A 72089-nucleotide genomic window follows, 5' to 3' on the forward strand; every position below is an offset into this window, starting at 1 on the left:
TCTTGGGGAAAAAGGAATTGAATTCTTGTTCTTAGGGGAAGGGAATGGTTTTCTTCAGAGGAAAATTGGAGAAAAGAGGTAAAATTATGCCCTAACTGATGCCCAATTCATGTTATGGACAAAAAGGTTTGAGGGGAGAAAAGACCCAATTTCCCATCAATTATTTAAATAAAAAAATGGATGCAACTACATCACCGCGATGCGGTCTTATCACAGTAGCTTACTGGTTGTGATGAAAATGATCATAACTTTTTGCTCAGGTATCGAATTTAGGAGATATTGGTATCGTTGGAAAGATAATTCAATTATATACAATTTGGTGTGTCTTGAGATGAATAATTCCATATATGTAAACTATTATACATGTTCAAATTTGACCCTTGTAGAATCGAATACCAAAATTTGGCCGAATCAAAGGCTCTTAGCTCAACTTAGTTCTAAGTGATTCCTACGAACATTTTTCACCTCATAAGAACTTTACACATTATTATAAATATCATGACACATGTATTAAATTATAAATAAAAAACTAGACACAACACCTTCACTGTCATGCAATCAGCATATGATCGGGGCTAATGCCACGTCACAGGCCTATTGTGGTGACCCACTAGTTTTGTGACCCAAACATGCCCCAAACCTTGTTCGTAAAATCCAAAAATTCTCTGATACATACTTCTTACATTCCTGAACATGAATTAACTCAAAAACTAATGTCTTAGGGTCGGAAAGACCAAAATAAAAATACTCAAAGTTTAGGGGTCTTGAAAATGGCTAAGTCCCCAACACTTAGTGAATTTCAAGCCTTAAGCCCCTTAAGCATGCAGATAAGAGCTGGACTGAGCTAATATTAGTATAGGGTATTATAGTGTAGATATTTCTTAATGTTAATATTTTGTTTATGGCTACTCAAGTAAGGTTATAGGTGAAGACGGAAGAGGGAGATAAACTTTGTTATGTGAAATAGTTAGGAAGGGGATATATGGTGGAAATCTTTGTGAGAATGACTGAAGTTGCTGGTTTTTAGTGGGAAGATCTATAAAATGGGTGTAGTGGTGTAACGCCTCAGATCTAGTACCCGAAATGCTACATGGTGCTCATGACCCCGAAGGACTACAAGCTAACCCATGACTAATATATGCACCTATACACTACATAATATGACATAATAATGTGGAAACATGCACTGAAAGGCCATAAGGTCCAATTCTAAACATAATCTGAATATTATAACATCTGTGTGGAGTAATAGAATACACAAAAAAAACTAAAAATACTGAAGTCTGAAATATGATAGTCTAGAAAGCCTCTAACTAACTGAAATGTCTGAGTAAGGAGCTGATGGGACATCTCCCCATCTAATTCTAACTAATAAATTAATTAATGAGATAATAGGGAATAACTATGTCCTCAAAAAATAAGGACTTACTTCTAACTCTGACTGTTGAAACTGGAATCTACTGCTGATCTGGAGCTTGTGTCTCTGAACCTATGGTATAAGACACCATAGTGCAAATGCGTCAGTACTTTGAATATAACTGTATGCATGTGAGGTAGGCTAAATGCATGGGGTTCATATGCATGAATAATAATAATAATTGACTAACTACCATAAGCGTGAGAATACACGCATGGGACATAACAACTGACACTAATACTGTGATAACATGATTACTGAATCTGAATATAACTGATAACATGAGTGACTGTAGCTGACAGTCCTAAATCTAATAGAACTATCTGAGTTTCGTATTGTGTCTGATTTGACTGTATCTAACAGTCCTAAATTTTAAAGAACTATTTGAGTTCTTTTACTAAGACTGATACTGAGAGTGTGGAAGATAGTCATCTAACTGACATGCCCCAAATGATGCATTATAGTTAAATTGGGGTCCAATCTATGCCCTGATTGGAAGGGTGTCAATACCACACCACTGGTAAGGACAACATGTGAGTGACCCTAATATAATAGGTAACTCTAATGAGAATGGTGTAAACCCTCATATAGCAGGCTAAGCCACCTCATCTATCCTCATATAGCAGTCTATGATGTCTCAAGCTATGCTAGCTATATAGTTCTGGAATGCAAGGACCGCTTCTAAGAATCACACCCTCATATAACAGGTGGGTTCCTATCCTTGGGTTCACTCGGTTCTAATTTCTACTCCCATCTGAATAGAGACTGAACATAATTTACTGAACTGAACACAGATTGAGTTACTGAATTTTGTTGACAGGTGGAATATTACTGATATCTGACAACTAACTGAGTTTATGAGATCATGGAGATTTCCTGAGTCATAAGACTCTCTGAAGTCTAAGGATTCATAGATTAATTGAGAGTATCGTGGAAACATGATATAACTCTAGGCACAAATCTAACATTTTGGGTACAAGTACCCCCAGGACTCGATAGAAGGAAAATTGATCAAGCATAACTTACTTGAACATATAACTAATATCATAATCCATAATATATTTATAGAAGCATTCCATCAAAACATGTGATAGGCATAACTTGTACATTCATGGGGATTTCATGATATCAAACTAGTTGGGCATTGTTCCTTCATCTAGGCATTTAATCAAACACATAGTAGGCATAGCACATGTAGACAAAATTATACACTAATTAATCATCATGATTCATCTTTAATATCATCATCTAGGGTTTATTTATAGGTTCACATGAATATACATCTATACAAATCAATTCAACATAAAATTGATCACCCAACATGGATTTGAATTCCATTGATCATTCACAACATAAACAAAACAAACCCAACATGAAATTCATAAAGAAATCCATAAACTTAAACTTAGAAAAAAGATTCTTGGGCTTCATGAATGAAAGGAGTCCATGAATGAACACTACGCATACCTTAGTTCATGATTTTGTGAAGATTATCGAAGGAAATTCTTGATTCTGAATATTTTATGAAAAGCCCTAGGTTGTTCTTGAGAGGTTTTTGAGAGAAGAGAGTGAATTTTGGGAGAAAATTGGTTGAATCACGTGTTAAAAGGCTTAAATAGGGGTGGAAAATTGACCTTTTTAACCCTAGACGCGTCTTGTAATTTCAGTAAAAATTTCCTGAATTGAACCCCTGGGACGAAGGGGCGCTATCGCTCCATGTCACTAGAATGTGAAAATTGGGAAACTGAGAGATGGCACGATGTGGATCCATCGCATTGCCCCTTCTTTTGCGACTTAGAACTTTGGCGCGACGCGGAGGAAATCGCCCAAAGACACTGAAAAAGGACAATTTTGAATTTGGACCCTGGCGCGATGCACCATAATTGCGGACCCCTACCGAAATTTTCCAAATGCCATTTTCTCTTGTGGAGCGGCGCGCCACTGACTAATATGGTGTTGTTTTACAATGAGAACTTGAAATAGTCGTAACTTCTGACCCGATTATCGGATTTGGGAGAATCTTATATCAATGGAAAGCTTATTGAATTTCCCATATGACAAAAAGTAGAAATCTTGAAAATACCTCATGAAATAACCATTATCCAATTTAGAAGCTAATACTAGATATTCTTTAGATGAAATTAGCTAGGAAAAGTATGGGGTATTACAACATCTCCTTCTTAAGAATATTCATCCTCGAATAAGACTGACTGAGAGGGAAGAAAAGAGAACTGATGTACATGCTAAACATGAATAACTGGAACATGATCTTATGGCTGACATAACTCACAAGATGAACATATAATACTGAACATGCATATCTAATGTATGTGTAACTGATTCATGAATGCATGACTGAGTGTTCTGAAAAACTAAGTTTCTTACAATGAGAATGCATGTCTAATGCATAATTACATAACTGAACTGATACATGCGTGCCTAACTGAATATGCAATTGTACTTGAGACCAAGTCTCCAATGGGAACATGAGCATAAAGTTACATATCAAGTTTGTGATAAACACTGAACGTGAAATTGAGAAAGCTTAAGGAGAACTATTACCTTGAGCTTGATCTGATTTGGAAAAGAAGAGGTGAGGATACTTAGTACGCATGTCTTCCTCTACTTTCCCAGTAGCTCCCTCGATTGACTAATTTCACCAAATAACCTTAACTAGAGGGACTTCATTGTCATCAATCTACGAGTCTGATAGTCTAAGATTTTGACTAGAATCTCTTCATAAGAGAGTGTTTTGAACATTAATGCTCTGAATAGGGACTACAACTGATGGGTCACCTATGCAGTTCTTGAGCAAAGAGACCTAAAAGATTGAATGAACTGAGGCTGGATCTGAAGGTAATTTAAGCTCATAAGCTACTTTGCAAAATCGACTGAGAATCTTGAAGGGACTGATATATCGAGGTCTGCGTTTCCCTTTCTTGCCGAACCACTTCACTCTCTTCATGGGAGAGATCTTTAGATAGGCATAGTCACCAATCTCGAACTTGAGATCTTTTATATGAACATCTGCATAAGACTTCTATCGGCTCTGAGCAGCCCAGAGTCTTTCTCTAATCAACTGAATTTTTTATAAGGCATCGAATACTAATTCATGCCATATAACTGAGGCCTTACTTACTTTGAACCAACCAATTGGAGATCTAAATCTCTTACCGTAAAGAGCTTCAAATGGAGCCATTTGAATATTGGAATGATAATTGTTATTGTATGCAAACTCAATCAAAGGTAAGTGGTCATCCCAAATTCCCTTGAAATTGATTACACATGCCCTTAGCATATCTTCTAATGTCTGAATGGTCCTTTCTACTTGACCATCTGTTTGAGGATGAAAGGTTGTACTAAGATGAACTTAGGTAGCAAGACCCTTTTATAATGCTTTCCAAAAATGAGAGGTGAACTGGGTACCTCTATCTGAGATAATGGACAATGACATGTAATCTGACCAACTCCTTGATGTAGAGTTTGGCGTAATCCACGACTGAATAAGAGGTATGAACTGGAAGGAAATGAGCTAATTTGTTCATTCTGTCTATAATGACCCAGAATGAATCATGTTGATGATGAGTTTGAGGCATACCCATCACGAAGTCCTTGTTCATAACTTCCCACTTCAAAGTAGGATACTAAACTCCTGCATGGACCCACTAGGCTTCTGATGCTCTATCTTAACCTACTGACATATAGAGCACTTAGCCACAAACTCTACAATGTATCTCTTCATCCCACTCTACCAATAGATTTCTCGCAAGTTGCGGTACATCTTTGTGGCCCCTGAATGAATAGAGTAGCGCGCACCATGCGCTTCTATAAGAATTCACTGCCTTAAGTCATCTACACCTGGAACACAGAGACGACCCTGACAATAAAGAACACTATCTCCCCCTTGGGAGAAAACCTAGAGACGACCCTGGGATCTCTATCTTGCATTTCTTTCACCTCAAAAACTAGAGATGATTCTGAACTACTCTGAATCCATATATCACCCTCATCTATATCGACTAAGCGAATTCCTAATCTGGCAAGATGATGGACTTCCTGAGCTAGCCTCTTCTTACTGTCATCCACATGAGCAACACTACCCATAGACAATCTACTGAGAGCATCGGCCACTACGTTAGCCTTGCTCGGATGATAAAGGACACTTATGTCATAATCTTTTAAGAGCTCTAAATATCTTCTCTGATAAAGATTAAGATCTTTTTGAGAAAAGACATACTAAAGACTTTTATGATCAGTGAACACATCTACATGAACACTGTATAGATAATGCCTCCAAATTTTCAAGGAAAAGACTACGGCTGCTAACTCAAAATCATGAGTAGGATAATTCCTCTGATGGGGCTTAAGCTGTCTGGATACATAGGCTATGACCTTACCATGTTGCATGATGACATAACCCAAACCTACTCTAGATGCATAACAATATAGTGTGAACCCATCTGAACCATCTGGGAGAGCTAAGCCTGGAGCTGAGGTGAGTCGAGTCTTCAACTCCTGAAAATTCTTCTCGCAAGGATCTGACCACTAAAACTTGACTTTCTTCTGAGTCAATCTAGACATAGGGGATGCAATAGAAGAAAATCCCTCAACAAACCATCGGTAATAGCCAGCCAAACTCAAGAAACTCCTGATATCTGATGGAGAGACAGGTCTGATCTAATTTCTTACTACTTCGGTCTATGAAGATCAACTCTAATGCCATCACCGGAAATAATATGACCAAATAATTCTACTGACCTTAGCCAAAGCTCATACTTACTGACTTTGGCGAATACCTAATGATCTCTGAGAGTTTGAAGTACTGTTCTGAGATGGTCTGCATGATCATGCTCACTGCAGGAATAGACCAAAATATCATCTATGAAAACTATGATGAACATATCCAAGTACTGCTTGAACACATGGTTCATCAAGTCCATGAAAGCGGTTGAGGCATTAGTAAGACCAAATGACATGACTAGGAATTCAAAATAACCATACCGGGTATGACAAGCTATTTTCAGAATGTCACATTCTTTGAATCTAAGCTGATAATAGACGTATATGAGGTCTATATTAGAGAAATAACTGGCGCCCTAAAGTTGGTCAAACAAGTCATCAATTCTAGGAAGAGGATACTTGTTCTTGACCGTGACCTTATTGAGTTGATGGTGGTCTTTACATATTCTAAGAGAACTGCCTTTCTTGCGTACGAATAACACTGGAGCGCTCCATGGGGAATGCCAGGACTGATGAATCCCTTATCTAAGAGATCCTTCAATTGCTCTTTCAGTTCTCTGATTTCTGTTGGTACTATTTTGTATGGTGGAATAGATATAGGCTAAGTATCTGGAAGAAGATCAATACTGAAGTCTATTTCCCTTTCAAGAGGAATTCTTGGAAAATCTTGGGGAAAGACATTTGAATATTCACCTACAACTGGAACTGATTCAAGGCTGGGAGTTTTGGAACTAGTGTCCTTAACTCGAACAAGATGATAGACACATCCTTTAGATATCATTTTCCTTACCCAAAGGTAGGAAACAAGCTGACCCTGAAAGCAGATACACTACCCTTTCACTCAAGGACAGGTTTATTTGGGAACTGAAACTGGACTATTCTATTTCTGCAGTCGACTGCGCATAGAAGGAATGAAGCCAATCCATGTTGAGAATGACATCAAAATCAGTCATCTCTAATTTGACTAAGTCTGCTGAAGTGACTTTCTGAAATATCATAATCGGGTAGTTCCTGTATACCCACTGGGCTATGATGATTTTACCTACTGGGGTAGAGACTAAAAAGGGCTCTACTATGATTTTGGGATTGATTCTAAAATCGCCTGCTATATAGGGAGTAACAAAAGACAAAGAAGCTCCTGGATATAGCAATGCATAAACATGCACATGAAAGATCTGTAATGTATCAGTAACTACATCAAGAGAATTTTCCTAATCCTGTCAAGATTGAAGAGCATAGAGATGATTTGGACATTTCCCACTAGTAGCATTAGAGGTGGCACCCTAATGATTTGGGCAACCGTACTGAGCTGAGGAGCGATTCTGTTGACCCTGAGGACCTTCCTGAGGACAGTCTCTGACTCTGTGGCTTGACTTGCCAAATTCAAAACAAATACCACTGTTAGCTCTGTAAATACCCTGATAGTGCTTGCCATAAGTATGGCAAAGAGGATAAGTGTGTGCACTACTAACACTATCCTGGGATTGAGAGCCTGGCACTCTATCTTTGTTACCCTCTCTAAACTTAGGAATTGGAGCACTGGCTGAAGAATGAGCAGGAACTGATGACTTAGGATGAATCTGAGAGTGATTGCCTCCCTCTGACTTAGGCTGACTAAAATTAAAGCTACTTGTCCTAACTGAATCACGTGTTAAAGGGCTTAAATAGGGGTGGGAAATTGACCCTTTTAACCCTAGATGCATTTTGTAATTTCAGTAAAAATTTCCCAAATTAAACCCCTGGCGCGATGCAGCGCTATCGCGTCGTTTCACTAGAATTTGAAAATTGGAAAATTGAGGGATGGAGCGACACGAAGCCATCGCGTTTCTCCTTCTTTTGTGACCTGGAACTTTGGCGCGACGCGGAGGAAATCGCGCTAAGACACTGGAAAAGGACAATTCTAAATTTGGGCACTGGCGATGTACCATAATCGCGGACCCCTACTGAAATATGACAAATGCCATTTCCTCTTGTTGCGCAGCGCGCCACTGACTAATATGGCACTATTTTATCACGCGAACTTAAAATAGTCATAACTTCTCACCCGATTATTGTATTTGGGAGAATCTTATATCGATGGAAAGCTTATTGAATTTCCCACATGACAAAAAGTAAAAATCTTGAAAATTCCTCATTGAATATCCATCATTAAATTTATAATATAATATGAGACATTCTTGAGATGAAATTAGCTAGGAAAAGTATAGAGTATTACAAGTAGAGATAGGCTTGAATATTGTGATTGATTGAATACACAAACCAATGTGCTATGTGGTTAGTACTCCTCATTTTAAGACCTGAAATTTGTTTGATTATAGTGATAAGGTGAAGTAATGTTCTTAAAGAGATGTAGAGTATGGGGTCCTATAGCTTAAGCTAGCACCTTTTTACTTCGGGTTAGGCTTCGGCATGGAAGTACTATGCAGTTAGACTCAAGCTCTTGCAGTTAGGTATTTAGCAGAGGAATTATAATATTGAGATATTGAAATGTGATATTAATAGATGAAAGCATAGTTGAGAAGCATTGAAAAATTTAAAGGCTATTAGACATATCTTTTGAGGTAGAGAATGATTCTATTCTATTCTTATGACCCACGAAAATCTTAGTTCATGTCTTGTACCAATCTTAATCAGGCCTAGGATTCTTACAAAAATTCATGCCTTACAATGTTATGATCATGTTCCATAGAACACATGCCAAGATCATGTCTATGTCAAGTCTCGTTATCTCATGCCTCGTGCTTGCATGATTCACTTGGTTATGTCATGAAGATCTTCTTAAATATATATGTATGTTTTGTTGAGGAAAAATTTCTAATGTGATGTTACATTATTTATTCCATACTTCTATGGCTTCAACAAGTTCCTACCCATCATTCGAGGATGAATGATTTTAAGGGAGAGATAATTTAACACCCCATATTTTTGGGCTAGAATTTGAACCATCGTTCCTATGTGATGAACCCAAACCCAATGATTCTATGTCAATATAAGTGTGATGATCAATTCTATAGTGTGTAAACATCTTTGGAGGTCGAGTAAGATCATAAAAATCTCCTAACTCAAAGATGAGTGGAGGACTTTTCCATCGATAGAGTTTTAGCGGACATCCTTACTTAGGTCAACTTCCAATGACCATTAAGTCTAGAATATAAAGAGTAAGGTGGATTACTATATATCAAATGAAAATTCTTTGAGTCTTCTTACCAACACGTCTGGTTTCACCATAATCTAATATTAGAGTAGAGAGTTATGATCCTTTTTACCTCGAAGTGCCTGTATGGGTGAAGGTAACAACTTAAGTTGATAAGCTATCAACTAAGTGAAGAGATATTAACTTAGTCATTATCCCTAACCATAAAACACCTTAAATGTCTTAAGGAAGGTGATGACTAAGTTGATAAGCCATCAAATAGTTGAAAAGTTATCAACTAAGTCATCAACCTTAACCAGAAAGTGTCCAAGCCCAGCTAGAGGTTAATGACTAAGTTGATAAGACATCAATTAGTTGATAAGATATCAACTAAGTCATCAATTGAAAACTCCTACAATTTTTATTCAGCTTCTTTATGGATATTTTGGTCTTTTTCTCTCCACAAACCAAACCACCACGACTTAAATCACACTTCAAACACCGATTGCCCATTATATGTCAGTTTCTCATTGCTTATTCTCCTCTCCACTCTCAAGAGAGAAAGAAGTTAGGCTTTCTTTCAAAATCCATACTTTCAAGGCTTAGATTTAAGATATCTCGAAGTTTGTTTATCAAAAAAAGATATGTAGGACTATCTTAACTCTCATGGAGTAAGTTTAATGTCTTTAACAAGTTTAAAAAATGTATATGTAATTGGTTTTGATAACCATTTGAAGAGCATGCATCATGAACCCATGTTTGAAGAAATTATGAAATTACTAGGGGATTTTTCCATGAACGTGAGTTATAGTCATGTGTTCATATGTTATGAGTTTCAAAAAGTGATTTAAGATCATGATTTACGAAATCCCCCTAGCATGATGAAATTTATGGTCTTAAAATGTTATGGGTTGTTCGAATGGGTGATTTAAAATCTTGAGTTTAAATGTTTACTATCACATGGATTTTTAAGTGAATTTGAGAGCATGAACTATAAGTCCCCATTTTTCAATCATGAGATTCATTTATGACTAGTGTTGGGGCTATTTTGTGAATGATGATAATTCTTGAGTTTTACATACCTCTTTACTATTATGCATGGTTATTTTACATGTTTGCAAAAGGTGATTATTATTTTAAATGCTCTTATTTCCTAATGAATAATTGCATGTGTTTTATTTAAGAATTGGCCACCACATATTCAACTATTACAAAGACAGTGTTTTCCATGTTTCATATGCTATTTGAAATAAGAACTCTCATGTAATATTTAAATCTTTTGGGTGGTCATTAACACGTTTTTGAATAAAAGGGCTATGAACATGACATGATATGATATTATATGGCTTGCAAGTCCAAGTATGATGATACCTATCACGGAATGCCCATAACATGAAAGAAATGAATGGGCTTAAAGAGAGTTAGATAGTTACCCAAATAAGGCACAAATTCAGATAACTCATAGTCCAAAATCATGTTTTGTCGATACGGATTTTATAATATGTTATTCGATAAGTGGGATAGCATAGTATGTCAGCAAGTTGGACATCTTTTTCATGATACTCCAATCCTTGTGAAAAACTTAGATTGGGTGCTTGTCCAGTGAGTTAATACAGATCCCATATAGCCCGTGGGACAATAGACATGTAGGGTGCACCATCTAGCTCAGAAGTAAAGCAAAGAGTCGAGTCAGTGTTTTACAAGCATAAATTGAAGCTTTTTATGTTTTGCCCATGTTTTTTATATATATTATGATAAATTGATTTCCATAATGTTCTCAATTATGTTACATGAAATACATGTTATTTTTGGATTATTCAACATACCAGTACTTTCTAAGTATTGACCCTTATAATACAAGTTTTGAGACACAATCTTGTAGTCCATTATATCAGCAGAACATTTGGGATAATGACAAGAGTTGGTGAACTATCCATCTTTTAGAGGGAATTTATTCATATGTTGACTTCTTTTAGCTTATGGTCCAGCCAAGGGCCTTGATCAGGCTTAGACAGTTAGTATTCAGTAGAGCTTCATAGACGAGATTTGATTAATGCATTATGATGTGTGAGCAGATGCTAACACATTTGAGGCTTTTAACTAAGAATAATTGCAAAGTCTTAAGCAACTTTTATCGTTTTTGGTTGTTTTATGTTTGATTTTGTAGTAGTAGCTGATATGATTAAGAACCAACAAGAATGGAAGCAAAGAAGTTAAAATCTGAGAAAATTTGAAGAAAAGTATGGCAGACGATATATGTGATAAGTCCTTAGCCTCGTGATAAGCTATCAGCTTTATCATTAGTAGTAGACAGAGAATTAGCCTAAGTTGAAAGCTATCGCTAATGTGTGAGCCCATGCTAACACATTTGAAGCTTTTAACTCTAAATAATTGCAAAGTCTTGAGTAACTTTAGTCGTTTGATTAGTTTATGTTGGTTATGCAGTAAAAGTAGAGAAAAAGGAGAATCACAAATAAAGGAAGAAAAAGGGATGAAATCAGAAGCAAATGAAGAGCTAAGTGTGGTTGACGACATCGATGACACGTCGTCAGCCTGGTGATAGACTGTCCAGGATGCCATCAAACTTAAACAAAAGAGAGGATTTGAAGGAATTTTTATGAAGACCTTCATGAAATGCCGTCAAGATCTTGATAGGCCGTCACTATCGTCATCAACCTTAGGCAGCAAAAGTTGAATTTGCAGAGAAACTGACAACGTCTGTGACAGGCCATCAAAATCATAATAGGCCATCACAACCGCCATCATCTATTATGAAGAGCATCTGAAACTTTAGTTTTATTTCCTTATTTAGGGTTAACTACTTAAATCCTTTTATAGGGCTTTTGTATTATCCATCAATTAATTGAAATATCCTACAACATACGACTTTTTCTTCTCTCTCTCTCTCGAAGACAAATATTTTGGTGGTTTTCCTTCTGATTCAATTGAAAGAACACTTCTAATTTCCTTCATTATTGTAAGTTAATCCTTTTAATTATGAATTCAACTTGTGTTCTTATTTTCTACATCATGAGTAGCTAAACACTCTTAACCTGTGTTATGAAATCTAAGGTTAGGTCACGATAAGGTGTTGATTAATTACTTAAGGTTTAATAGGTGTTAGTATTTCTTGGTAATTCTGATATTCTAACTTATGTCTGTTGGCTGCAAATAATAGGCGTACCTACTTTGGTTTGCTTGAGAAAGAAATCATAGACAGTAGGAAGTGAATTATCGATAGGGACTCGGAAAGGCTTCGTTTAATAATTAGTGTTGTAATAAGGTTGATTAACTTGAGGTAAAATCTAGGCAGTGAGTTGCAATTCCCTAAGTCTAAGAGGATTAGCAAATTAGATGCTTGAATAGGTCCAGAGACATTTGAGCATACTATCGATAAAGATAGCTTGTCATCCTAACTACAGTGAGAACCTTGAGTTACTTGTAGCATCTATCATATACCATAAACCCTAGTGAACATAATCCCCGTTATTTCATAAAATATTGATTACAAACATTAATCTCAAAGTGATTAACAATTGTCTGAGAAATTTAAACCCCCATTTCAGGAAACAGTAAACTACCAGTGAATTATTTCGTAAACAACTTGAGTTCACACCCTATTCCCTGTGGGATTCGACCCCAACCTAGTTGGGTTTTATAATGACAAAGATCACTTACACCCGTTCAAGAGTGTAGTTTGAGTGTTATCAAAAATGGCAGCGTTACCAGAGAATATGGTTGTAAACTAAAAGTTTGTGTACGCTAATTTAATGTTAGTTAAGTTTTCTAGATTTATGTTTATTTGTTATTTTTGTCTATTATAGGTACTGTGTTGTTTATGCCAAAAACAAGAAGTTCCAGAGAACCGCTATTGCCAATCAATCCAGAACCTCAACTGATAGGGAAAATGGCTGAACAACAGGAGGCAGACAGACTAGCCACTTTGGCCAGGGCTCAGGTGAACGTACAGAATTTGAGTCAACAAGCACGTCACCAGAACCCTAATGATAAAGACTTGGGTGATGAGGAATTGCTAAATCCTCAAAACCCAAGGCGAGCTGAGAAACTTACTGCACCTGTGCAGCAAAATATCAATAGAAATCGTCCAATCCGAGGAAGGTATGGCCAACATCCCATTCAATATGAGGCTGATGAAGATGATGAAGGAATGAATGGAGCTGGTGCAATAGGTGATATCATTCCTCCACCATTGGCAACAGGTGTAAAATTCAGTATAACAAGCACCATGATCCAACTCCTGAATCTGAAGGAGGTGTTTGGAGGCTTACCTGGTGATGACCCGAACATGCATTTGGTAAAATTCATCACTATTTACAAAATTTTTTACAATTTGGGAGTGAGCCAGAATGCGATCCGGTTGAGATTTTTCCATAATTCTCTGTCTGGAGAGGCAACAATGTGGTTAAATGAGCTAGAGCCTAATTCTATAACCAACTGAAGACAGTTGATAGGGGTGTTCCTTGAACAATTATTTCCACCAAATATAAGGGTACAGTTGAGGGATGAAATCAGTAACTTCAGACAACTCCCAACTAAAGCATTGCACAAAACTTGGGAGAGATTTAAGAAAAAGCTTACACAATGTCCAAACCACAACATGATGGACTTGCACTTCAAGGAGACTTTGTACAGAGCTTTCAACTCTGTGACAAAGCCAATTGTAGACAACACTGGAGGTGGTTCGTTCATTGATCTCTCTTTCCTTGATGCTTTTGACATGCTGAATAGAATGACCAAGCAGAGTCGGGCTTGGCATACTAGGGATTCTGTAGTGGCTAGCCCGATTGTTGGAGGTGGTGTAACTGCAGAGGTTTTGATTTCCTTGTGATTCAATTGAAAAAACACTTTTGATTTCCTTCGTTATTGTAAGTTCATCCTTTCAATTATGAATTCAACTTGTGTGCTTATTTCCTACATCATGAGTAGCTAAAAACTCTTAACCTGGGTTATAGAATCTAGGGTTAGGTCATGATAAGGTGTTGATTAATTACTCAAGGTTTAATAGGTGTTAGGATTTCTTGGTAATTCTGATATTCTAACTTATGTCTGTTGGTTGCAAATAATAGGTGTACCTACTTTGGTTTGCTTGAGAAAGAAATCATAAACTGTAGGAAGTGAATTATCGACAGGGACTTGGAAAGGCTTCATTTAATAATCAGCGTTGTAACAAGGTTGATTAACCTGAGGTAAAATCTGGGCAGTGAGTTGCAATTCCCTAAGTCTAAGAGGATTAGTAAATTAGATGCTTGAATAGGTCCAGAGACATTTGAGCATACTATCGATAAAGATAGCTTGTCATCCTAACTACAGTGAGAACCTTGAGTTACTTGTAGCATCTATCATATACCATAAACCCTAGTGAACATAATCCCAATTATTTTGTAAAATATTGATTACAAACATTAATCTCAAAGTGACTAACACTTGTCTGAGAAATTTAAACCCCCATTTCAGGAAATAGTAAACTACCAGTGAATTATTTCGTAAATAACTTGAGTTCACACCTTATTCCCTATGGGATTCGACCCCAACCTAGTTGGGTTTTATATTGACAATGGTCGCTTACACCCATTCAAGAGTGTAGTTTGAGCGTTATAAGTCAAGACATTTTGTGATAGGTCATCAAAGGTCTGATAAGCTGTCAAGAATGTTATCAGCCTAAGGTATCATAGGAGAACTAAAGAAGAGCCTTGATGAAATTTTGTGATAGGTCGTCAAGGAGCTGATAAGTCATCAAGATTGTCGCCAGCCTTAAGCAGGAAGAGCCAAAACTAAAAAAAGAGTTGACGATATTTGTGATAAGTCGTCAGCCTCCTGATAGGCTATCACAAATGTTGTCACCTAATCTAAGGAATTTTTGAATTTTTATTATTTTGTTTCCTTATTTAGGGTGAACTATTTAAAACATTTTTTAGGGGTTTTCTTGGGAGGTCCGCACATTGAGTTTTGACAATACTTTTGATATTTTCTCTCTAATTTCATGGCTTGAAAAAGTAAATACTTTGAAGAGATTATTATTATTATTCGGAGATTTTCTGTTGTGATCTAATCTGAGATTCACTAGTTATTATTCATCTTGTGGTAAGTTTATCTTTCAAAGCATGAATTCATCTAGTTGCTTCGATTTTTACATCATGAGTGGCTAAATTCCTATAACTTGAATTATGAGATCTAGGTTTAGGTCTTGATAAGGTGCTGAGTGATTAGGATTTGAAAGGTAGTAGGACTTCTTGATAATTCTGAGGTTTTAATGAATGTTTGTTGGTTGCAAATAATAGATAAAACCTACTTTGATTTTCTTGAGAAAGAAATCAAATACTGTAGGAAGTGACTTGTCAATAGGGACTTGGAAATACTCCATTTAATAATCAGCGCTGTAACAACGTTGGTTAACCTGATATAAAATCTGGGCAGTGAATATAAATTCCCTAAGTCTGAGTGAATTAGGTAATTAAATGCTTAAGTTGGTCCAGAGACATTTAAGAACAACTTCGATAAAGATAACTTGTTGTCCTACCTACCTTGAGAATCCTAAACCACTAGTAGCATCCATCAAGTACCAAAATCCCTAGTGAACATAATTATGGTTTTTCATAAACTCTTGATTACGAACACTGGAACTAACGTAACCAAACATTATTTGTTTGATCATCAAAAACCTCCATTTTTTCTTTTTGTATCATTTATTTGAATTTAACTTGTAGCTATTGTTTCAAATTAGTTTAACCACCACTCACACTGTTCCCTGTGGATTCGACCCCGACTCCAAAAGTTGGGTAAATATATTGACGACGACCGTCTTGCACTAGATTGATGTATGAGTTGAGCTTTATCAAAAATAGTACTGTTGTTGGAAAACAATTTGGCGTATTGAGTTGGTTTGGAATTTTAGCCTACTTGCTTGAATTCAAACTTGTAAATATTTGTTTTTTCTTTTATTTCTTGTGTTAGGTAGATTTTTATTTTAGTTTACTTATTACTATGGCATTGTGGAATGAATATGAGCTTGGTGGTTGGAAATCTTATCTTGATGATCCATGTCCATATTGTGATCGACCTCACTTTTGGCAAGATTATAGATATGCTCCCCGGAGAGAGATGTGTGGACTATCTCCATCCTACTGGGAGTATGATTGTTCTTTATGTGGTGGTCAAGATGGAAATTGGAGTGATTTCCCAAATGCCCTCTCTCCCCATTTTGCTAACCAAAATTCTAGTTCTACTGATGATTTTGATAGGGTTTTTGCTCAAAAAAAAAGGAAGAACGAAGCACTAGAAAGAGTGGCATTGAAGCTATGCTTCAACTAATGTTGGATCATATGGACACAACAAATAATATCATATGTGATATACGTCAAGACAATAGGGAATTTAACAAGAAAAGAGAAAGAATAGGGAAGATGGATATCGAGGTCAATCATCCAAAGCACTCTTCTATATTATGTTTAGATGATATCTTGTATGTGGAATCATTTAGACTAATCAAAGAGTGTGAAGATGAGGAGCAAGAATCCTATAGTGATGTTTAGCAACCCTTGGTGATTTCCAAACCAACCGAACCATTCATGAACGAAGATGCCAAGGATGAGGAAATGGTATGAGAGTCGAAAGAAGAAATCAAGCACAATTCATATGAAGATTCTAGTCCATTTTGGGGTAAATATACTATTATGGATGCTACTCCGAAATTGAGAGTTAGTCCTCATTCGAACCACTTTTCAACATTATGCTTGGTGGATGTGATGAAAGTCAAATCACCCAAGCAAATGATGAATTTTGAAAATAAGGAAGAAAATTCTTACATTTTGGAGTTTATCATTCCAAAATGGTAAACTACAACCCCAATCTTGAAGGCCAAGAATTTTAAAGATCGATGTCCATTTAGTGGCTTTTTAAGATCCTTACTATTGCCCAATGAGCCCACATGAAAGTTCTATACAAAATTAGGCAAGCGGTTTAAGTCTTCGAAGTAGCGTGGTAGAACATTCCTTATCATGCCCTCACATTTTCCCAACGGACCTAAAAGATGTAAAGATTGAAAGATGGGCCGACAATTTAAATCATCAAAGTGGAGGGATAAAGGATGACTAAATGTTGTCATGCTGCGACACTAAATTAGGCGCTTCTTGGAAGGCAACCTAAGGTATTTTGTTGTTTGTATTCGTATATGTGATTGGCATCAGATCTTCGCACCCATGGTGCCACAGGTATGTTTCTAACTCTCTCAATTTTGTTTAACGTATTAGGGACATTGCATGATTTTAAGTTGAGAGTGGAGCTACTTGTGGGTGTTGATGTCCTCTTGGGGTTTTTGTTGCCGTGCCTTTTTTCACTGGAGTCTTGTTCCTAGTAGATCCGACATGTTTAGGCGTATTTTGTTTGTTTTGTGATGTGTTTTGGTTAACTGGTGAAAAATAAGTATCTAGGACAGTTGACATATTTTTGTTGATTTTTCTTGGAATGATAAATACCTCTCAAATTGTCTATCTGGTAACTATGTGATGAGCATCTATATGTGACTATTGTGAATCTTTTTATGGCATTAGTATTAGGGACATGATAATCACTACTAACAATTACATGAACCGAATGGGTAGTATCTTGTGATATACCTTTGTTCCATGTGTGTGTAAGATGCTACCTAGTTCCCGTTGTGTGTTAAATCCAGAACTTGCCCAGTTAATCTTGCCTTATTTGTAGGATAACGGTTAGGAAAGGATCATAGGTCGTCGTTGATATTAGTCTACTTTTATCCTAAATGATCTTCCATGTGTGAATAATATCCCTTGAGCCTGAATGCCTATTCTTTTTATTATACCTATCACTTTCCATTTATATCACAATGAACCTGTCTTGGCCCTGATCCTCCTTGGATATTGTGCACTTTGACTTAGGCAAATAGCCTAAGTTGAAGGTGGCTATCATAGGGTGCGTGATGTAAAGTGAGTATGAAGAATAGTAATAATATATATATATATATGCAAGGCAGGGTGTGGTTGAAAAAAAATGAGGATAGAAAAGTTATCCAAAAGAGAAAAGGATTGATTAAATGACCACACCCAACCTGAATTTTCTTAATCAAGAATGGGAGAAATAAGGTAAAGGTTGATAAGTGAGACCCCCCCAAAAAAATAGTGTAGTGCCAAGGAGGCTTAGTTATTTTAAATAGCCTTACGTACCATACTAGCCCTAAGCCTACATTACAAACTGAAGAAAAGTCCTATAGTGATCCTAACTTAACTGTTTGAAAGGTAATAAAAAAAAGGACAAGCTTATGGTATTTGGCATGCATTGACTGAAACTTCTTACTGAGAGTGAGTGTCTCTTTACCGTCCCTGTATTTACATGCTTGATTCATATATGAGTGAGGAGGGACTTCTTTGTTGTAAGGGCACATCGGTTGCATTGCTAGTTGCCTACTTATTTGGGTAGTGTAATTTGTATATAGGCATGGTTATTGTTGCTAAGTTGATGTCATATCTTGATTCCTTTCTATCACATTGTTGATCTTCATGGATATACACAGATAGGTTTAAAGTGATTGAAAATGGAGAGGGTAATATGTTTTGAACTAAAATTGATGATCAACTGTCATAGGTATCTTATGTGTCTCTTGGTGAAGCATTGTAATGTTTTGTTTTAGTTGCTTGAGGACAAGCAATTGTTTTAAGTTGAGGGTGTTAATGTGTGAGCAGATGCTAACACATTTGAGGCTTTTAACTAAGAATAATTGCAAAGTCTTAAGCAACTTTTGTTGTTTTTGATTGTTTTATGTTTGATTTTGCAGTAGAAGTTGATATGATAGAGAACCAACAAGAATAGAAGCAAAGAAATTAAAATTTGAAGAAATCTGAAGAAAAGTGTTGCCGACGACATTTGTGATAAGTCGTCAGCCCTATGATAAGCTATCAGCTTCATTGTCAGCAGTAGACAGAGAATTGGCCTAAGTTGAAAGCTGTGACGACATTTTGTGATAGGTCATCAAGGGTCTGATAAGCTGTCAAGAATGTCGTCAGCCTAAGGCAGTACAGGAGAACTGAAGCAGAGCCTTGATGATATTTTGTGATAGGTCACCAAGGAGCTGATAAGTCATCAAGATTGTCATCATCCTTAAGCAAGAAGATCCAAAACTGAAGAAGGTTTTGATGACATTTGTGATAAGTCCTCAGCCTCCTGATAGGCTATCATAAATATCATCACCTAATCCAAGAGATTTCTAAAATTTTATTATTTTATTTTCTTATTTAGGGTGAACTATTTAAATCCATGTTTAGGGTTTTCTTGGGAGGTTCGCACATTGAGTTTTGACGATACTTTTGATATTTTCTCTCTAATTTCTTGGCTTGAAAAAGAAAATACTTTGAAGAGATTATTATCATTATTCAGGGATTTTCTGTTCTGATCTAATTTGAGATTCACTAGTTATTATTCATCTTATGGTAAGTTTATCTTTCAAAGCATGAATTCATCTAGTTGCTTCGATTTTTATGTCATGAGCGGCTAAATTCCTTTAACCTAAATTATGGGATCTAGGGTTAGGTCTTGATAAGGTGCTGAGTGATCAGGATTCGAAAGGTGGCAGGACTTCTTGATAATTCTGAGGTTTTAATGAACGTCTGTTGGTTGAAAACAATAGATAAAACGTACTTTGATTTTCTTGAGAAAGAAATCAAATATAGTAGGAAGTGAATTATCAACAGGGACTTAGAAATACTCTGTTTAATAATCAGCGTTGTAACAAGGTTGGTTAACCTGAGGTAAAATCTGGGCAGTGAATAAAAATTAACAAAGTCCGAGAGGATTAGGTAATTAAATGCTTAAGTAGGTCGAGAGACATTTAAGCATAACTTCGATAAAGATAACTTGTTGTCCTACCTACCATGAGAATCTTGAACCACTAGTAGCATCCGTTAAGTACCAAAATCCCTAGTGAACATAATTCTAGTTTTTCATAAACTCTTGATTACGAACACTGAAACTAACGTAACCAAAAATTATTTATTTGATCATTAAAACCCCCATTTTATCTTTTCGTATCATTTGTTTGAATTTAACTTGTAGCTATAGTTTCAAATTAGTTTAACTGCTACTCACGTTATTCCCTGTGGATTCGACCCCGACTCCAAAAGTTCGGTAAATATATTGACGATGATTGCGTTGCACTAGATTGACGTGTAAGTTGAGTGTTATTATATTGTCACTACTTTGTTGACGTAGTTTGGATTATAAGTTTCCCTTGAATTTCACTATATCTTCAGCACTTTGATTTATGTTTGGATTATGCTTATGATAGTATGCTTAGGGGTCTCTTGGACCTTCGTGGTTCAGGATGCCCATCGCAGCCAAGGCCTCAGGTCATGACATATAGAGTCTGCTGTAATATTTTCTCAGATCATCATAGACTTCAGTACTTCTTCTTCCAACAATATCATAATATGAGGCATCACTATTGTCTTGAGATGCTTAAGGATTATGACTTGAATATTTTCTATAACCTGGTCAAGGCTAATGTAGTTACAGATGCCTTGAGTCGTAAGTCAACTAGCATGGGTAGCTTGGCACATCTTTTGACCCAGGAGAGACCTTTGGGTAGAGGATCATTCCTTGGCTAACCAGATGGTTAGGCTTGATATTCTTACACCTGGGTGTGTTTTGGCATTATTCAACGCTAGGTTTTCTTTGATGGAGCAGATTTGGGATTATCAGTTTGATGATATTAGATTGAGATTTATTTCGGATAAGGTGTTGAATGGTGAGGCTAAGGAATCCTCACTTTATTCTTATTATGTTATGAGGATTGGAGTCTAAGATTGTGTACCAAAAGAGGGTGATTGGATTAGATTAATTTTGGAGGAGGCTCATTATTCCAGATACTCTATCCATTCGGGAGTGACTAAAATATACCATGGTCCAAACAACATTACAGGTGGGGTGGTATGAGGATGTATGTATCAAATTTGTTGCCTATGTTTCCAGCAGGTGAAGGCCATGAGTTCGGGTGACTTTCTTTAGAGATTACCCATTCCCTATGGGAAGTGGGAGTAAATCACTGTGGACTTCATGATTGGATTACCTCATACTTCTCATGGTTCTAATAGTGTTTGGGTCATCATGGATCAATTGACCAAGTTTGCCCATTTTATTTTGATTTAGGTCTCTTTTAATACCAAGAGGTTAGCCCGTATCTATATTCATGAGATTGTACACCTTCTTGGTTGTCCAGTATCTATTATCTCAAATCAAGGTTTGCTGTTTACATCTCACTTTTGAAGGATTTTTCAGGATGAGTTGGGTACTTGGGGTGATCTTAGTACATCATTTCACCCCTAGAATGATAGACAATCAGAGCAAACTATTCAAGTTTTGGAGGATATGCTTTGTGCATGTGTTATAGACTTTGGTGGTCAATGAAAGCAGTATCTATCTTTGGTGGAGTTTGGGTATAATAATAGCTACCATTATAGTCTTGATATGGCTCCTTTTGAGGCTATATTTGGTTGGGGTTTCCGCTCTCCGTTGGGTTAATTTGAGGTTTTTGAAATTTTACCTCGAGGCACAAACTTGCTTCATGAGACTTTAGATAGAGTTTGGGTTATTCAGGATAGGCTTTGAGTGGTTCAGAGTTGGAAGAAGTGTTATGTAAGCCGTAGATTTTGTGTTGAGATTTGGTGTTGGTGATTGTATTTTCCTTCGAGTTTTTCCCATGAAGGGTATGATGAGGTTTTGGAAGAGTGGAAAGCTTAGCTCCAGATATACTGGCCGATTTGAGATTCTATGAACTGTTGGTGATGTGGCTTATAAGTTAACTTTACCCCCAGATTTATCAGTTGTTCATCCAATTTTTTATGTTTCTATGCTTTGGTGTTGCATTTCAAATGAGTGTCATGCCACTCATTTGGACTCGATTCAGATAAATGAGAGGTTGTCTTTTTGTTGAGTAGCCTGTCTCCATATTGGCTAGGGATGTTAGGTGGTTGCACTATAGAGTTATTCCAATGGTTAAGGTCTTGTGGATACATCGACCTATATATTAGGCTACTTAGGAGATTTAGTCTTATGTGTAGTTCCTATCCCCATCTCTTTGTTGATTCAGGTATTTCTCTTTCTTTTAGTTCAAGGACAAACTAGATTCTTAGTGGTGGAAGATGTAACGACTCAAATTTTGATAATTTATGTAAAATATGTATTTTTATATGATTTAACCATTTTACCCCTTTCCGTGGTTGCTTTATTAGATTTTTGGGGTATGGGGATGATTGGCATGGTTCCTGATGCATTTTGGTATTATTTATGTAATATTTTGTGATATTTGGTGACTTTGAGAGTCTTATAGTTTACTTCAGTCAATATTTATTGATTTGTACATCGTATGGCAAAACGGAGTGCGTCGACAGATCCAGAACGTTGATTTTAGGTTGGTAACATGGATGGTGTGGTTTTATGGATTGTAAATCTCATTTTGACTCTTGATTCGAAAAATTGAGAAATTGAGTTTCGGGGGTCAACTTTGTGAAAATACTTTTTTTTTTTGAAAATCTGATATCACCATTGAGTTTGGAGCATAGATAGAATTTGATAAGGTAGCACATTTCGTTAGCATTCATGGAATTTCGGATGAATCTTGAAGGATCTGCAAAGACTTGGACCCTATATATTATATCCATGTTTTGTCAATTTTTCTCATTTTTGAGACTTGGAGATTAGAGTTTCACACTTTTGAATAATTTATTTCATTTCTAATCTTGGGTAAGCTTCTAAACACCTATTTCAACTACTTTACTCCAGTTTTATCATCTAATTCTTGTTTTAACGCAAATTAAAGTGGAATTTTGGAATTTTGGCTTGAAAGACCTAAAACTTGTATTTCTTCAATTCAAACTTTATTTTCAATCTATTTTTACTTGGGTAAGTTTCTAATCTTATAATTATCACTTCTATCAATTTCATATTCAAAATAACTTCAATTCTTGATTTTTAAAATAAAATTTCAAAAATTTTTGCCAACAAATCTTAAACATAATTTTTTTTTCAATTTAGACCTCATTTTAACTCATTTTTTCTTGGATTTTTGGATGTGGACTCCTAAAAATACAAAAAAAAATATTTCAAAAATAAAATTTTGAGTTTGCCCTTCTTTTCTAAAAATCAGTTTCGAGGGTCTTTTTTAGCTTGACTTGAAAATAGTCAGTATGGGTATTATTGCCTTTCTTTTGAGAATAAATTCTATATATGTATGATTTAGTTGATTCTGAGTTCATTAATGAGAAGTAAGGCCTTGTATTAAAGGCTTTCAAAATAGTTTTCGACATTTGAGGTAGGTTATGGCTTAACTTTCTTTAGTCTAGGTTGGGTAGTTAATAAAGATACAAAATCATGTTAAGCATGTGGGAACTAATTATGAAAAGAGTTATATCGTTCTGTTGTGCCTGTATAGGGGCCTATATGTTGTTATTTGGTGGTTTTTAGAACACTATTTGATATGTGTGACCGTGTGGGGTCCTATATGATATTGTTGGCCTTGTGTACATGAAATTACTTGTATCATGTTTGATAAAAAGCCTAATATGGTATCAATGGTGCATTTTTAGTATATTTCATTTTATTGGCATATGGACTATGTCGAATTCATGGATGGTTGGATTAATGAGTGGATTTTGGCACTTAATTGATATATTAGTTGGATATGAAAAATCTCATTCGGATTGGTTGTGTGCATTACATTTGCATATCATATACATTCATGAAACAATGGTACCACCATGAAAAGACTGAAAATATTAGAAACACCAACTTTTTCTGACCAAAAATGTGACATTTTAAAAATCCTCTATCGAAGGTTATGCCGGAGGTGGGATATGGATATTGGTATTGGATCGGTTATATACGGATTGGCGAACACCCCATGGGCCCTATGTCGAAAAGATTTAGCTCCGTAGATGTATACGAAGGTTGCGGGAGAACCTCGTGCATCACATCATCATCATCATCTTCATTGTATCTACATTATTGTGCTTATGTTGTGATTGTATTTCTATCTTTACTTGTTATCTATCCGTTTGTTTTATCTACCTTTACTTGTGTTTGATGTTCATATGCATATTTGTTCTTCTTTTCTCTACTTGTATTTGTTATATGTGTGGATATTAGAATTGTTAGTGGAGACGAGGTGGTCTACCATTTGGGATATTTTCTGGTAGGAGGTGACATGCCCTTAGTATGTATTTTGTATGTTTTATTTTTTCTTTACTCAGTCAGCTTATGATACCTATGGAGCACAAGTGGACTGTACTCACCCCTACTGCATCCTTTTGGTGCAGATCCTGGTTCGAGTGCACTTCACGGTGGTTGATTTTGGGCAACATTTGGAGCTTTTGAGGTAGTGATTGGATTCTTGCTTCCAGAGTCTACTACTATCTTTCATAATTTAGACTATGTCTTTACTTGTATTCAGGGACAGAGTTTTTCCTATTTTGAACATCTTTGTATTTGACTTCGAGTTGTACTAATTATGTTTTTACACCGTGACACCAGATTTTTAGATTATGATCATGTTGGTTATATCTTTCCACTTTATTATATGATGTGGTTCGACTTTGTTCTAGAAGCCTTACTTTGGGTTAGTGCTATTATTTTCTTTTTGTATTAGTACGTGTGATATACTTACTTAAAGATTTACCATGACAAGTGTCATCATGACTCGTAGCTTTTGAGTTGTGATAATATTAGAAAAGACACTTTCAACATGTCAGTTTGTTATCATTAAGTGAGATGTCTAAAGCTATTATGGTCCTTAAAACTTTAGCAAGATTAGCCTGGGAGAGAAGCTTACCATTTTTGGCTTTGTTGTTTCGACCTTACCAACAGCTTCAAAAATTACCCATTCTTTCCTTTTAAATTACATGTCATGCACTATTATTGAAATGCCATTGAATATAATGGGACCATTAAACTTTCAAGTTGACAGTTAGATCAGTGCTATAATGATGTCATACTCTATTCTTCCATATATTTGCCAAGTGTAATTACTTATTATTATTTTTTTTATATTAATCTATTTAAATTAATATAGTTAAGTGAATTATTAAGATGATAATTCAAATTAATAAATTAAAATTAAATATTAAAAGTAAATAAATGTTGTGTCTTTTAATTAGTGCTACATATTTTTCTTCACTTGGCTCTTATATTAAAGATAAAAATATTTACTTAGAGTTTGGTCATAAATATTATTCATAATATTTTTAAATTCATTTTCACTTTATTTTGGAATATTGTTTGTCCATAAATATTTTAGAATGCGTTTTTACGATAGATAGATTTTTAAAAAACATTTCAACAAATGTTTTTGTTATTTTTGGATTCACTTTTTGTACTTTATTTATTTTCTTTAAAAAAAATTAAAATTTTATATTTTCATAAAATTAACTCAATTTTCATATCTCTATTTTTTTGAAAAAACTTATTTTCACTTTTTAAATTTTGTAACTTTAAAAATACCACATTTCAAAAATACTATGACAAAACACAACTCCATCTCTATTTTCAACTTCAAAAGAACCAAATAAAGTGACTATATTTTTTACTGTCATGTCCAAACGAGTTCACTTTAATAAATTAAGAAAAAAATATTATTTCTTCTAATACTCTAAATTTCTAATTATTAAGCTGCATGATTGGTTACTATTCAAATATCAAAAAGCTATATTATATTTGTTGTATTGTTGATATTTATTTTACTATGTTAGCTATGTCTCAGATGTTATCTATCTGTCAATGATCTTCATGGCTCACAGATTAAGTTGTTCTAATTTTTTAAAAATGTTATTACACTCATATCAGCTATAAAGTCGAAAATATTTTTTCACAATATTTATTATATTCTTAGATAATCGAGATTTAGAAATTTGTTTAAACATAATAAACTATGTATATATTTATACATAAAAAAAAAAAGATTATGCATATTTTCTTTGTATTTATTCTAATTGTTATTTTGATAAAGAAATATTAATAATATCAATGTTCACAAATCACATTATTGGATCCGTGCTACACAGGCTATATTCAGTAGTGTGTGTGTTTAAATATCTATATATATCTATATATATCTATATATATCTATATCTATATATATATATATATATATATATATTGCCTTTTTCTTTTCATGGAATATCAGAAAAAAGCGTAAAAAGGTTTGGATTTTATTCTCTGGATGACCCTCCCTGAGTTAATCAAGGAATGCGGTCAGTTTTTTTCCTAGATCATAATTTCAGACAGACAATAACCTTGCTCCCTGCATGTTCATAATTTCCCGATATCAATGGACTTCTGTTAGCTGTAATTTATCCCTCAGAAAATGGAGTGTTTCTTAATAGCGAAAAACATACACCATACTAAACAATGTATAAATTCACAAATACAAAATATATATTCTAATCCTTGAGATTTCTTAGATATTCTAGAACAGATTGTAGGTATTTTTTTATATTTAATTTTGTCATAAGAATATACATGATGATCGAATACTGTTAATTGTACAATTTTATAATGGAGGTCTAATATATACATATGCGCTCCTCACTAATTAGAGAAACAATACAACTATATTATTATCTCAATCTGTTGAATTATAAACATAGTATAAATAAATCCTGTCTTCAGACAGATTTTATGTATATACTCAAACTAGAAGAATCGTATGTATACCCTCTTAACACATAAAAATATTATTGTACTAGCTCATGAACAAATGCATGCGTGACATCATGAAAATATGAAACTAAAGAAATCTCAATAATACCAACTACTAATAAGTTAACGATAAAAGACAAACAAGTTAACACATAAAATGATATAATGGAATATGGATAGCTTACTTGCAGATAACTTCTTATGAACATTATAACAATACACATATGCTTTTTTTATATGCGTATAATTTAATTTAATAAATTTGTCAAAATAGTTATATGTGTAAGACTTCACTCGATATACACATGCAGCATACACAAGAAGAAAATTTGTCATCTTAAGAAAAAGTAAGTCAGACTAATATGGCAAGTCAAGACTGTAAAAAAGTAACAAATGAAAGCTGGTTGTAAGGCGCATTAAACGTGTGATCATTCATCCATATATATTTTTAACCACGGTGACCTAAAAAGTACAGTCAGTGTACTAAAGCTCTCAGTATGCACCGAATCTATGGAAGGGTTGAACCACAAGGATTTATTGTACACATTCTTATCTTTCATTTCTAGAAAAGGCTCTTTCCACGTGTAGAACCCGTGACCTCCAGGTCAAATAACATCTATAATTTAACCATAATGACATGCATGTAAGAGAATTAGGTTTCAAGTCTTCAAAATAAAATTAGTTCAAATTGCATACGTTTTGCTAGTAGCACTAAAATTCGCAGTTGAAAATGCTTCAAGCAAGTACTTCAAAACACATGTTTTGCTAGTAGCAGCATAAATTCACAGTTGAAAATGCTTCAAGCAAGTACTTCAAATTGATCAAACCAAAGCATGTTTATTTAAAAGGAGCTCTGTGAGGAATTCCCTTCCTCTTGCGCTTGTGCTTCATCTCAATTGTACCAAGACTAATCTCATTCTTCCTGCATACAACTTCCACCTACAAAATCCATTATAACATATATTATGTACGCAAATTATATGTAAAAATATTTATATTCATTGACAGTGTAAAAGATTAATAATATGTACCTGGCAGGCAATGCAGCAGAAACGGAATTGGCCAGGGTCATTCAATCTCCTTTTGCAAGTGTAACAAGTTGGATCTCCAGCAATTAGAGAGCCTGAACCACAATGTGGCAGTGGATTCAACGCGATTACCCATTTCTTATTGCATTTGTATGGCTGCACATAAGAAATAAGATCTCTCTTATAACTAACATCGATGTCATATAGATACCAATTATGTACAAAAACAACAAAAAATTATAAATTGTTGCTACTACTAACTAGTCTTTGTTATAAGGCTATGCATACATGTGTGAAATAATCAATCTTGGTGCATCCGGTCTAAACCATTGTGCACATCTATCTATTAGAGAACAACTTCAGACATACAATATTTGAAGTTAAGTTTTTTCAAGCTTAACATCAAACGAAAATGTATGAAGTTAGATATGATTGAAGTTAAGACAATTTTTTCTAAAGTCCAAATAAAAACAACTAAATTTCAGTCATATGTGTACGAACTTCAGGTAAAATGACACAATCATCCATATATAGCTTAAGTTCTGACAAAGGACTAAACTTCAGCCATTTCGTTCAAGCTCAACTTCAGACAAGTGGGTGGACTTATAATTTTTTTACACACAATATAACTTAAATAGTGATTTCATGATCGAATATTTATGCACTTCGACCCACTATTAGAGTTCATATATTATTTTTCCTTTTCAACAATCAATATGAAATTCTAATCATACATTCAATAAAAACTAGTGTTAACAAATTAAGAAGTTCAAATTATCAAAGTTTAATTAAATCAAAAGAGTAAAATATGTCAAGCTTAAAACATATAAAGGTGGAATATATGTGCCAAAATTTTTGAAGAGAAGTCTAATTTAGATCAGTACTCTTTATCATGTAAAAAAGGAGGGCGGGGGACAAATTTATGAAATTAATAAAGAAAATAAAAATGAAAAGAAAATAGCTGGCAACAAGTTGTCACAGTAAATTTTCACAAGAAGTGGTTATAACAAGTTTCATTAACAAGATACAAAATTAAGTTCCAACCTTGATGACAACAAAGAAGAAGGAGATCAGTCAACATTATTAACGACAGTCAAAGAAAAAGATAAGGATATTATAGATTGAGGTATTTTGATAATGGAGCAAGCAATTATATCTATCGATACAAATAAAAGTTTGTAGAGATTAAAAAATGATAAGAGGTAATGTGTATTTTTTGAGATACCTCAAAAATTTTAAATGTAAGGACAAGTATGTTCCTAATCTCCTATAACAATGGTTCCACAAATTGATTAACCATGTTTGCCATGTGTCAAAATTTAAAAAATAATAGTTTGGGGTTAGGTAACTTCTTGATAAAGGCCATGATATTTTTAGGAAAAAAAATATGCATATTTGGCCTAGAAATTCAAATGGCAATTTAATTGTTAAAGTACATATAACGTAGAATAGGTTGTTTTCTTTGAATATTAAGACCACTGACGCAAATTATTTGAAGGTTAATATGCAAGATGAATCGTCATATTTGACCATGTGATTTAAGCACTCATATTAATGACAGAAAAAATATGCTACATGAAATTTCTTCAATCAACCATCTTAATTAATAGAGTGAAGCTTGACTTCTTAAAAAACATGCAAGGAGGAGCTTTTCTCAAGAGACCATGTCAAGAGAAACCAAGTCACTCTATCCTATTCCTAGTGATGCGTGTGTGTTAATCAATTCACCTTATTTTGATAAAAGTAAATACTTCTTACTCTTTATAGATGATTTTCATAGAAAGACTTTGATGTATTTTTGAAGCAAAAATGAGAAGCTATTGTTGCATTTAAAATTTTTAATGCATTTATAGAAAAAGAGAAGACTGTGAAATAAAGATTTTAAGGAATGGTAGAGGAGGTAAAATAACTTCAAAAAAATTCAATTACTTTTGTCAATCTTATGAAATTCGTCACCCTTTAACGATCCGTACTTTGCCCAATAAAATGGTGTTTCAAAAAAAAAAAATAGAACAATTCTTAATATGACTAGTTGTATGTTGAAAGCTAAATGTTCTCTAAAAATATTTTTGGTCAAAGATGTTTATTGTATAGTTTTTTTGAGTAATAGATCTCTGATAAAAATATTAGAAATCAAACCCTTCAAAAAGCATGAAGGGAGAAAAAGTCAAGTGTTAAACACTTGAGAATCTTTGAGAACAACCTATGTTCATGTGTTACATCAAGGGAGAGAGGAACTTGATGATCAAAGCGGCAAGAATGTATTTATTGTCTACGATATAAGTTTAAAAGACTACAAGTTATACAATGCAAGCAATAATAAAGTGGTGATGTTGAATTTGACGAAAAAGCAACATAGAATTGGAAGGCTCAAGTTAAGAAAGAATATATGATTTTCTTTCATACTTTGAAGTTGAAGAAGAATAAAATATCATGACACTTGCACAAGCTGTGACCCCACCTCCTTCTACAACAAATGTTGCATCTCCCACTTCTCAAGAAAATTCAAGTGAAAGCCCAATGGAAGAGGGTGAACATCCACGAGTTCTATGATAATATATAAAAGTAATAATTATAGTGATTTGAAATTGTGAATTTTTTATTTATGTGTATTGATCATTTTATCCCTTTTCCTAGTTGCTACATATTGATTTTGAGATTTAAAAATAATTTATATGATTTTTAATGTGATTAGAAATGATTTGTGCATATTTGTGATTTTTAGAGGTTTGAGAAGTCATATAGTTTACTTCAATCAAAATTCATTATTTTGAGTGTCGGTGGAAATTTGAAATACACTAACAGATCTGAAATATTGATTTTGAATTAGTAGCAAGGTTTGTTTGATTTTGAGACCTTTATATCTCAGTTTGATCCTTTGTTTGAAAAATAGTAAAAAGAGATCTCAGAGGTTAATTTTGTGAAAGTAATATTTTTTAAAAAATTCGACATCTTCATTGATTTTGGAACATCAAAATTAGCCTAGTAGCACATATAATTTATTTTTTTTGGTATCAAACGAATTTTAAGGAACCATTCGGAGACGTTCCTCCACTTGAAAAATCTGTTGGTGCAGTATTTTCTGGTGCATCAAGTCCTCCTTCAAGATCATATGGACATGTATCGTAATTGTGGGCCTCGATGATGGAATACATCATGATCACATGATGGAGGTACCGCGATCATAATGGGTTAATTGGTGGAATAAGTCGAGTTGACTTATCTCGATTGCAAGACCCAATTATGCAATCGTGATGACCAATTTAATTGCCCGTCAAACTTTGACAGTCGCAATCGCAAGGTGGGATCTGCGATCGTGAGATATTGTTCATTGAACATTATGTATGATTTATTTTCACATTTTTCCTTCATTTTTGAATCTCTGAGCTTCAGATTTGGGCTATTCTTGAGAATTTCTTCACCACTTGAACATGGGTAAGCTCCAAACCTTATTATTACTTTCTATCAATTATATCATCAAAAAGAACTTTAAATCATAATTTTAAAATGAGAATTTGAAATATTTACCAATAAAGTTTTAAAAGGATTTTTCTTCAATTTGAACCTCGTTTAAAATTCATTTTCACATAGTTTTTTCATTGCAGAATCCTATAACCTTAGAGAATATGTTTTTAAAACAAAATTCTAATTTTACTCTTTTTATTTTCAAACTCAATTTTCAGACCCGTTTTGAATCCATCCCAAATATGAGCAATATATTTCTATGCATAAATATAATATTTAAAGGTTGTATTAATTCTGAATTTGTTTGCAATGGAAATACTTCATGTTGAAGTATCTTAGATTGAAATTTTATCATTTCGAGGTAGGTTATGGCTTAGTAAAACATGCTATGGGTTAAGAAAACTGACTATGGAGTTTACATTTTGAGATTATTGTTATTGTTATCTGCCCATGTGGGGACTTATACTTTGTTGTTATTGACTCGTGACATCTAATATTATGTGTTTCCTGTGTGGGCGCTTTATTTGACATCATTGGACTTATATTTACATTTGAATGTGTTATTTGTGCATTTGAATGCTTTTATTCTCGATATGATGTCTGTGAGGGGGCTTAAATGCATTTTTTTCCTGATAATGCCTAACTAGAGTTGATGATCATGAATTATGGACATACTAATCTAACTTCTGGGCTCACTTATATATATATATATATATATATATATATATGCACACACATATATATGTTGGATGGATTGGATATCATCATATTGAGTTGATTGTGAACATTAAATCCTCATCCAATACATAAACATACATGAGATATTAGTACGTTTGAGAAACATTTTTTTTTTGAAAGAAAATGACACTTTTATGAAAACTCTCTCCATGAACATAAGCCAAGGTGAGTTGATATTGAGATATTAGATATAGTATATAGATTACGAACTCCCATGGATCCTTCTTAAGATCTGGAAGCTCGATGGTTATATACCAAAAGTAATGCGGCGACTTTCACCATTCATCACATCTACATTACGTTGCATTTTATTTTCATACACAACTTTCACGAGTTCTTGATTTGTGTTTAGTTTTAGTAAATTCTTCATGTATATCTGTTTTGATTTCTTTTTTAATATATAATAAAACTGTTAGTGGAGATGGTGTGAGCTACCATTTGAGATTTTTTTACTTGCAGGTGATCTGCTCATAGTATAATTTTTTTTATCTTATTTTCTACTCTTCTTAGTTGATCTATGATACCTATTGAGTAAAAGTGGATCGTACTCATTTCTATTTTATCCTTTAGGTGCAGATTCTAGTACGAACACTACACGGGGTGGCTGAGTTCATGTGTGAGATAGTTGGTGACTCGAGGTACTGCATACTCTAGGCGTCCAGAGTCATTTTCAGACCTCATCCAATTTTTATTTATGTCTTTAGTTATTATGGAGGCAAATGGTATATTTCAGACTCAGTTGTACTATTAGATGCTTTCTACTTATGATAATAGATTATGAAATTGGCTTAATGTATTTCTTTTACACTTTTCTTTTTACCTGTGTTTAAGGGCCTGACTTTATTATAGAAGTCTCTTCATGTTTTATTTTATTGTGATTTTAGAATTCTTAACTCTTGAAATTTGGGCTTACTTATCAAGGTAGGGTCGCAATAAGTGCCATCATGAACCTAAATTTTGGGTCATGATATAAATTTTGATTCTTTATTATCTCTTTATTGATAGCGATGAAGCTGTTACTGATAAAAGACGGAGACAAGTCATGGAGGATTGATGTGTGCAAAATTGCGAACACATTTGAGGCCTTTAACTTAGAATAATTGTGAGGCCTTAAGCAAATTTTGTCGTTTTTTTATGTGTTTATGTTAATTTTACAGATTATGCTAAAGGGATAGAGAACCAACAAGAATGGAGGAAAAGAAGTCGACATCTGAAGGAATCTGAAGAAAGGTATGGCTGACAACATCTGTGACAATGCATCATTCCCATGATAGGCTATTACAGTTGCCGTCACATGTAACTAGGGAGTTTGAATGAAGTGAATGTTGTGACGACATATGCTGATAAGACGTCAAAAGTGTGACAAGCCATCAGAATCATCCTCAACCATAGGCAAAAATTACTGAAATGGAGGAGGAGCTGACGACATTCAAGACATGCCATCAAGATCCTGATAAGCCATCACTGTCGTCGTCAACCCTAGGCAGCAAAAGCTGAATTTGCAGAGAAGGTGATGACGTCCATGACAGGCAGTCAAAATCATGATAGGCCATCACAATCGTCGTCATCTATTCTGAAGAAAATCTAAAAGTTTAATTTTATTTCCTTATTTAGGTTTAACTATTTAAAGCCTTGTTTTAGGGTTTTTCTATTATCCATCAATTAATTGACATATCCTACAACGTATGACTTTTTCTTCTCTCTCTCTCTCGAAGACAAATATTTTGGTGGTTTGCCTTGTGATTCAATTGAAAGAACACTTTTGATTTCCTTCATTATTGTAAGTTAATCCTTTCAATTATGAATTTAACTTGTGTACGTATTTCCTGCATCATGAGTAGATAAACACTCTTAACCTGGGTTATAGAATCTAGGGGTAGGTCATGATAAGGTGTTGATTAATTACTCAAGGTTTAATAGGTGTTAGGATTTCTTGGTAATTCTGATATTCTAACTTATGTCTATTGGTTGCAAAAAATAGGTGTACCTTCTTTGATTTACTTGAGAAAGAAATCATAAATAGTAGGAAGTGAATTATTGACAGGGACTCGGTAAAGCTTCATTTAATAATCAGCATTGTACCAAGTTTGATTAACCTGAGGTAAAATTTGGGCAGCGAGTTGCGATTCCCTAAGTCCGGGAGGATTAGGAAATTAGATGCTTGAATAGGTAGAAAGATATTCGAGCATACTATCGATAGAGATAGCTTGTTATCCTAACCACCGTGAGAACCTTTAGCTATTTGTAGCATCTGTCATATACCATAAACCCTAGTGAACATAATCCCGATTTTTCATAAAATATTGATTACAAACATTAATCTCAAAGTGACTAACAATTGTCTGAGAAATTTAAATCCCTATTTCAGGAAACAGTAAACGACCAGATAATTATTTCATAAACAATTTGAGTTCACATCCTATTCCCTGAGGAATTCGACCCCAACCTAGTTGGGTTTTATATTGACAACGATCGCTTACACCTATTCAAGAGTGTAGTTTGAGCGTTATCAAAAATGGCGTCGTTGCTGGGGAATACGGTTGTAAAATGAAAGTTTGTGTGCGTTAATTTGCTATTAGTTAAGTTTTCTAAATTTACATTCGGTTGTTGTTTTTGTTCAATTGTAGGATATTTATCGGTGACACCAAGCACCACTCAATCCGAAACTCCAGCACATAAGTAGGATGGCAGAACAGCCGCTGCAGTATGAGTTTAATGATGACAATATGGATGGAGCAGGTGCAATGGGTGCAATCATTCTTCCACCGTTGGCACCTGGAGCAGAGTTCAATATTACAAGCATGATAATCTAACTCCTTAATCTGAAGGGGTTGTTTGGAGGACTTCCTGGGGATGACCCCAACCTTCATCTGGTAAATTTTGTCACCATTTGCACATCTTTTGATAACCCAGGGGTGATCCATAACGCTATCCGGTTGAGGCTGTTCCCGTTGTCTCTTTCTAGGGAGGTAATAACATAGTTAAATGAGCTAGATATCGATTCTATAACCAACTAGAGACAGTTAAAAGAGGTGTTCCTAGAATGGTACTTTCCACCCTTCAGAAGGGTACAGCTGAGGGAAGAAATCAGTAACTTTAAATAACTCCCAACTGAAGCATTGCATAAAACCTGGGAGAGATTTAAGAAAAATCTTGCACAATGTCCAAACCACAACATGACGGACTTCCACTTGAAGGAGACTTTTTATAGAGCTTTCAACTCTGTGACAAATCAAATTGTAGACAATGCCGCTGGTGGTTCTTTTGTTGATCTCTCCTTTCAAGATACTGCAGATATGCTGAATAGAATGGCCAAACAGAGTCGGGCTTGGTACACCAAGGATTCTATGGTGACAAGCTCTACTATTCCTGTAGGAATAAATGCTGAACAACACAGGAGAAATAAGGAGATGGATCAAGATATGGCCCACCCAAAGACTCAGGTGGACCTGCTCACCAAGCACTTACTATTGAGAAAAATAAAGAAAGTAAAGGATGTGATTTCTCAGGACCGTGTTGATGTGGAGCTTGAAGAAGAGGCTAATTATGTTAATAATCAGGGGATTTTTTGAGGCAATAGCCAAGGGAACCAAGGTCGGAACTTTTATGACAAGCCTAGATACAGAGATAGGGAGTAGAGAAACTGGAGAAGCAGTAATGACAGGAGTGGGCTATATACTTTTCCTGAAAACTAGGAGGCTGCTGTAACTAGCTCGGGGAAGATATCTATGGAGGGTATGATGGAAAAACTATTGAACGGAGTTGAGGCTATCAACTCAGGGGTACTTACTTTGAAAAAGTGAATTTTCTACTCTGAATCAGTTAGTTAGTTCACACTCAACTTCTATCAATCAGTTGGAGCAACAGATGAACTAACTTTTTGTAACACTGAACCAGGGAATAAGTGGAAACCTACCTAGTAAAACGGTTTAGAGTCAGTAGACTAATGAAGCATGTCTGGCCCTTCTGTGGGCAAGTCTATAAATAGTGAGGTAGTTGTGGATGAACCAGAAGAAAACAACCCAGTAGAGTCTGAGAAGCTGGATAGCTCTATTGATATATTAGAGAAGGTGAAGGAGAAAGAAGAGGAAGTGGTGTTGAAAACCATCCCAAGACTACCAACTTCCTTTCCTCAATGATTGAGGAAGAATGTCGATGGTGCCAAATTCAGCAAGTTCATGGCAATACTCAAGCAATTGGCAATAAATGTGCCTTTGATTGAGGCACTTGAGCAAATGCAAGGATATGTAAAATTCATGAAGGACCTTGTTACCAAGAAATGAGCAGTGACTTGTGAATTGGAGGAAGACCTCCACCTTTGCAGTGCTATTTCTATAAGGACCTTAATACAAAAGAAGCCGAATCTAGGTGCAATCACTATTCCTTGCACAATTAGAACTATAGGGTTCACTGAAGCGCTGTGTGATATGGGAGCAAGCGTTAATTTGATGCCATTGACTATTTATAAAAAGTTGGGTCAAGGGAATCCCACACCCACCAACATGAGACTGGTGATGGCGAACAGGTCAGTAAAGCGTCCTATTGGCATTTTGTATGATGTGTTGGTAAAGGTTTCAAATTTCATATTCCCTGCAAACTTTGTCATTCTGGACTGCGAGGTGGACTTCAAGCTGCCCACAATCTCGGGTCAACCTTTTCTCGTAACCGGAAGTATGTTGATCGATTTGAGAGTAAATGAACTCTTACTCAGGGTAAACGATGAAGCGGTACAATTTGATGTAGGCAAATAAATGAAACAACATTAGGAAATGAGTGTGTTCTCAGTAGTTGATGTGTATTTTGAGGACGAACAGGATATGCCCAGAACTGAACAACTTATTATTGAACCTTTGGCCGTGGTCATGATGAACTATGATAGTGAAGGTATGGAAGAGTATGAAGAGACAGTTTGTGCCTTGACTGGCATGGGTTCATACCCTTATGCTCCTAAAAAGCTGGACCTTGACCTTGTTAATCGACCAATACCACCAGCCAAGCCATCTATTGAAGAACCCCCAGTGTTGGAGTTGAAGGAGCTTTCTAGCACTTACGATATGTGTTTCTGGGTAAAGGAAACACGCTACCTGTTATTGTTGCAGCTGATTTGAAAGTACAACAGGTAAAGGCACTTATTTCAGGACTTCAGAAGCACAAAAGAGTAATCGAATAGACCATCACAGATATTATGGATATTCCCTTAGCATCTACACACATAAAATTCAACTTGAGAAAGATTTTATTCCAACCATAGAGCATCAGCGCTGTCTTAACCCACCAATCTAAGAGGTGGTTAAGAAAGAGATTATTAAGTGGTTAGATACGAGAGTGGTTTACCCTATTTTTGATAGCAAGTGGGTGAGTCCAGTTCAATGCGTGCCTAAAAAAGGAGGTATGATGGTGGTTACTAATGAAAAGAATGAGTTCATTCCACTTAGGCTAGTAACTGGGTGGAGACCACTTCCCAATGCCTTTTATGGACCAAATTCTTGATCGATTAGCCGGTGGGGGTGGTATTGCTTCTTGGATGGTTATTCTGGATATAACCAAATCTGCATTACTCCTGAAGATTATGAGAAGATGATATTCACATGCCCATATGGCACCTTTGCATTTAAAAGGATATCATTTGGGCTATGCAATACACCCGCCACTTTTCAACGGTGCATGATGTCTATCTTCTCTGACATGGTAGAAGACACCATAGAGGTGTTTATGGATAATTTCTCTATGGTGGGTTATTCATTTGAAATGTGTCTGGAGAATCTGAATGTAGCCTTGCAAAGATGTGTTGAATTTAACCTAGTGCTTAACTAGGAAAAATGTCATTTCATGGTAAAGGAGAGTATCGTTCTTGGACACAAAATTTTCAAAAAAGGGATTGAAGTTGATCGAGTAAATGTGGAAGTTATCGAGAAATTACCGCCTCCCATTTTTGTGAAGGGAGTGCGTAGTTTTCTTGGTTATGTAGGCTTTTATCGGAGGTTCATAAAAGATTTCTCAAAAGTTGTAAATCTACTTTGCAAACTTTTGGATATGGAAGTGAAATTTTTCTTCGATGATGAGAACTTGAAGGCATTTGAGTTCCTTAAAAGGAAGCTGATTGAGGCCCCTATTATTATCGCACCTGACTAGGATAAACTATTTGAAATAATGTGTGATGGAAGTGGTGTTGCCCTAGGAGCTGTATTGGGACAAAAGAGGGATAAGTTTTTTTATCTGATATATTACGCCAGCAAAGCACTGAATGAAGCTCAAAAGAATTACACAGTAACTGAACAGGAACTACTGGTTGTGGTGTATGCTTTCGAGAAATTCAAAGCTTATCTGCTTGGGACCAAAGTGGTGGTCCACAATGACCATGATGCCTTGAGATATTTGATAACTAAGAAGAATGCAAAACCAAGGCTTATTAGATGGGTGTTGCTGCTGCAAGAATTTGATTTCGGGGTCAAAGATAGAAAAGGTTACAAAAACCAGGTTGTTGATTATCTGTCTAGAATGGAAGGTGAATAGAAAGCTAGTGATGAAACAAACATAACTGACGCATTTCTTGATGAGGAAATCCTAGCAACTTCTGTGAAAACATTGCCCTGGTACGTGGATTATGCAAACTACATCGTGAGTGAGGTCATACCAGAAAATCTTTCTTTCCACCAAAGGAAGAAATTCTTGCATGATGTAACACACTACTTCTGGGATGAGCCTTATCTTTTTTGGCGATGTGAAGACAATATCATACGGAGATGCGTGCTGGAAGTAAACGTATTGTGCATACTTAAAGCATGTCATGCTTTCCCAGTTGGGGGTCACCATGCGGGTGACTGAACGGCCAAGAAGGTGTTGTAGAGTGCCTATTATTGGCCAATATTGTTTAACGATGCCTATGAGTTTGTACAAAATTATGACCAATGTCAGAGGCAAGGGTCATTCTCGAAAAGACATGAGATGCCCTTGACTAAGATGCTTGAAGTAGAATTATTTAATATCTGGGGTATTGACTTCATGGGTCCATTTGTAAGCTCGTATGGGATAAAGTATATTCTGGTTGCTGTTGACTATGTCTCTAAGTGGGTCGAGGCTGTGGATTTGGATGACAACGAAGGAAAGAGGGTTGTTGCTTTTCTCAAAAAGAACATCTTCTCTCACTTTAGAGTACCACGTACTATCATAAACGATGGAGGATCTCACTTTTGCAATAAATTATTTGGAGTAGCTTTGGCAAAATATGGAGTGAAACAACACAGAGTGGCTACTCCGTACCACCCATAAACTAGTGGGCAAGTGGAGGTGTCGAATTGTGAAGTTAAAGCTATCCTAGCCAAAACAGTGAATGCTAGCCGAAAAGACTTGTCTCGAAAGCTTGATGATGCCTTGTGGGTAGACCGAACTACTTTCAAGACACCCATTGGCATGTCACCATTTCAGCTGGTCTATGGAAAAGCTTGCCACCTGCCAATAGAACTGGAACACAAGGCTTTATGGGCGCTCAAAAGGTTGAATTTGAATTGGAAGAAAGCAGCAGAGATGAGACTAGGGGAACTAAATGAGATGGATGAATTCTGTCTCGGGGCATATGAACGAGCAGATCTGTACAAAGAAAAGATAAAAAAGTACCATGATTGGAGAATAGAGAAATGAGAATTCAAACTGGGGGATTTGGTGCTTCTGTTTAATTTCAGACTCAAATTGTTCCCAGAGAAGTTGAAATCTAAGTGGTCAGGTCTTTTTAAGTTTAGTCAAGTCCATACGTCGGGGGTAATGGAACTTGAAAATGAAAATGGAAGCACATTTAAGGTAAATGGGCAATGGGTGAAGCTTTACATTTGCCCAAAAAAATCAGTGAAAAGCATTACCATTATCTTTCTCGATGAAGTCTGAGGTAATCGAGATACCTGAGTCATGCTACAACGTTAAATCAAGCGCTGCATGGGAGGCAACCCATGATCCCAGAGACCAACCCAGTCCAGGTATATTCTAACTCTTAGTTTAACTTTCCTTTAATTCTAAGTTGAGGATGGAGGGTAGTCTACAGTTGAAACTTAGCTTTGGGCAACTATGAGAACTACAAGCACAAAAAGGCAGTGAAATGTCCTTGCTCGACTTTTAAACACTCTTCGAATGTCTTGTTAGATAAACTGTGTGGATTACATTTACTTATGACCATTGAGAATCTTGTTCTGGCATTAGTTATGGCTGGCTAATGATCATTACTACAAAAAAAAATTCATGAACTAGATAAGTGGTGGCTTGTGATATACTTGTGTACTAGGTGCATGTGAGCTATTACTTATTTTCCTCTATATGCTAAAGCCAGAACTTGCCTGGTTGGTCTTGCCATGGTCTGAGGATAGGAGTTAGGAAAGGATCATAGGTCTTCATTGATTAACCCATTTTTAGCCTAAAATATCCTTTCCTGTATACATGACACCCCTTGATCCCTGTTTAGAGACTAAATTGACCCTTTCTTTCGTATGACACCTATCACCTTCCCATGTATACCATAATGAACCTATTTATCCCTGGCCTTCCTTAGATACTGAGCACCTTGATCTAGGCAAATAGCCTAAGTTGAGGATGGCTATCATAGGGGTGCGTGGTGTAAAATGAGTGTGAAAAAGGGTGGATATTCAAAAAAAAGGCAGCACCCAACATGAAAATAAGGACAGTATCTAAGGACCTTGAATATCATACCAGCCCCAAACCATTCTACAATCCTAAAAGAAGTCCTATAGTGATTCTAGCTGACCTATCTGAGGATTTTGGTAATGAAAATAAGGACAAGCCTATGGTACTTGGCATACACTAACTGGAACTTCCTTTTGAGCGTGAGAGTCTTGTGATGAACCCCATATTTGCATTGTTGGATTCCTTATATGAGAGGAGGGAAATTTCTTTATTGTGAGGGCACACTGGTATCATTGCTAGCTACTTACTTATTTAAATAGTGTGACATTGATATGTGAATGGTTATTTTGGCTAAGATTAATGTTGCCGCTTGATTCCTTTGTATTACAGTATTGTTTTCAATAATATGCGCAGTTGGTATTAGTTTGTTTGGCATTGAAAGGATAACTTTTTGTCGAGCTTAAATGAAAAATTGGCTGTTGAATGTGCTATGTGTTCCCTTAGTTGGATTAAGTTGCTTGAGGACAGGCAATTATTTTAAGTTGAGGGTGTTGATGTGTACGCAATTGTGAACACATTTGAGGCCTTTAACCTAGAATAATTGTGAGTCCTTAAGCAACTTTTGTCATTTTTTGATGTGTTTATGTTAATTTTATAGATTAAGTTAACGGGATAGAGAACCAACAAGAATGGAGGCAAAAAAGTCGACATCTGAAGAAATCTGAAGAAAGGCGTGGCTGACGACATTTGTGAAAAGGCATCATCCCTGTGATAGACTATCACAGTTGCCGTCAAACGTAACCAGGGAGTTGGCATTAAGTGAATGCTGTGACGACATATACTGATAAGACGTCAAAAGTGTGACAAGCCATCAGAATCATTGTCAACCTTAGGCAGAAATTACCAAAATGGAGAAGCTAACGACATTCATGACACGTTATCAGGATCCTGATAATCCGTCACTTCATCGTTAACCTTAGGCAGAAAAAGCTGAATTTGCAGAGAAGCTGATGACGTTCATGATAGGCCATCAAAATCATGATAGGCCATCACAATAGCCATCATCTATTTCGAAGAAAATCTAAAACTTTAATTTTATTTCCTTATTTAGGGTTAACTATTTAAAGCCTTATTTTAGGTTTTTTCTATTATCCATCAATTAATTGACATATCCTACAACATACGACTTTTTCTTCTCTCTCTCTCTCGAACACAAATATTTTGGTGGTTTGCCTTGTGATTCAATTAAAAAAAAAACTTTGATTTTCTTTATTATTGTAAGTTAATCCTTTTAATTATGAATTCAACTTGTGTTCTTATTTCCTACATCATGAGTAGATAAACACTCTTAACCTGGGTTATGGAATCTAGGGTTAGGTCATGATAAGGTGTTGATTAATTACTCAAGGTTTAATAGGTGTTAGGATTTCTTGGTAATTTTGATATTCTAACTTATGTCTGTTGGTTGCAAAAAATAGGCGTACCTACTTTGGTTTGCATGAGAAAGAAATCATAAACAGGAGGAAGTGAATTATCGACAGGGACTCAGAAAGGATTCATTTAATAATCAGCGTTGTAACAAGGTTGATTAATCTGATGTAAAATCTGGGCAGTGAGTTGCGATTCCCAAAGTCCGAGAGGATTAGGAAATTAGATTCTTGAATAGTTCTAGGGACATTAGAGCATACTATCGATAGAGATAGCTTGTCATCCTAACCACCGTGAGAACCTTGAGTTATTTGTAGCATCTGTCATATACCATAAACCCTAGTTAACATAATCCCGGTTATTTCATAAAATATTGATTACAAATATTAATCTCAAAGTAACTAACAATTGTCTGAGAAATTTAAACCCCTATTTCAGGAAATAGTAAACTACCAGTGAATTATTTCATAAACAACTTGAGTTCACACCCTATTCTCTATGGGATTCGACCCCAACCTAGTTGGGTTTTATATTGACAACGATCGCTTATACCCATTCAAGAGTGTAGTTTGAGCATTATCAAGGATCAAATATGAAAATAGAGAAGAACAACACTTGAGAATTAACAGCTCTTCCCAGAAGTCATCAGATAATTGAATTCAAACTAGTATACAATAAAAGAATATAATCATGGAGAGGTAAGCAATACAAGGCAAGAATCATAGCTAAAGGCTACAAACAAATAAATGACACTGACTATGAAAAGGTTCATGCACATATTACTGTCATAGAGATGATATGTTTGATGGTCCCTTTAGGGGCATAAATAATTTAAAAAATTCATCAACTACGTATCAAGTCAGCATTCTTGAATAGGTATCTTGAAGTGGAAGTATTTGTTGAGAAATTATTGGGATTTATAGTAAAAAATTATGAAGATAAATTTCTAAAGCTGAAGAAAACTTTACATGAATCAAAGCAACCTCCATAGAAATAAAATAGTTGCATTGACAAGTCTTTTCAAGACAATGAATTTATTCATTATCTCTATAAATATATATATTTTACATTAAAGCTCATATCAATAAAAATATTTTCACTAATTGTCTTTATGTTGATGATTTTAACTAACAGATAATAATCTAAGTTCGTTTGATGCCTTCAAGAAATTTATATTCCTTGAGTTTGAGATAATAGATATAAGGTTTATATCATATCACTTGAACCTAGAAATGAAGTAACTAAAAGAAGGCATCTTCTTCTCTCAAGAAATTTATACATAAATGATTTAAGTAAGTTCAACCTGCTAGATTGAAACTCAGTGAACACTCCAATGAAGAGTGACACAAAATTATCAAACTTTGATGGTGGAGAAAGGGTAGACTTTACTTTATGAAAAAATATCGTGGAAAGTTTAAGGAACTTGACCTATACGAGATCAGATATATTATTTACAGTTGTAGTAGGAAGTTGCTTTATGTAATGGAAAAATTACACATTATAGATAAAATAATTTAATAATTACAGGGTATGGTTAATGTTTTAAAAAATTATAATTCATAGTTAATAATTTTTAATAATTACATGGTATGGTTAATGTATATATCAAATGCAAGTAAGACTTTCTCTCTCAAAATTAATTTTTTGTTTTATCTTTTAGCTGATTGGAGTGCTTAGCGATAATAGGTCATTCTTTTATTGGACGTTTAAGCGGCAGTATGTATTCCTCCTAATTCAACAGATCTCAAAGTTAATTCTAACATATATCAAAGAATATTTTTCTTTCTGTTTCTTCTTCCAAATTTTCTGATATTTTGTGTTTTTCCCTATACATCTGCTATATTTTTTCATAGAAGATTTTCTTAATTCAACTAAATTGTTATCAATTATATATTCTGTGTCAATTATATATGTGTATATGTATAAGTTATATATTAATTGTATATATGATGTAATTGTATAAGTAGTATATGTATAAGTCATACATGTCAATTGTATATGTCAATTATATATGTCATATATGTATAAGTTGTTAATTGTATATGTTCATCCAATTTCTCTTTTTCAATTGTATATCTGAATGTTTGTATATTATCATAGTATATATTAAATAACTATATGTATATATATATATATTGCAGAATATATACTGAGTATGTACATATACATTTCGCATAGTATATATACAAATATACAAATTATTTTTTTAATTCAATCGTTATTTTCTTAATACAACTAAATTGTTATCAATTGTATATTATGTGTTAGTTATATATTAATATATGTATAAGTTGTATATTAATTACATATACGATATAATTGTATAAGTCATATATGTATAAGTAAATTGTATAAGTCGTATGTGTATATGTCATTTATGTCAATTGTATATGTCAACTATATAAGTCATATATGTATAAGTTGTTAATTGTATATGTACATCTAATTTCTCCTTTTTCAATTGTATATCTGAATGTTTGTATATTATCATAGTGTATATTAAATAACTATATATTTGTATATATATACATTTGCAGAATGTATATTGAGTGTGTACATATACATTTTGCACATTGTATATACAATATACGATTCTTGAAATTATAAAGAATAAAAGAATGAGAAAGAGTAGGGGAGCGAGATAGAGGGATGAGAATGGAGGAAAGAGGAAGAGATGGGAGAGAAAAGGAGGAGAGAGGTGACAAAGAGAGAGAGAAAGGGAGGAATTTAAGGTATATCTATATTTTGTAATTATGTAAACTTTAGCCATGCCTTGTAATTATGGACGGCAAAGTAACTCGGTGGACCCTTGTACTTTGGCCGATTTGTAAAGTGGATACTTCTACTTATACATTTGCAATATGGACCCTTGAACTCAATAAAAATAAATATTTTGAACCCTTTTCCCATGTGTGTAACACACTTGCTGCCACATCAGCTTCCACGTAGATTCCACGTTATTTTTTAATTAAAGATAGAAAATATTTTATTTTAAGAAAAAAAACCTGCCCATCCCCCTTCCCCTCCTCCCCCTTCCCCCGCCCCACCCATTTCCCCTTCTATCATCTTACCTCCATTTTGAACATCCCGCTGCAATTAGCTAAAATCATACTCTCACCTCTTCAGTTTTTTTTTCTTTGATTTCTAAAATTATATTCTCCCACTGCAATTTGCAAATTTCTAGTTAGGTAGTAATTAGTATGATTGAAAATGACTAATTTCTCCCTCCGCCTATTCTTTCTTCAAGTTATTCTTCATCTTATTGTTCCTTCCTTTGATATTCCATAAGAAAGGGAAAGTTCCAATTAAAGATGGTAAATTCTGAATATCATCAATATCTGCATAAATGGTTTTATCGCAATTGCTTAAGTTTGTCTTCTTAGTGTTACTCTCATTATTATGATTATTAGGGGTATAAGAACTGACATTTGTGGAGTAGAAGTTACAGAAAGGTTGATAAGGGCAGAAGAATCTGAAATATGAAGAAGAAGAAGAAGAAGAGAGAGAAAGAATAGTTGGGTCTTGGCGTGTAAAGGCGATTGATTCCTCCCCATCTTCATCGTTCTACATGTTCAACAAGGATTCCATTGTCATTTTCTACTTGTTGTTTTTGAGTTGTGGAAGTTATGTTGTTGTTATTTGAAACTTGAGTTTGGTGGAATTTGAGGGTTATAGGGTTTGAAGGATTGTTGTGGATTTTGAAGATTATGGGTGGGGAACAAGGAAGGATGTGACATTGAAGTAGGGGGAACTGGTGGGGTGGGTGGGGGATAGGGTGGAGGAATAGGTAAAAGGTATGGTGCGGGGGTAGAGGAGAGGGGCTGGGGGTGGGGGACAGGGAAAGAAGGTGGGGAGAATGAGGCTGGTGTAGGGGGGGGGAGGTGGGGGGGGGAAGGGGGGGGGGGGGGGGGGGAGACTTTTTTAAAAAAAAATTTAATTATTTTAATATAAAATTAAACAAAAAAATAACCCTCATTTACACCTCAGGCGTGTGCCTGCATGCGTTTCGTCCTACTCAGTCATTTTGATGCCACATAGGCTTGGTCAATGGTCAAAGGGCTTAAAATATTCTATTTTTTTTGAGTTGAGGGATTCATATGACAAATGTATAAGTAGAAGTATCCACTTTACAAATCGTCCCAAGTACAAGGGTCCACCGAGCTATTTCTCCATTATGGACTAAAAGCTACCTATATCTAATTTTTTGTCAAATGGAATCTCCTACCTTAACTTACTTAGAGGTCATAGATGAATTCTTCATTTCCTAAAAGTTACTATAGACCTTGGGTTGTTCTATTGTTCTTTTAATGACTTTAACTTTCTGAGTTTTTGATAGTGATTATGTGGGAGATATTGATGATAGAAAAACATATTTGGTATTGTATTTTTATTGGGTGATAGATTTATTTCTTAGAGTTCAAAGAAACAATTACTTTATCAACTTGTGAAATTGAATAACTGGCAACAATATCATGTACATGTCATGCTATTTGGTTGGGAGGATTGATAAAAGATCTCAATCTACTACAAATTAATGGTACAATGATATGTGTCGATAAAAAATCTGCAAAAGAACTTGCTCAGTATTTAATGTACCATGATCGAAGCAAGCATATAGACATAAGACGACACTTCATCATAGAATGCCTTTTTAAAGAGGTAAATTTCAAGTATATGAAATCTCACAATCAATTTATGCATTTCTTTGCAATGCCTTTATAGTTAAATATTTTTAGAGATTAAGATCAAAACTTGAAATGAAAAAGAAAATTTTAAATTAAGAGAGAGATTTGAGGGATCACTAAAAGAAATTAAATAAAAAGAAAATAATTGGCAACAAGCGCAAAAGTCCATAACTTATTTTCATTTACAATTTTCAAGTGTTGTGGCAATCATTCCTCCCATAAATAAAAGCTTTGTTTTTTAAATTCAAACACACCACGATAAGGAGAGAAATAGAGGGTAGAGAGAGTGTAATCCACAAATCACTTATAGTCTGCAAGAAATAGAGTAGGAGTAATATTGTAATGAGTTTTGTGAAATAAAAAGTGATATTTTTTGTAAGGTGTAGTAGTCTTTTGACACTATCAAGTTGTAACAAACAATATTATATTACTCCATTCAAAATAATATTTTATTCCATTAAAAACTTGAGGTGCTCTCTGTAGGAAAGAAAATATTTTTCAAAAATCAAGTGGTTTCTTACTTACTTTCTTGTGTTCAATATGTAAGTTAAAAATGTTATCCTAAAAACATTAATATATATATATCCAAGACAAAACTATGAGTATGGAGTGAGATAGTGTAATGGGTGTTGTGGTAGGAGCGAGAAAAAAAGTAGGGGTAGGGGTGGTGAGAGTGGAGTAGGGATGGTTGATAAGGGGTTGGGGTTGGGTACTAGTTGTGGGGGAGGGGGAGGTAGAGTGGGTGGTGAAATGGGTGGTTGTGAGAGTGGAGAGGAGACAATGTCACTTATTTTTTCTACTTACATTAAAGAAGCTTTTTATTTCTCAAAAGCTTGTTTTCTTAAAAACTAATTTTTTTAATATTTCTATCCAACTAAATATGAAAAAATAAAAAAGTATTTTCCTCCATATTGAACAGACCCTAGATATCATTATTACTCACTTTTTCTTATTGTTTAACGTAAATATAATTCTTGAGTGGAATTATTATTTTCCAACAAATATCCCATTATTCTTTATTCTCTCTCAATCATAACTATATCTAATATTCCACAGTAAAATTATTCAAATTAATTAATGTCCAGATCACCTATATACAATATCAGTATAAACTCTTTTAGTTTTTAGTTGTAATTGTCTATTCCAAATTAAATTTACCTGAATTTTAGCGCAGTCAACATGATTCTCCATCTCTTCAAGAGGAACAACATCTTTGTAAACATGTCGATAAATCTTCAGTAGCTCATGGTCATTGTGTTTGTTTGTAGAGATACAATACCTGCATAAATCTAAATCACATGTGATGCAATACTTGTTTAGATCATTCTTTTGGAGTTCAGCATGCACCATACATGACCCAAAAAATGTCTTTTTCAAAAAGGGACCTAGCCATGGTGGTATATTCTTCATAGGCTCTGCAATTAGTTTCACCTACAAAATATATTCATTATATTAATAGATACTGAGATTCTTGCTTGATCTGATTAAATCAAAAAAAGTCTTTCTCACTATTAGAATAATAAACTCACCTGAAGTGATATTGTCATCAAATAAATGATACAGTAATAAAATATACATATAGAACAAGAGGTACGGAGAAAAGAAAATACTTATCAAGCTAAGTAATATTGTAATCAAATAAGCAAGATAGTCATCAAATATACATATAGAAAAAAGAATGTACAAAGAAAAGAAATACTCGTCAAGCTAATTATCCCTTCAAAAGTTTTCTCACTATTCATAATACTAAACTCGTGATATTGTTATCAAATATCCTTACAAAAAAGTAATACCAAGATAACAAACTACGCATCAAGATATTATCTCTTAAGTGTCTTATTCAGGAATTGTTCGATAAAGATTAATGAACTTTAAAGTTTTAACATTTTTTTTAGAATTTTTTAGGAATGAACCAAATCCTATCAATTGTTTAAGACTTTATTGCTTTTGTATTAATGATTGAACTTAGCTAGTTTTGAGTTCAATTTTAAGGAGAAACTAAGACTTCACTTCTCTTTTAGTACTTGGCTAAGTTCTAAGAACATCTACATACATTTTCTATATAATCAAAATGTATATTCAGACTTACTTTATCCTTCTATGAGATTTTCATAGAATAAATATTGAATGACAGGAAAAATTTTAGTGGAACATAAAAGAAAAACATTTTATAAAATCCCGAGTTAATGACAATATCCATCTCAATAATTAGAAATGAACAAAAAACATGAACCAGATCATATATATTTTTTGGTCCAATTTTTACCTTGTATGTTCCATTTTCTCCTTGATATGTTGTTTGTGTGTCTTACATTTCATGGAATTTATTTAAAACTCATTACTTAATCTCACATAAAGAAATCATAAAAACTACTATTTGCTTATTTATCACTTTTTATTTTTCTTTTTTTGAGATATAATACATTTCGAATTCACTGGCTTAACTAATTCAAATTTGGGGAGCATAAAGTTAACTAGAAAAGTTTTTTCTACTAAGGCTTTCATCTTTTAGAGGGCTTGAAGATGAGACATTTGATCAAATAGGACGAATTTTTCATCCATCCCATCAAACTCTTTTATCATGTTTAAGAATAACTGAACGAGGGGAAAGTTGTGTCAAGGTAGGGTTAGCGAACTCATAAATTCTGAAAGAGGCGATTGATTGAATTATTTGATTACATTGTCTAAAACCTTTAATTATTATAAATGGAATATATCAAATTTCTAGGATCATAAAACATTTTGTGATGTGTGATCTTGATTCTTTTTATTGAGTCAAACATATGAAAATATTCTATAAATGAATGACTATCAGACTCAAATAAGTTTTCTTGGCTTCAATTTGATATCAGGGGATGTGAATGATTCATCAAGTCATTTTTTACACCTCACCCCCTAAATAGAAATACATATAATAAATTAGCCGATTGAGATATCAGAAAATAATATTTTAAACTTCTTTATTTGTAGTGAATTCTTTCAGCCCAAAATAATAAGATATAGGAATACTCTTGACCATAATAGATCTCTTAGTACCCTCACATAATCGACATAAAACATGTATTCTCTTACATATCAAAATCACCATACATGTAATATATGATTTTAGAGTTCACATATGAATTAGAATTTTGTTTCACTTTATAGCTTTACATTGGTTAGTTAAGAAAATGTTGATGTCTTTATAGGCTGAAAAGCGGGTTTGAAGCAAAAAATAGTCTTTAACATACTTAGGAATTGGTTTTGTAGTATATAAAAGTTGGCTTGACGTGATTAGGAGTGTGCCTGGCGTATATAATTAGTGGCTCCATTCATAGGGAAAATTAAGAGAGAGAAGCTCATATCAAGTCGATTAACTGACTTGAATGAAATTAGAACTCAACAAAACACTGAAAAACAAGATTTTATGGGATGATTCAGGATAGAATGGTCATTTCATTGTATGTCGTGACCAAAATTTTCCCTTTCTTAACATGAAAAAAGAAGAATGAACAACTAGAATACAAAACCATTAAAAGTGTTGCAATACATATTTTTTGATTCTGTTAGAGGAAAATGTGCACATGACGTCAAAGTAGAACACAATTAAAATTATAGAAATGTTACACTTCTGATTTTACTATACAAACAAGTCATTAAAGAACAAGGCGACCCCCCCCCCCCCCCCACACACACACAAATATTTCAAGAAAATGAAATATTCTATCCTTTCAATGCATTAATACTTTCTCAGAAATTGATATTCTTTTTCTGCCAAAAGTAACGGGATGAGATCATCAGTGAGTAATTTCAAGAAAATTGTTTCATCTATGTTTTAAAATCCAATCTCATCATTGTATAACATTTCAAAAAAAAATTGTATCATCTATGTTTTTTAGTCCATATATTTGTAAAAATTTAGGAAGTTTGTGGTTGATAACTCAATTTTCTTCTTGGATTTTATAGACTGTAATATTTAAAAATTTCATTTGTAATATTAGCGCATATAGTAATATGAGCTTTATATAATAATAAAATTCTTAGCTCTGCTAATAGACCCCCTCTTTTAAACATAGATTTTAACTCCTACTCAGAATGAGTATTGCTCTCTTGTTCTTATTGTTTTCACACATTAATATAATTAGTGAATGTTTGTGTCCTCACTAGAATAAGTAACGAAAGGTCAAGTCCTTCTTTCTTGTACTTATTTTATTGAGGACTTTTTGTTTTTATTATTAATAAAAGATAGTAAAAAACTCTTATCTAGTAGTATAAGTTTATTAAGAAAAATTATTTTATTGTAATAACATATAACTAACATGAAAGAGTTATCAAGAGAAGATTTGATTATTTTTTAAACTCACTAGTACTCGCTGAAACATAAAAAGTAAATTTATTGATTGAAAGATTTAACAATTAAATAACTTGGTTATACTTCTTTGTGTGTCGGACACCCTCTAATTGTTAGAAACTCTAAATTGTTAAAAATCATGCTATTGAAATAAACCTAAAATAATATAAAAACAGTGGTCCTCTCAGAAAATTTAAGTATAAAAAATTCGTTATAGATTATCAATTTTTAGAAATTACAAATATGGATTACATATGTAATTATAAGTTTTGATATATTTTATTAAATTAATTATGCAATAATTAATCACAACATTATTTCACACAATAGGACCAGTTTCAATTTTTTGAAAAATCATTACCTTTAATACACAAATTATTTAAGAGGCTTTCACACAGTTAGTCACATGAAATTTCCTCAACAATCAAATAAAAAAAAGATAACTTTCAGGTTGCTTTTGGCATGGAAATGCATAAGCAAAAAGCTAAGAATTAAAACACACACAAAAACTTAGAAATAAACAATCAATTTTGAATGAAATCAAAATTTCAATTATAAGATACCTATATCTTGTTGAATATTAAAACTAAAAAGATGTTAATTGGTAATGTCATGTGTGTATATATATATATATATATGTACCTGCTCAATTATTTCAGAAGGTGATGATTTAGAGCTACACATTTTTTCCTTTTGTTTTTCTTCTGCTTCTTCTTTTTCCAATTTTCTAAAAATGCTATTTGAAGTAGCCATAGAAAACTACTAGTAGAATCTTATTGCCAGTATTGTTCCCTTAAAGTGTACTTAATTGACACGACCATGACTAAAGTAATAAAGACAATTGTTTTGGCCAATTTTTTTGTTTGTTTAGAACGTAAGGACAAAGGGGGGCCCAGCTTTCTAACTGCCCGTTACATTTCAAGAGACAACGGGGATATGTTCGATGAAGAAATATGATACATTTTTTTCAATTTTGCCCTTTAATAGAGAGGTGATGAATCCAAGATATATTACCGAGTTGTTAGAATCTAGAATTTTGAGGTTGAGCCATATATGTAAAATTTCTAAACTCACTTTTATAGTAAAATTCAGAATGTCTAAATTTAGAATGTGATGCTACTTAACATGTAAAATAGAGTTGGATAGATTTGGAATTGTAATAATGGACAATGTTGTCATTTTATTTTGCTAGCCGGGTAGTGTGAACACAGATAGATATTGTAACTCTATGAATTTTCTCCTTTATCTATTCTAGTCCTTCATTTTAAATTTTTTCCAAAATAATCCAATTAATATAGTCAAACTTCCTCACTTAAAAGTTCCTCCAAATAAGAGGTTTGTACACATTTATTATTCATCCATATGTGAGGTAATTAGATTTTGTAAATTTGAAATCAAGGCAAATTATCAATGGTGTGTTGTTAATTTTAATTTTTACTTGACAGAAAAATAAAATTAAAAGAAGTAACTCATTGATTCTTTTCTACATGTCAAATTTGTTAACAATTCAACATTGTCTTATAATTAGAATTTAAGTACTCCCTCCATTTCAAACTACCCGTCCCAAATTTTTTAATTTAATTTTTTATTTTACTTGTCCTTTTTCATTAATCAAGAAGAGATAATTTTTTGTCCATGTTTTACCCTTTGCATTAATTACTTTTTCTTCAAATTAAAATGTAAACATCATTTAATAAGGGCACTATGATAAACTAGTCATCTTATTAATTATTTTTCTTAATCAATGTGTCATCTCAATTTGGGACGGGTAAAACATCTCATAAATGGTTACGTTTATTGCATCCACTGATAATCTTTTAAGTTGAAAATTGTTGGCGTGTCAATGAAGTCGTACAATAGAAGTCAGTAAAAAAATTATAAAACAGAGGAATATGCATAATTATACCAAGTCCTTTAAAGATCCCACACATATTTGGGTCATAACTGTTATATTAAATTGAGGAGTAAGAACAAAAAATTATATACCGTTGTTACACAGTGCAGATTATTGAACTCACCACCAAAATAATCACACCAAATTAAATTTTGATTCTCCAGAAAATGAAATTAATATTCACGAACTAGATGCCTTTCTTTTCTTGAGTGTGATCGAAGAGTAAGAGAATAAGAAAGTTCTTTTTACTAACACAGAGAAGACAACATTGAATTCCAAAATTTTACTATTATATATAAGTGTCATGGGGTTCGGGCTGTAGGTGACAAAAGAGTTTTAAAATGAGGTGTAGGTGACACAAGTCTTAATTATTGAGTGGAGGTGACAATTACTTTATTATGGGTTAAGAAAGTTTGGGAAGTTTGAAAATAGCCCACAAGTTTTAAATTTACACTTTGATCCAAATGTTTACCTATATAACGGAACACGGGGAAAAAAGGCGTCTTTCTCTCTCTTCTCACCCATTGTTGTTTTCTCTCTCTTAGCGATTTTTGTTGTTCATTGTTGCTGCTACTTTATTCATTATCTTCTGCTTCATTATCATCACTTTTACTTCATTATCATCTTCATCTTCTTCTTGTTGACCATTTGTTGTTTTTGTTGTTGTTACCGCTACTGTTGCTATTTGACCAATTACTTAGGTCAAATTTTATTTCGAACGTCACTTTTCACTTTGACATTACTTCATAAGAGACCTTGGCAAGTCAAATTATGATTTTTAGTTGAATTTATCATTTGGGTAACTGCTATTGTGTTGTTATTTTTCCAACAATGGATATAACCCAATCCTGAATCCAACATAAGATCCATCTGTTTAAATAAATAAATCATCTGTTGCGACAGATGAGAAATCTGTTTCAATGAAAGACTAATATGTTGAATTCACGTTTAAAAAATGGGTCATCTATTGAAATATTTTACACACTGTTGCAACAGATTAGTTATCTGGTGCGACATGATAAATATCTATTTCAACAGATTAGTAACCTGTTGCAACAGAACATGAACACGATTCCAACAGAAGTGTTGTCTGTTATAATAGGGTAAATATCTGTTACAACAGATTACTAAATTATTGCAACAGGTAAGTCATCTGTCGCAACAGGTTAATTATCTGTTGCAACATGTCACTCATCTGTTGGAATCATCTTCAAAAGTAATTTAGTACTGTAATATCAATCCCAATAGGCACATCATCTGTTGCGACAGATATTCAGGAGCGTAACATGAATCCCAACAGGTAAGTAATCTGTTGCGACTGATCACTTACCTATTGCAACAGATTACACATTTGTTGGGATTCATTCATGGCACTATGAAATTACTATCAACTTTTTTTAACAAATGACTTTATTTAGGTACCACTAATGGAGGGATCAATAACAATAAGGGTCGATTGTCATGGTCAATGGATCGAGAAGAGCAATCGATATGTATGGCATTGGAAGGAGGGTGAAATACTAAAAATGATAGCTATGACAGTCCAAAGTGATATTTTGTATGATGATTTTGTGAACTTAATCATCAATTTTAGTGGACTGAATTATCAACCAAAAGAACTCGTCATCAGCTACATGCATAGCTCCTTTGAAAATCAGAGGGTACTGCCTTTCAAGATAATCGATCAAGTTCGGTTGTGTACTTATTTAAGTGATTTAACCAGGCTAGTGTTAAGGGTGAACATAGTTGAAAAGATGACAGAGAATAAGAACCAAAACGTAGAAGTAGTAGAACAAGAAGACTTCTTTGATAATAGGTTGGATGATCAAGACATGAATATTCTAGATGATGATCAAACACCTACGCCCGTTGATGCGACCAATACGATGTGCAGTTCATCTCAATCGACACAGTATGGAAATCTCTAAGATGATGGGACTGACTATTTTATTGGAATGTCATTCAAGGAAAAGAATGAACTATCTAACACTTTGTTTATTTCTTGCTTGAAAAAAAAATTCAAAATAAAAAAGGCGATTATTTCGAGCAGTGTCTTTTACTTCAAATGTGTTAATTCGAACTGCAGGTGGTGGTTGAGAGTGGTGAAGTACACAAGTTCTGATAGATTCGTCATTCATAAACATGAAAAGAATCACACATGTGGTTCAGAGCACATCTCGGGTCAAAATCCTTACGCCACGACAAAGGTCCTCGGTGAATATTTCAGGTGTAGTTTCCTCGATGGCAAAGGCCCTTCAACAAGGGTTATGGCCAATCAACTCCTTACGGATTTGGGTGTCCTGGTCAGATATTGGAAGATATATACGGCCATAAGGATTGCTAAGGACCTGGTTAGGGGGACACTCGAGCATGGGTATGCAGTCCTGGATGCTTACCGTTACATGATTGAGTGTACAAATCCCAGAAGTAAGACGGTATTGCATCTGGATGAAAACGTAAGGTTCAAGCACTTTTTTGAATCTTATGGTGCTTGGATTCAAGTTTTTCGACATTTGAGAAAAGGCATAGCCATCGACGGTACCTTTTTGAGGAGCAGGTATAATGGAGTTCTCCTAGTGGCGGTGGCACAGGATGCGGAGAATCACATTTTTTTTGTCTCTTTTTGTGTAGCAGACAAGGAATGTGATGCCTCTTATGGATTTTTTTAAAACAACTGTGAAGCTGCATCGAAGATATTGAAGAGTTATGTTTTGTATCAGATAGGCATCCAAGTATTCCAAAGATGGGTTCACTTTTCTTCACTTCTTCTTACTTTGGTTGTTGCATCAGGCATCTTGGAGAGAACATTCGAAACAACTATCACAACGAAATGGTCATCACCCTTTTTTATAGAGAGCTAAAGCATATAGTAGAGAGGAGTTTTTAGACCATATCAATCAAATAGCAAATGTGAATCCCAAGGTAGCAGAATTTCTTGAACGTGTCAATTTCGAGAGATAGAGTCGGGCATTCTGTCCAGCAGATAGATATATTCTTATGAATTTAATGTCTTGTTTGATTTATAAGTTTAGTATGATGTGGTACTAAGTGATTTTTTTTTATAGGTACAATATTATGACATCAAACATAGCTGAATCGGTGAATTTATTGTTTGACGATGAAAGAAAATTTCTCATCAAGGCTATGTTTGAAAAAATAAGCAAGAAATATAGCAAATTTTTAAACGAAAGGCGTGTACAGTTCAAGTGCCCAGAAAAAAGAACCAGATTTGTTCTCGAAATCGAAAAAAATATCAACGACTGTCAGTTTGGGGAATAGGTTATTCTCTCATAAAATAGCAGATTACAAATTCTGTATCACCGATCATGATGATGCTCCCACGGTCTATCTTCAAACAAGACCTTGTATGTGTAGAGTTTTTGACTTGGACAAAATACCTTGTCCACATGGTATGGCAGCACTTTAAGCTCAATACGATCATAAATATGGACCTGAAGTTTACGAGCACTCCTCTTAATATTATTCGGTAAAAAAATATAAAATGCCATATAGTGAGCATATTACTCCGGTGTCTCCCAAAGAATCTTGGGTTGTTCCTGCAGAGCTTATGGAGAGATTAATATCTCCTCTATATATTGACCCAAACACTATCAAACCGGTAAGAAAGCCATATAAGAGGAGGCATAGAGTTGGAGTATCATTTTCATCAAGAAGAAACAAGTGCTCAACATGTAAGTATGCTGGCCGCAAAACAACTACATGCCCGAATCGTAATCCACCATGATCGTTGTAATTGCAGAAACTTGTGTTGTTGTTTGTTTGTTATGGACTTTTATATATTTAACTCATTGTTTTGAACTTAATGTTATCATTTATTACATATAAAATATCTTTTTTAATAACTTATGCATCAATAAAAAGAGGGAAAACATGAACTAAATAATACATCAGACCACAATTATTCTCAACTGTTCCACAAACTAAAATATTTTCCTCTAATAGATGACAAATCTGTCGAAACAGATGGATAATCTGCTGATAGAAACCCAAAAAATGACCAATTTGTTCCAACATACGGTCCATCCATTGAAAGAACTCAAAATCCAAAATTGCTAGTGTTACTGGATTCTACATTGGTCCTTGCCTCCAACCGTCGACATGTTAACATGTATGTATGTTTAGATTAGAAGAAATAGACAGAATGAAAATTGAATAAGAATTAAAATGCCAAAGTTGACTAAAAGTAAATTTTTCATAAAATGAAAAATAAAATACTTTAGGTATAGATTCGATATTGAAAAATTAAAATACATACACTAAAATAAAAAATACATTCTAATTATCATCATCATCATCGTCATCATTAATGAAGCAGGCCAATTAACTCGCAGCAGCAGGGCCCTCATCAACCTCTGTATATCTCTCTGAATATCGTTGCTCGCACAATGACCAACTCTCTCTGCAGGTCATTAACCTGCCTCTGAAGTTCCCACACTGTGTCGCGTAGAATAACAATTTTCGGAACAGGATCAACCATATCTAGAACACGCATGAATTGACAAATGTAAAGAAAAAAGTTCAAAATGTAATACAATGTATACGACCAACTGGTAAATTTACATCAGAAAAAAACTTACCTCAACAAGAAAGGAATATGATTTTTGAAGAGAAGTGGTTGAAGATGTCACACGAGAAGAAAAAATACAAGAAATAAATAAATTTAAGTAGAATTAAGATTAAGAAGGGACATATTTATAGAGGATTGAATTTTGACGTGTCAGGCCAAAAGGCACGACTGTTCAGCTTCATTGTATTAATTACATTCAAACTTGGTGGCATTTTATTTTTTGTGAAAAGTCGCAACTTTTTCTTTTACATTAATACTTCTTACCTTTTCAAAGCAGTTTGAGACTCAATAAAAGCCGTTATTATTGAGTTGTTGCAATAGATCGTCCATCTATCGCAATAGATTTAGCATTTGTTGCAACAGATGGACTGAATGTGCAATAAATGGTCTGTCAAAATAGATTTACCATCTATTACATCAGATGGTTTGTATGTGCAACAGATGAGATATCTGATGCAACATATGTATTATCTGTTGTAACAGATGGACCATATGTTAGAGGAGATGTTTTGATTTCTTCTAACAGCTGATTCATCAGTTTCAATAGATGGAGTATTTGGTTCATTAGCTGTTTTAAATGTGTTAGATAAAAAGTCATCACTCTTCACCTCTTTTTAATAGTCCCTCCGTTTCATATTAGTTGGGCCCTTTGGGCTTGCACACTAATTAAGAAAAATATAAATTAGGTGATTATTTTACCAAATTGGCGTTATTAATTATGCTTTGAAAGTATAAATGTGAACTATATACTTTATGTAGTCATTTAATAATAGGGGTAATCTTGGAAGAATATAATAAAATTCACTTGATTTTATAAAAAGGACAACTAAATTGAAACAAACATTTTTAGTAAGAAGTAATCATATGTGTGCAGATGAATAAACACAGTCTGGTCTGTTGCAACAGATTTACCATCTGTTGCAACATATGGATTGTTTGTTGCGATGGATAGACCATATATTGGAGGAGATGTTTTTATTTCTTCTAACAGCTTATTGGTTAGAGATTTCGATTCATCAGCTATTTTGAATGTGTTAAGATAAAAAGTCACGACTCTTCACACCTCTTTTTAAATTGTCTTCACATGCGTGCAGATGAATAAACTACAATGTCTGACAAGTCCTGATGGGGTAAGAAGAATAAGGTGCGTTCAATGGATTCCATTTTCATGCATGCAAGTTATGTATATTATTGATCAGGCTACCGTGACAGACACACATAAAGTGCAATGATTTTGTGAATGCAGTTCTTTACCGATTAGACACTGATCCTTCAAAAAAGATCCTATATTGTATATTTTAGTTTGATAGGTGCGAACTGATAAGGCCGAAGGGTTTCAAGAAGTTGGTGTTGATACCCCGTTATAATTTAATGATGGTTTATGCTCATGTTTTTATGTCAAGTTTGGGGAAGGGTTCAAGTTCTTGGCGGTAGTGTAAATATCTAATAGTGATTGGACCAGTTTTAATGCTGCAATGGACTTCTTGAAAGGCTTCCGAAGCCTCGCAATACATAAAACAATGATAAAACCAATTGAAATTCCCCTAGTTCAAATTTATATGGATGGATTGCTGGAGGAGACTTTCATACATTAGAAGGTGCTTAGAAGAATAACTATGCGCGAAGGGAGAGGTGGAGAAGGCCATATATCATCTCATACCTTATTTAAGTGGAAACACAAGATAGGAAGGAAAGTGCAGCAAAATTGGCCAATGAAATTGACATGAGGAACAAAAAAAACTGGATGAGCTTCAAATATGGAAGTGTATCCAAATATAAAAATTCATCAGTCGATGAAAAAAATAATAATGGTCAATAGGACTAGAGCTGGACATTTTGCTCGAGAATGTAACTAGCGAGCGTGGCCTCAATGAAGACTCTCACAAAGTGTAGGACCAGAACTCTAAGAAACAAGCTTCACGATCATGGAAGGTGGTAAGATTGTCGGTCAGAATTGAAACCTGAACCAACAACTCCTAAATTAAAAATATGGGAAGCCAAGGCATCAATTTCTGAAGTCTAACATGCATGCCATGCCTTATTTTTGTGGCTATTATCAGGTCAATGGCAGTAGAAACAAAAAGGTCCGAAGTTTGGACGAAATCCCATGCCTTGTTGTTTCCACTTCCTTTGACCTGACCAGAACCATAAAAAGGAGGCATGGGATGCAAGTTTAACTTAAGAAATTGCCACCTTGGCTTGATCCTATATTTTTAATGCAGGAGTAGTTGGTTTAGGTTTCAATTCAGACCGACAATCTTACCATCTTCCGTGCTTGCAAAGCTTTTTTCTTAGAGTTCTAGTCCTACATTTTGTGGGTCTTCAGTGAGGCCGTGCTCTCTAGTTGCAGTCTCTAGCAAAGTGACCAGCTCAAGTCCTCTTGACCATTCTTCTTTTTCTTCAACGACTGATTGATTCTCATTTTTGGATAAACTTTCACATTCACAGCTCATCCAATTTTTTCATTTTTCATGTCAATTTCATCAACCAATTTTGCTACACTTTCCTTCCCATCCTGTGTTTCTTCTTAACAAAGACTAAGATGATATATGGCCTTCTCAACCTCCCTCTTCCTATGTAGGTTTTCTCCCAAATACCTTTTGTTGTATAATAGTCTCCTCAAATAACCCATCCATATAAATTTAGACCAGGGGAATTTCTATTAGTTCCATCATTGTCTATTGCAGTGCGAGGCTTCAGAGGCCTTTCAACAAGTCTATTGAGCCATTAAAACTGGTCCAATCAACAAAAACAATAACAATAACAACATACCCAGTATATTCCCGTATAGTGGGATCTGGGAAGGGTAAAATGTACGCAGTTCATACCACTACCCCCGACGGGTAGTCCAATCACTATTGGATATTTACACTACCACAAAAAACTTGAACCCTTCCCCAAACTTGACACAAAAACATGATCATAAATAATCATTAAATTGTAACGGGATATCGACACCACCATCTTAGTCCCTTAGCCTTACCAGTTCGAATATAACAATCTTAACTGTAAAATGCCATATCTTATTTGAAGGATTAACGCCTAATAGGTAAAGAATAAACATTCACAAAATTATTGTACTAAATTTGTGTTTGCATGATAGGTTAATCAGTAAGACGTACCTCCCACATATGAAGTGGTTCCATCTGCAAGTAGCTTATTCCTCTGAATCCATCTTTACTCTAGCCTTTAATGCAGGCCAGACAAAAGTGGATTCAGTTTCACTTCTTTTTGTCTGCAAACAAGAGAAATACATTTGATGTCAAACAAGAGAAGAACAAAAATAAAACAAAAAGAATATTTCAAAAGGGTAACACGAAATTGAGTGAATTGACGGATGACCAATATGATGCAACAAATTACCCATCTGTTCAATCGATGAGGCATTGTTGCAACAGATGGATGACAAGTTGCAATAGATTGGTCATCTGTTAGAATAAATCAAACCAGCCTTGCTATTGGTTTGATTTCTTTAAATAGTTGCTCCATCTGTTCCAACAACTGATTCGTCAATTGTAACAGTTGAGGAAATAATTGCAACACCACCACCAACAGCATCAACATCAAAGAAACAACACCATATGTTCCAACACCATCCACAACACAAATGTAACATGTTCCAACACGACCACCACCCAAACAACACCACCACCAAAGTATCAAACAAAAGATATAAAAAAAACTATACTGACAATAAGGCTTTTTAAGTTCTCCCAACAGATGACTTTTTTCACATATTTTAATAAAAATAATGGTTCATTCATTCAAGACTTAAAAGTCACCTTTCCTTCAATTTTCTCAATAAATAGGAAAATGGTAATGGGTAAATCATTAATAGCAAAAGATGTAAATATATAATTTAAATGACATATAAAAAAGAAGACGAGATGAAAAGAGTAATAGTGAACCATACCTGCAATGTCAAAAAAGTAAAGGGATCAGAACATCCAGTTCAGTCGAGAAAAGATATTGATTGGTTGATATCGGAAAGGATCCTCATCCGAAAGAAAAGAGAAAAGAGAGGAAAAAAGGAAACAAAGAGAAATAAGAATTAAGAATAAAGAAGAGTGATAAGTTGAGTCTTACTTTATGGCTGAAGGAGATAGTGACATTGAAAACACCACATAAGACTACTCACTCAGGAGATTTTTGAGTTATCCAAGTAGTACCGAGTAATATTTTTTACAGCCTTAGTATTTTAACTTTTTATCTCGGATATAAAATACCTAAATTGCTTTAAAAAAATTATCTTTAAACATTTAAGTGCAATTGATGATAATTTCGGTTTGGAAATTTCCAAAGCTCGATTATTTGTCGGAACAAATGACGCAATCTGTTTGATAGTTTACAACAGATGCATAATATGTTTAGATTACCTAATCTGTTTGATTTAATCCAATAGAAAAGACATCTGTTGCAACAGGTTGAATATTTTTTTTTATAAAATTTTAATTGAGTTCATATGTTAGACTAATACCTTAATTGAATAATCTAGGACTAGGGGTGAGTTCTCATAGGGTCAACTACAACTTTAATTAAAGTTTTTTTGGCAATTGCATGATGAGACGGTATTGCGTTCCTCCCGATCAGAGTCATCGATTGATCACTCTGAGCTGAATCAATTCTTACTACCTCATATGTTCAACTAATACCTTAATTGATTAATCTAGCACTAGGGTACTAATACCTTAATTGAATAATCTAGGACTAGGGGTGAGTTCTCATAGGATCAACTACAACTTCAATTGAGTCTTTTGGCAATTGCATAATAAGATGGTATTGCGTTTCTGCTAACCAGAGTCGTCGATCGATCACTCTGAATAGAACCGATTCTTACTACCTCATATGTTCAACTAATACCTTAATTGATTAATCTAGGACTAGGGGTGAGTTCTCATCATGTCAACTACAATAAATGGCAACACCTATTTGATAATTTACAACAAATGGGTAATCTATTATGACATATGACTTAATCCATTTAATAATTTACAACAAATAGGTAATCTGTCGCAATAGATAATCTGTTTGATAGTTTACAACAGATTCGTGATATGTTGTAACAAATGACATAATCTATTTGATAGTTTACAATAGATATGTAATATGTTGCAACAGATTACGTAATCTGTTTGATTTAATCCAAGAAAACAGACATCTGTTGCAACAAGTTGAACATTTGTTTATATATAATTTCAATTGAGTTCATATGTTAGACTTATACCTTAATTAAATGTGAGTTCTCATAGGATAAACTACAACTTCAATTTAGTCTTTTGACAATTGCATGATGAGACGGTATTGTGTTCCTCCCAACCAGAGTCGTCGATCGATCACTTTGAGTCGAACCAATTCTTACTACATCATATGTTAGACTAATACCTTAATTGATTAATCTAGAAAAGGATACTAATACCTTAATTGAATAATCTAGGACTAGGGGTGAGTTCTCTTATGGTCAACTACAACTTCAATTGAGTTTTTTGACAATTACATGATGAGACAGTATTGTATTCCTCATGACCAGAGTCGTTGATCGATCACTCTGAACCAAACCAATTCTTACTACCTCATATGTTAGACTAATACCTTAATTGATTAACCTAGGACAGGGTACTAATACCTTAATTGAATAATCTAGGACTAGGGGTGAGTTATCATATGGTTAACTATTGATCAATCTAGGACTAGGGTTGAGTTTTCATAGGGTCAGCTACAATAGATGGAAGAGCCTATTTGATAATTTACAATATATGGGTAATCTGTCGCAACATATGACAATCTATTTGATAATTTACAATAGATGGGTAATCTGTCACAATAACTGACTTAATCTATTTGATAATTTACAATAGATTCGTAATATGTTGTTACCTAATCTGATTGATAATTTACAATAGATGCAAAATCTGATAAAATATGTTGAACATTTATATTTATACAATTTCAATTAAGTTCATATGTTAGACTAATAGTACCTAAATTGATTAATCTAGGACCAGGGGTGAGTTCATAGGGTCAACTAGAGTACTCGGTCAACAACTTCAATTGTTTTTATACAATTTCAATTGAGTTCATATGTTAGACTAATAGTACCCTTTGGCAATTGCATGATGAGAGGGTTAAAATTATGCATGTCTTTTATAATTTTAAAAATAATTAAAAACAATTCAGACCAAATTAACATTTTTAAAACTTGTCATTCTTTTCCAAAATACAAATCAACCCATACAAAATGTTTCATTATTTATTCTGAATTAAACAACACGGCAATAAACCAAAATTAATCCACGTTCAACTTTTATTAATTTCTCGATTCCTTCCCCAAATCAACCAATTTTAATTCTCAAACAAAGACATCATTTCAAGAAACAATCCATACTCAAGGGAACTAACCACGATTCAAAACAAGCAAATATTCACCACAACATGGATCAAGCAACATATAACATACAATTCGATACATTCAAAAATAATAAATAATAAGAGGGAAGGAATAGGATTGGACCTCAATTTGAAGATTTTGAAATTCAATAATACTTCAATGAAAGAACAGAATCCGCGCCAAAGAAACTTCCATTCGGAACCTCAATTCAAACCAACTCCAACTCGATCAAAATCCGAAAAAAAGACTGAACAACCTCAAGACAGTCCCCGCGAAAACCCAAGAAAAGAAACGAGACTGATCTTAGGAATTTTGCTTGTTCAACAATATTTCGCTGAAACAGAACAATAGACAACCGAGAAAATATTTTTTTCGGCCAGATTTGTCAGAAAAAGGCTGATTAACGGACTGATTTAACTCTGATCTTGGGGTATTAATGAACTCAAAGTTCAGAAATCATCCAGTAGCCCTTTATCTGGTAATTTCAAATAGATTTGGTGATTTTTCAACGTGTTTCTGGCGAAACTGTGGCTGGAATAGTAACTCGAACACGGAATTGACGTCTCTCCCTTACCGTTCTCACTCTATCTCTCCCTCTCTCATGGTGAGTGTTTTGTGCGATGGAGAAGAAAAGAGAAAAATATCGGGTCTCCAAAAGGGCTTCTAAGAAGAAAAAGGAAGAAAAAATGGCGTCACTTTGCTTGTTGAAGATAATGGTGATGGCCCTCTCCCTTTTGTTTCTGTAATCCATGTGTATCTATAAAAAAAAAAGTGTGGATGGTGTATTATTCCCTATAGTCCCCCTTCCATTTTTGTTGTATGTGTAATTTGTTATGGACAAAGAAGGAAAAAAAATATGAGAGGGAAATGGGTGGGGTCACGTGGGTAGTGAGATGTCCGCTTTTAATTGCAGAGATTGTTAAGATAGGATTAAAACAAGGTAAAATTTGTTAAGGGTTATTATTTTATGGAGAGATAATTACATGATTTAGGGTACAGGATAGGATAAGGTAAAAATGAGTAAAAGTGATATCAGGGAGGGACAAAATTAGGTGTTTACAGTAATGAACATCAATATTATTAATGGTTGTGGATATTCTGATTTAGTTTAGATTGAATTTTAATTTGTAGGTTTTAGGTTGAATTTAATTGAGAATTCATTTTAAATGGTAATTCTAACTGAAGTTCGGATTATTTTAGGCAAATTAGAAAAAAATGCTGATTTGAAGGGTATATATAATAAGTTTCATGACGGTGAAAGCATAAATAGTCTAATAGTATACCGAATGATAACTTTTACTAATAAATAAATATATGAGACTTTTTTTACCCTAAAAATCACAAATGTAATTTTTTTTGTTTGTCTATTGTTGTACTTTCATATAATTGTAAAGACATGTACTTTCTTTTAACAAAACAATATGTGTTTTTGTGGTGAAAAAATAGGAAAAGACTTTTCATGAAAAATCTATCAAATATTTGTTGTTTAAATAATTTTTTATTTTATGCATGTTGGTGCTGCAAATATTAGATGTGCTTGTAGGCTAGGATTTTGATTGGACGTTTACCTACACATTCACCGACATTAAATAGATAACATCTCCTGCTATTCTTTGTTGTATTTTCATATAATTAATTCTAAAGATGTATAAATTTTTTTAACAAAAATATATTGTGAAGCTATTTGTCTGTTCTTTGTTGTGCTTTCGTATAATTGTTAAGACATGCATGTATTTTCTTTTAATAATAAATATGTGTTGTTTTGGTGAAAAAAATAAATAGTGAAAGACTTATCATGAAAAAAAAGTTTAATATTTGTTGGCTACAATTTTATTTTGCAATTACTAGCTATACAATTACTTGGTATTACCTTTTAGCTATTTTAAAGTAAATTATCCTTATCATGTTATATTATTTAACGTAATTACACACGTGCAAAACACGTATCATAAATTAGTATTAAAATAAACTCACATTTCTAAATTCAATTTGAATAACAGTATTTTTATTTTTTTAGTAAATTGATCTATAGAATTTAAAATGTATGCACATACATGAAAAAAAAATTAATCTCCTTCCATCTGAACTACATTTATAATAACAACAATTAAGAGTGTTTCCTCAATTCGGTAATGTTTTTCTTATGTCTCAAGGAGTACGAAAGATATATGAGATGATCCAGGGATTGACTTATGTGACAGTACTCTTTTAGGCCAAACGTTCACTTTTTATTTTGTTTCATAAATAAATTGCAGAATAGTTTTTAAAAATCTATTTCTCTCATTAATTATGTGTTTTTTTGTTTTGTTAATATTTTGAGTTAATTAAAATACGTAACATCCAGGGATTGATTTATGTGACAGTACCTTTAGGCCAAACGTTCACTTTTTTATTTTGTTTCATAAATAAATTGCAGAATAATTTTTAAAAATCTATTTCTCTCATTAATTATATTTTTTTTGTTAATATTTTGAGTTAATTAAAAGGCCTAACATATTATGTGATATGAGTTACTTGATCAGATGTCCTCCAAAGGATTTGACATATATATGAGCTAATCATACAATATAAAATTAAATTTTCAACCTCAACGATCTTCTCTTTCTTTTTTTAACATGTCTGATTATAGCTTAGTGAGTATGTTCTGAGAAAATATTTTTATTTTTTTAATGAAATCTTTCATAATTACGCGAAGCACGAACCATTTCACTAGTTATTTGGAATTTTGAACTAACTTTAGGAACAGACCCACAACTATGTTATGAATTTAGCACGACCAAGTACATTTGATCCAAAATTTATTAACTAAGAATTCATGAGTCAAAAGTATTGAATCTGTCTCTAACTAACATAGCGTAAAATTTATAAAATTATAGATTAATTAAAGCCGCACTATTGAAATTCCGTGAATGAGTAATGCTAAAATGTGAAATTGATGGGGTTCAAAAGTCAAAAGGCAAACTATACTAGTCAAAAGGCAAGCTACGCCTACTAAGTCATAAGGTAGGATATATTAGAAAAAATAATGGATGCATTATTTCTGTGGATTATCAATATCTTATTTAGTACACTTTTTCAACATATATACACTCTATTGTGTATTTCCTCCGTTTAATCTTATTTGCTACAAATTGAGATGATATGTCTATTAAGAAAAAAATAATTAATAACATAATTATTTTAGAATAGTCTTTCTATTAAATGATGTTTATAATGTGTCTTGAAATTAATTTGGAGAAAAAATAATTAATGTTAAGCGTAAAATAAAAAAAAAAGAAGTTTCTTTTCTTGATATGCCAAAAATGATAAGTAAAAGTAAAAGTTCAATTAAATTGGTGATAAGTAAAAGTGAACGGAGGGTGTATTAGACATACGTAAATAATTATATATGGGAAACCCTTGATATTAGCAATATAATGAACTTTAATGCATACATTAGTATGTGTAAATACATATAGTCCCTCCAAACCTTATTTACATTATTTTCATTACATTTGTGGAGGGTAATTTTCTAAATAATTTTTTTATTTAAAAATATGCAATGAAAAATATTTTAATATACCAAATCAAATACCGCATAAGAAATAATTTAAGCATAACTAATGCATACATTACTAATGCAAGCATTACTAATACATCATATTTTGCATTATCTTATCCACTCTATCAATCGACACCTAAGTTTATTCGTCACTGCAACAAGTAGAAGATGTCTTCACCAAGCCACTGTGAAAAGATCAATTTCAAACTTTAAGGAGCAAGCTTGGAGTTGTGGGAAAGCCCAACACCAGCTTGAGGGATGAAAATTAATTAGAACCTGAGTAGGACTCGTATTATCTGATAAGCCCTTCATGTGTGTAATTCTTAGGGGTTGTTTGATAGAGTGTATTAAAATGGAATGCATGCGTTAGTTTAATGTATATTAGTAGTACCTTGTTTGTTATACCTTTTTACCCTATGTATAACTAATGCAAACATTAGTTATACACTCTATTGTGTATTGAGGTGTGTATTACTAATACTTCAAAATCCATGACATTAGTAATGCAATGAATCTAATGCATGCATTAACATGCTTAAAGACCCTATTACCCCTCAAAAAAATTTCCGCATCCTTTCCAACATATATATTGAGGGTATTATGTAAAAGATTTCTTTTTTTTTAGAAATTATGTAATTCATGTTTTTTATTAATATATCGAACCAAACACTGCATAAGAAAGATACGAGCATAACTAATGCAAGCATAACTAATACAAGCATTACTAATACAAGCATTATTAATACACGTATTTTGTATTAGTCTCATACCCTTAATGTATAAACAATGTAGAGGTTTACAAGGATAGAATAAGTTGTGACCAAGAGGAGTATCCTTCATGTCCTAATTGGACATAGACTTGTACAGAGGCCATGCATATTCAATTAGATTGACACTGGCCTAAGTATGTATATTTTTTTCACTTAAGTCTATTACTCTTAAGCGATTTTCTAATTCCTTTCAATGATCAAGTTAAAATCATTACCAATTTTGTTATAGCATACAAGTTCATAGTATTACTCCCTCCGGTTCACATTATTTATTTTCCTAATTAAAATTGATATTTTAAAATATTTGTTATTTCAGAAAATGAAGATATCATTAATTATTAGTTTTCACATTTATCCATAATAGATGTGGAAAGAAATCAGTGTGCTGACAAGGAAAAAGTACTAAATTGATATCAAACGACAAATAAAGATAATTTAATTAATCAATTTACCCTTTAAGTTAATTTTAATTTTTTTCTTAAGGGACCAGGAAAAAAAACATGATTTCACTCTCAATTGGTATCTTCTAATTAGGTAATAATTTTTTTAAAATCCTTGTGTTCTCATTATGTTCTATATATCATCATATATTATATATCAACCACTCTATAAATTAAGGGATCTCCATTTGATCTCCTAATTAGTGGTTACAATATACCAATATATTGACATGGAAGTAAAAAAAAGTAGAAGAAAACCAATTGGCACTTGATGATCAAAAGCAATGGGGGAGGATAGTGAAGGAAATTGAGGCGATAACTACATACAAATTCAAGAATCCTGACTTATTATACGAAGTTTTTACTCATTCTTCATTCCAAGAAAAGTATGCATCTTTTTTTAATTAAAATTAGAAAACATTTTAGACAGCACAAAGTTTCTCACGAGAAGAAAAGGACTAAAAGTTCATGTTAAACAGGCCACACTCCATCATTAAACATACAATGGATGTCAATTCTCATACAGGGGATGGCATATTTATTCTGGTCATGGTGAAACAGAAGTGGGCAAATCCTCCTCAAGTCTTCCTCTTGTCAAAGCAAAGCCAACAACATACTTCCATAATCTCCTCTCATATCTTTGCTAGTGGCGTAATCCAGAGGACTGCTATCCCTCTTCTGGTACTCATCAACAATAATCTTCAGATCGACCTCATCCCTTGTAGCGATAACTCTGGTCACATAATCTTCCTCTGTTCCCCTCCTGTTAATTGCATCACCGAGAACCTCCACGAAATATTGCTCGGGTAGACAAGACCTTTTATGGTGGCCCTCAATAGTGCAACCAACTCATCCACATCTTCCAATTTCTTTAGGATGTCTTCACTATATTCATCTTTGTAATGATTCAAAGTATCATTGAGTTGCGCTTTGCTCTTTGTGACTAAAATACTCATGACCTCATCATCGCTGTAAGCCTTATCAGGGATCTTCTCATGCAGAATTTTAGAATCTGCTTTAGCAAGGTGTAAGTCCACCTCATCTCCTCCATACCGGTAGGAACTCACAAGAGGTGCCTAAAGCTTGCGGTGATCCCCAGTAATGTGATAAGTAACGTCCTCTTCAAGAGATTTCTTGTAATGAACATGATAAGCTTCTCTTCCAAAAACCAGTTCTTTAGGAGATCTGGTACAAGCTAGTCCAGGCCTTGGCCGTGACAAGCATCCCAGATCGATGAAGGCACAAGAAGACCCTTAGCATATAATCATGAACATTTCTTTTTGGACATGTAAGAAAACGTTAGCGGAAGAATAGCTCATTAAGTAAATCCATTTAAAACATATTGAAATTTATTCAAGTTTGAAAGAAAATTTTTAGACGACCTCTCCGCAAGTCTATGAAGTCTGTAAATATGAATGAAAAACTTAAGTCGGGACATGGCCCAGATACCATAAAACTGAAAATCAAAAGTCTAACACGAAAATCATATTGCCTTCCGAAAGATGGAGGGTTTAACACTTGATGAAGCTGTCCCAAAGAGGTCCTAGTGTTGCACAGAATCACGAAAAAATGCCTCCGAACCTACATCATGAAAAGATGTAGCATCCGGGGATAGTCAGTAAGACGAGTACTGGCATGCAACCCAAGGGAAGGGTTAAATCAATTTGTAAGGTAGATCATAAATACTCAATAGAAGTCTCACAAAGGGTAATCATGAAATAGGAAACTTAAAACGTGAAAATATAATCATTCTCAAAATTTATTCATGGATTAAGTAGTTTCACCGACCTTAGGCAACCCATCGACTGTATGAGTCCGGTATTCGCCCTACCGGTGGGGACCCAATCGATGCTTGCCGCATGAATTGAGATGAACATAATATGGCCATCATGACATACCGTCCTTGTATAGGAATGAGATAAGGTTGTCCCACTTGGGAGCGAACCACCCCTATGTACGCAAAACATAGGTTTTAGGCGTTGATCACTAAGACTTTCACCTTCTCGGTGAGCTATATAATCCTCGCTAAGCCATGTTAATTTTTTTTTTCATAAATATTTATCCATAGAGTCTTTCATTAAAGCATTCACATTTTGGTACCGTCATACCATGACTTGCAAGCCATTCATATAATGCCAAATCATTATCATATGACATTATAGACTCCCAATTCCGCCTTTAAAATTCATAAACATAGCCATAATAGGATTTTCAAAAGAGTCATTAAAAAACTCATCATTTCATGCCATACCTTGCTCAAAAGATGAGATAAACATCATAATCCTCATTGAAAAGAAAGCTTTTGAAATGGGTCAAAGGTCATAGTTTCATTATGCATAACCTTGAAAGTTGTAAATCAATATAACGAAATTCATCTTTTCAAATAGTATGTTCAAGTCTTAAAACCCTCTACAAATAATTAGAAACCTTTAAAACAAGAGAGAAATCAATATTACACTTTTTACAATGAAATCCTCAACCCTAGTTTCAAATAATGATTATAGACAACGTAAATACTAAATAAATTAACACTTTGGAATAACAATTAAAGTTGAGAGTGTTCAACATGCCATTTGATTAAGATCTTAGAAGAGAAACCTTGAAACTTAACCTTAGGATCGTCATATGTGACCTTGAGGTTTCTTTGACTTATAGAAAATAAGAGAGAAAGTTTTAATTTGATTTGGAGAAAACCCTAATTAGAAAGAATCTTGGAGAACCACTTCGAATTTGGAAGATTTTGAAACTTTACAAAGGATGAGAGAAGGGATTCAATTGTGACTAAGGGTAACTAAAAGAGCTCAAAAACATTTAGAATAGTTAGGGGACGGTTTTGGGTAAGAAAAGTACCAAAATACCCTTAAAAATGCGTAAGAAAACAAAGGAGATGCTGACAGAACCTCAACTCCCTGCCACGGTGATATCACAGAGGCTAGCATCCGTGACACCTTGAAATCGTGGAGATCTAGCTCTGTGGCACCTTAAAATTGTGGACCTCCACTGTTTCACTTATAGCCTTTTGCTCTAAACTCCAAATCAAGAACCGTAAATGACGTTGCAAAGAAGACTCAAAGAACTTTAATTTGAGAAATAATGGGCCATATAATTCTTCAAATTCTAGGAGAAATTCTCATATGAATTTGACCCCAGTAAAACCCAATACCAGA

The 72089-nt window shown here is 33.9% G+C and overlaps 1 protein-coding gene and 1 pseudogene across 1 annotated transcript; both read right to left on the reverse strand.

The window, feature by feature from the left end:
• Window positions 1-27671: 27671 nt before the first annotated feature.
• Window positions 27672-52107, reverse strand: LOC107877208 (protein RGF1 INDUCIBLE TRANSCRIPTION FACTOR 1). Its single transcript, XM_016723908.2, has 4 exons — window positions 51947-52107; window positions 48133-48405; window positions 28037-28189; window positions 27672-27944 (listed from the first exon to the last, which is right to left on the reverse strand). Exons 1-4 carry the CDS (start codon window positions 52055-52057, stop codon window positions 27843-27845), a joined length of 639 nt encoding a protein of 212 aa, XP_016579394.1. The 5' UTR covers window positions 52058-52107; the 3' UTR covers window positions 27672-27842.
• Window positions 52108-69393: 17286 nt separating this feature from the next.
• LOC107876682 overlaps window positions 69394-72089 on the reverse strand; it is a 23447-nt pseudogene continuing 20751 nt past the window's right edge.

This window comes from Capsicum annuum, unplaced genomic scaffold, assembly GCF_002878395.1.
Source record: "Capsicum annuum cultivar UCD-10X-F1 unplaced genomic scaffold, UCD10Xv1.1 ctg4380, whole genome shotgun sequence".
In the NCBI taxonomy this organism is placed as follows: Eukaryota; Viridiplantae; Streptophyta; class Magnoliopsida; order Solanales; family Solanaceae; genus Capsicum; species Capsicum annuum.

Coding starts and splice junctions, on each gene's coding strand:
- LOC107877208 (XM_016723908.2), bottom strand. CDS start 52,057: ATGGCTACTTCAAATAGCATTTTTAGAAAATTGGAAAAAGAAGAAGCA. Junction 48,406..51,946: donor CTTCTGAAATAATTGAGCAG/GTACATATATAT, acceptor TATATTTTGTAG/GTGAAACTAATTGCAGAGCC. Junction 28,190..48,132: donor TTGACTGCGCTAAAATTCAG/GTAAATTTAATT, acceptor TCTTATGTGCAG/CCATACAAATGCAATAAGAA.